Below are 70,251 nucleotides of genomic sequence, written 5' to 3'. Positions count from 1 at the left end.
TCTTATATCTCTTAACTATTAGTATTAAGCAGAAGGCATTTTAAGATAACTTTATAAGTATTTAAGATATCTTTAGACTAAAGGTGCTAGTGTACTAAGACGTATTACATATTAGATAGAACGACAAAGCACTAGCTCGGCCATTCTTCTGTAACGCTAGTGCTTTTATTAATATTTAATATTTATAAGGATTTAGTATTTTTTAATAATACTATAAAAACGTGTTATTAAATTAAATATAAATTAAAAAGCGCTTAAATATCTATACTATTATTCAATAATATATTATTATGGTGTTGTTAGACATATAACTGGAGGTATTAATATTCTAAAAAACAAAGCCTTCCTATACGCAAATTACTATAACATATTTGTACGGTTAGGGCTCATTGCTAGGTTTAAAATCGCGCTAGAGCTATACTAATTGCGACAGGCTTCGGGTAAAAAAATATTAACGGTAGGTTTACTCTACCACCATCCTTAAGCTCCGTTTATTCTATGCTAATACTACAGATAAATAATGTCTCTCCGGAAGAGCGTAACCAGACCATAGGCCATCTCGGTAGCATGTATGACATTTTATATAGTGGTTACGGCTTTACAAGAGGGCAAAGGTTAATTTGGTATTGTGTAATATACTAAGACCTTTTAGTTTTGGTGTAATTTGCTATGAAATAAAAAATGGTAAGGCATATTCTTGTGTGGCTCGCTACGTGGGGTGGCCCGCTCCCCGGTCAGCTATGTTATGCTTTTAATAAGACGCGCCGAACAGACGTTTAGTTAACTTGCTAACGGGCCGAAGGAACATCCGCTCTAATTAAAATTACGTCTGAGCTCGCTGAGGTAAGCTAAATCCTGTGTCACGGAACAAATCTTTTGCGGAGTGTCTGATTCATGAGATAACCTTACGCTCCGCTCCGCTCCGCTCAGTACAACCCTCTTTTCGAGTCGCTTCATCGCGATCAAGCAAATTTTCATCTTGTTAGGGTGAAATGCATTAATCGAGCATCATGCCTGGAAAAAACCTATGTCTCCTGTCACTCGATGGGGGCGGCGTACGCGGGCTTTCTACTCTCCAGATCTTGAAGCAACTCATGGAAGTGATTGCTTCAGAGGCTCGCTTGGACTCGACCCCCAAGCCTTGCGCATACTTTGACATGATCGGAGGCACAAGCACTGGCGGGTGCGGCTTCCTAACTGTGCATCCATTGTGAGCATAGCTGATCTACGCAGTCTCTTGGCTATCATGTTAGGTCGGCTCGAAATGAGTATCGATGGCTGTATTGCGGCGTATACAAAAATGTCTGATGGAATTTTCAAGAGAAAGCATCATAGAGTGAAGTTGTGGAACGGGCAGATTCAGGGTCGATTTGATACACCGGAATTAGAACGAGCGATCAAGGAAATTGTCAAAAAAGCGGGCTATGAGGAGGATGAACTTCTTCAGAACTATGAGAATGCGCCATGCAAAGTGTATGTGTTTTCCCCAGAAAATACGTGCAAACGCTTGACTAACATGCCACCAAGCTTTGTCTGTGCTACCAGCAAGTTGACCTCTCAAATTGTAAGTCAATGATTGCCAGAGACGTCACAGACTTGCTCTACTTGCAGAGCAATAATATGGTTCTCAGCATCTTCTTTCCTCGTTGCTAACCTTCCCGAGGTACACCTCACTAGCTATGCACAGCCGCGCGGTGGCAGCGATCTTCTTAAAGCGACGAAAATCTGGGAGGCCGCACGTGCAACAGCAGCGGCATCCTCCTTTTTCGAACCTATCCGAATTGATGTTGGGAGCTATGGCGAGGAGTTCATCGATGGCGCGACAGGCGCGAATAATCCGATTGTAGAACTCTGGAACCAAGCTCAGGACCTCTGGCCCGGAAAGCTTGAAGACAATTTGAAGTGCCTAGTCTCAATAGGCACTGGCATGGCTTCGATTGAGCCGTTCAAGACAGGGCTGTTAACTATAGGCGAGACTTTAGTGAAGATATCTACAGCGACTGAAGCAGTGGCAGAGAACTTCCAGCGCACACATAACCTCCTGGACGAAGAGAACCGTTATTTTCGCTTTAATGTCAAGATTGGTCTCGAGAAAATCGGACTTGAGGAAGCGTCCAAGACAGACACCATCATGGCTGTTACACGTGGTTATGTTCAATCGCACGACGTTTTCAAGTTGATGAAGCGTTGTGGTCGAAGCTTGGGCGAGAGAGAAGTTCAACAAAGTATATCCCAGTTCACTTAAGGACTGGTAGCAATTTCTTATCCGTACCTAGATGAATACTACCGTAGTCGAGGTCTAATGTTATTTCTTTTTTGCAGAAGCGCTTCAAAAATTCAAAGCAACGGATGCTTGGTCATTGAAAGATCTCTGTAAGTTTGACTGTCTTGTATATTATACAAATTAAACTCAATAATGACTAGTTGATCGAAGTGCGAGTATTCCTCTTCTTGAAAGGGTGTCTGATTATGACCATGAGTTGGTACACAAACGTCTGTCTCGTACACGAGCAAAAGGCACCGCGCAGTGGCTCTTAGCTCGCGAGCTCTTCAGTGAATGGTTACATAGCTCACAAGCAGCCTCCTTCTGGCTTTGTGGGATAGGTAATGCAGAATTTCGTTCAGTTTTATCCAGTCACCCTTTGCTAATCAGCAGCCGAGGAAGCTGGTTCGGGTAAGACTATGGTCACGTAGGTCTTCTGAACCGTCATTGCTCTTGCTCTCAATTGACGGTACCGCATAGAACAAGAGTCATAGAATTTGTGCAAGAACGGGCGCAGCCCCTTGGTCTGGCCGCAGTATTTTTTTATTGCGAGCATGCGGAACGCAGAACCTTGAAAGCAACCTGTGTGCTGGCAAGCTTTGTAAAACAGCTACTCCTGTATCTGAATAGACTCAAGCGCCCGTGGCCAGCGGAGGTGGAAGAACTAGTGGAGAGCTTGTACGAACACAGAAGGCCGGAACCCCAACTCGAAGAACTGAGTGTCTTATTCTCCAGATTGTTCGTCTGCCTGCCAAAATCGTTTTTCCTGATCGATGGACTCGATGAGTTCGAACCCGAGGAAGCCTGGGCTGTACTGCGTATTTTCCAACATCTGGTTCGAACTTGTGGTCTTGCCCACCAGTCAAAGATATTTCTTGCGAGCGGGGAAGTCATCCTAAAAGATGGCGCTAATTACGATATAGGAATAGAGAATATTCTCTCTGGAACCTCTCAGATTTTCATATCGTCCGACGATGTTATGGCGGACATTACCAGGTACCTAGAAATAGTTGTCCCCGATGCTGAGAATACTTCAACGGAACACAGGTCGCCGACGCCCCCGACACCGCCGACACCAGGACCAATCCTCACATCTAGCCCAACGTTACCATCAGCGCCAACACCAAACTCGATGCGAACTCCAATATCTTCTCCATCGCAACCGCAGCTCCCCCGTCTACGTACGATTACATCGGAAAGCCAAAATTCCAACAGAGAGAATCTAGAGTCCATTGAGATGCCCCAAGTACTACTTGTCCACGATCCAGTCCTTGTCAACGAAATTAGGGAACGGCTCCTTAGAGAATCAAATGGCGTGTAAGAAATGCAACTTTACGTGAGATTGAACAAGGCGTGTTGGCTAATTTGAATAGATTTTTATGGGTTAGGCTTCAAATTGAAGCTTTGATAAGATACTGCCAGGACGACGAAGAGGTTCGTGAAGCTCTCAACAAGCTCCCTCGGGATGTGGCAGAGACATATAACCAATGCTTAAACAAAATCAACATCACCGTAAGACGTCTGGCCCTTGCTCAAAAAATCCTGAGATGGGTATGTTGCGCTGTGCGACCTCTTCTAGCTGAGGAGCTGAAAGATGTCGTCGAGTTTGGCGAAAACAGACGATATGAGATGAGATCGTTGATGGACACCTGCGGCATCCTGCTAAACTGGGACCCAGTAGACCGTCGTGTACGGCTTGCTCACTTATCCACCAAACAATACTTGATCCAAGACAGGAACGACAGCACCTTCCATCCCGCCATTCGCTTCGTAGAGGATGATGGGGAGCTAGAGTGTGGTCAAGTGTGCATCATTTACTTGAGGTCATTCTACCAAGAGATAGAACGAAGAGGTATCCTACGTATCCCGCTTGGTGGCTATGATTTTCTAAGCCACATCACCGCTGCACGTTTTATTCTTCGCCTGTTTCCGATCAGTCGGCGGCGGCGAGATGTCATGATAAATATTTTATCGCTTATTCACGCTCGGTTACCAGATCTGAAGTCTCACCCATTTGTAGAGTATGCAGTGGAAAATTGGGCGTTCCAAACCAGGAGCATTTCACAGCAGTCTCCTGTATGGGATACGTTCCGAGATTTTGCTTTATATCAAGACATGGCCTGGGGGTTCTTTCCATGGCGAGCCGATGTCGCCTCTCGGAAATCTTATCTTCATGGGCTTCTTGGTTGGACAATTAGAACAAGGCATGTCCCTCTTCTAAGGTGTATGCTTGAATCAGTGCTCCATCCTCCAATTTGTGAGTTCTGCGACGATCCTTTGATGGAGTACGGTCTGCCTGCTCTCCATCTCGCTTCAAGACTTGGATATGAAGAGGTAGTTACGCTACTGATCAAGACTTGCAAAGTCAACAACTTAGACAGAAATGGATGTTAGTGATACAACCACTCACTTCAAGACTTCAAAGTTGCCATTTGTTAATCTCATAATTCTTTAGGGCTGCCTCTTCATCACACTGCAGAAAAGGGCCACTTTGCCGCGGCACGACTGCTGATAGCCAACGGCTCCAAAATAGACACAGTGTCAAAAAATCGTCAAACACCTTTACTGTTAGCCGCTGCATGTGGACAAGAGCAAAGTTTGCAAGCGTGGCTCGACACAGAAGGCCCCGTCAAACCCGCTCCTCAGCCACTCAGTGATACGAACAAAATGGAAAATGTTAGCATCGTTCAGGAGCTGTTACGACACGGCGCTAACATGGAAGCAAAGGACATATATGGACTAACAGCCTTATATCGCGCTACCCTTTTTGCAAACCCTACCATGGTCGAGATATTGCTGAGAGCGCAAGCTGAATCTGACATCAGGGATCAAATGGGGCGCACGCCGCTGCATCTAGCTGCGAGAGATGGTTACCAGAGCGTCGTGGAGAAGCTGGTGGAAGGCAAAGCTGATATCGAGGCAGCGGATAATCTTTCACGCACCCCACTCTCCTTTGCTGCAAAATTTGGACAGAGCTCCGTGGTTAGGCACTTGCTTCTTCATGGAGCAAATGTGAATACCGTCGATAAGCTTCAACGTTCGCCGCTCCGTAAAGCCACGGAGAAAGGCCATGAGAGAGTAGTTCAACACTTGCTCGATTATGGGGCTATTCCGAGCCAGGACTCCATGTACTGGGCTGCATTCGCAGGCCACGAGAACCTCTATCGATTGTTGAATGCTCATCGGGTAGATGATAATGTTGACAAGGCGCAGAATTCCGACATGAGGTCTACGAATCTTCGTCTTCATCTTGCTACCAACTGGGTCGCATTTGTTTTAGATTCCACCCACGCGTAAGCCCGCAAGTTCATTCTAGGTGGTCTATCAAAAACCATGCCACCCCGCTAGCTCTAATATCATAGTTGCAGGATCCTTACAGATCTTCAAAGACGCTGACTTTTCATGGTAGATACATCGATACAACGCAAACACGTTTTCAGGGTTGCTCGACCGAGAAAATCGTCGCTAACGACCGCTTTATCAGACTATCTCGGAAAAGCAATTCAAAAGCAAAGTTGGAACTTAACATCTGCGTCCTTTATTCTAGAAATCGAATCGACTTCACCATTGGCCACGCCGCCACAGAGCTTGAAGATAATACCTCGCACGTTCTCCAAGTGAACCTAGGTGGCCGTGAGGTCGGGCGGATCAGTCGGTTTGGAACAGGAAGCGAAGAATACAGATCGGCAAGCTTCTTCAATGTCCCTGTGTCTCTGAATTAGCGATGTCACTAGATCCCAGTGATCATGTTGGATTGGCGGCAATATGGCGTGGATGGCTGGATCCAATTTGCTTTGGCGGTGGATCTACTGATTTAATTGGTGGCGCGGAGTAGATCTTGAAGCTTTGGAGCTCCTAGAGCGCCAGTTCTATACCCAATTAGAAGAAGGAGGCTAAGGAGGAAGGATTAATAAGGTGTTAAAGCGTGGTGTTAAGCTAATTAGTAGAGCTTAGAATTTAAAAATAGGAGTGCTTTCCATACAATCTCGGGGAGCCGCCTATATTGCTTTTCTTCCTACGCCCTTCCTCCATACGCGATCGCGCTATAGCTCTATTTTGCTCCCTTGATTATATAGAGCGATATTTTCCTATAAGCGCAGCCGCGCCCACCCGCATAAGCCTCTGCCGCTTGTAAGGCTGTAGAAGCTTTGCCTTAGCCACCTATAGTAGTTAATAAAGCTTAGGGTAAGGGCCTTAAGGAAGAGTTTATCGCAATCGGAGGCTTTAAGGTAGAGGGTGGACTTAGTAATAAGGTGAAAGTTATTAAGGACGATGAGATTATAGAGGGACGCTTAGAGGGAGGTGGTAAGCAAATCTAGTACCCTTTTTAGTAAGTTTAACTATACTCTACTCCTTAATTATAACACTAAGCCTATGCTAAGACTTACTATATATAGTATATATCTACACTGGAGCGCTATGGCGATCCTGGCGGCAAATCGTCTTTTTGGTGGATGGCGTGGATTTGGCCTCAGATCCACGCCACGCCAATCCAACAAGATCACTGCTAGATCCTGTAAGGGTAGTGGATTTCTATTAGTACTACAAATGCCTAGAGTTTCCCCGGGATCCTATCCTTAAATAGTAGTGGACTTAGCCCTGTACCGATATATGGTGATCTCAGGCCTAAGTTTGGGTTCTCTACACTCTAATTGGTTACACCTAGTTTCTTTTAGTGAGTCTTTGTTGTAGAGGCGTTCTCTTGCCTTACAGCTTCGAGCACGACAGGCTTCGCTCCCCCTTTTACAGTCTTGTGCCACCACCAGCTTCTGCGACCACCGAAAAGCCTCCACTTATGGCCCCCGGTCGGCAGAACAAGAGCACTGAAGAGAACGAAGGCTTAGATCGCGTGGAAACTAAGAAATCCACAAGGTCTGAAAGGCAGAAAGCTGCTTTTAAACGTAAAATTCCGATTAAGCATCAGATTCGCGCCGTCCTGTTCGGCTCGTGGATAAACCTTCTCCTAGTTGCCGTTCCCGTCGGTTTTGTGGTCAACTATCTTGATATTAATGGCGTTGCGATATTTGTCGTTAACTTCATTGCTATTGTTCCACTCGCTGCAATGCTTAGTTACGCTACTAAAGAGATTGCTCTCCGCGTTAGTAAGACACTCGGTAGACTTTTAAACGCAACCTTTAGGTATATATTTGGGCCCCTTTTGTATCTTATTATTATTTAACCCTAAATGCAGAAACGTTATGGAATTAATTATCCCTATTTAAGCTCTAGTTAAGGACGAGATTGCCATTATAAAGACTTCCTTAGTTAGTAGTATACTTTTAAACTTACTCCTTATTCTTAAAATATATTTCTTCTTTAGAGGCATTAGCTAAGTAAAGTAGTACTTTGTCACGGAACCCCACCGCAGGGGCCTCCATAGGAGAGCCCCGTGCTCTTGCGTACACCTCGCGTACAGCTTATGTCAGCTACGCGTAGGTATATCACCTCCTTACGCCCTCGACCCTTACGATCGATCGCGCAACGTCTTGTAGACTCCTCGAATACATACGTCTTGTAGCCACTGCCCCGTCCCGTGACATTACGTTGCGCCTTTTTACTACCGACACCCAGCCTATAACCAATTCTACGTCTCTGTAATACTACAGGCGCTACCAGAAGCAGCGTGCCTATAAGTTACCTCACTTTATACTTCTAAGGAACCTATGATAGTAAGACGATATTCCTTACTAGCCACTATGTTAAACCCAAAGAATAATCCAATACCTACACTTAACCTACAACGCCAATCAATCCCAGGAGAATTCGATTTATTAGCCCTAGCCTTAACCCCTAAGGAGATGGACACTAATAATATCTTATTTTTTATTAACTATATAACTACGGACAAGCAAGCGGAAGGGCTACTACCCATTAAAATCAAAATACGAGACGCTAAGACGTTTGTAAAAATGGTAGTATAAGAACCTAATAAATACTACCGCCTTTTATAGAACTACCACCTAAAGCTTATATAAGCCGAGATGCGTACTGCCTAAGATCGCGATATCATCCAAGACCTATAAGCTTATGAGGCGCTCGCTAATAACACGCGTTAAAAAACCGAAGATAACCTCTGTGTGTCTAAACGCGACGTCTAATAGTTAAAGAAGGCTAAGATTNNACTTATTGCTANNGTCACTAAAAAANAAGGCACAATTAAATACCTATAATCTTAGCTTAATAAGCACATTTATAATAACGCTAGACACCTCTCTACTATATATAACGCCACTTAAGTCTCTACGCCCCTAGTAACTTTACCTACTTAACGCTTAATAAAGGGTTAGCGCTAAGCAGCTTTACCTAATAGGAACCCCTACTAAAGCAATAATGAAAGCTATAACGACTAAACCTAAGCTGCTACTGTAGGGTTTAATGCATGTTACCCTAATCCCCTAGTTTTCTAGAGAGACCGTAAAGAATATAGCTACTAAAAGATGTAAATCCGCAAGAAACTAACTTAGAGCGCCTACCTTTTTCCTACGGAAGATACTAAGATTGGCTATATTATTGGGCGAATAAAGGGTATACTATTTAATAGACTCTTCGCCTAATGGGAGACTAATGGCCCCTAGAAGTAGCAGTCCCACTAAGAAGTCCTTAATGATCTTAACCTAATATACCGCGACTATAACCTACTAGCCACTAACTAAGCTAAACTACATGCCCTAAAGATAAGCCCTACTAAATTATTTAATAAGTTCTATATTAAATTCCAGGAATATACCAAAGCCCTCGCCTAAGACGATACTAAAGACCAGGAAGATCTCCTTAAAAAAGTCACTTATTGCCTTAGTTACGCAGCCGCCAGCTATAACTACAATAATGTTTATAATATGGTAGCAGTTATATAGAAGATTAAACGACGACTAAATTAGATCACTACTATAAATCTTTACCCGAAGACCTCCTTATAGAAGCCCTCCGGACCTACTAAACCACTAACGCCTACTACCCTAAGTAATACTACTAGTCCTAATATTAACCTTTCTATACCAACCTTTCCGTAGAAGCTACTAGATGGAGAATATAAGCTACTTTAAAAGCTAAAGCGTTGCTATAGATATTGTTAAGAAGGCTATTATAGCTATAGCCCAAACTGCCTAATAGCTAGGTTTAATAGCCGCCGCCTAATACCTAACCTAGTACCTTAAACACTAAATACGTTGCTATATGCCACTACCGTATAAGACAAAGACGCAGTAATAGCGGTAGAGTTAGATACGGAAACGGAAAACGCCAAGTCCTAGCCCTAAGTTATAGGTTAGGACGCCCTAATAATAAGGGGATCTATATATCGGCCTACTTAATAGATAACTTAGTAAAGATAAATGGACGGAAATAGATAGTTTTACCCGTAATAGGAACTACTACTAAAAAATAATATAAAAGCCGTTCTATAATTAATTGCGGAGCTACTAATAAATTTATAAATACCTAATTTATGTGCACTTATAACCTACCTACCTTACCCCTTACCAAAGCCTGCGCCCTATAACTCGCTGACGGTAGTTATACTGTATAGAAGATTACCTATATAGCACAACTCTACCTAGATATAAATAGGCACTAGGAAGAACTCTAGGCCTATATTACACTACTTACTAACTACCCTATTATCCTTAGAATAAACTAGCTTAAATAATATAACCCTACCATTAACTGAAAAAAGAGAAAAGTAATCTTTAACTCTAAATACTATAGAGAGACCTGCCTAGGATATAGCCTAGCCGCCTCTATCTACTCCCTAGGATACCAACCTAAGGAACCCCTTATTATCTTACCTACGACTAACTGCTACTATATAAGTACTATAGCCTTTTACCGCATAGTATATAGGAAAGGCTGGACTGTTACCGCAGCCTCCTAATTATAACTATATAAGCTTAATAAAAAACAGGACTATATCCTCTATAGTAATAAGATAGATATAGTTAACCTCCTAGAAAATAATACCCCCGCAGAACTCTACGGACTTTTACCTTTAGACTTTAAGAAGTTTATAAAGCTTAAAAAAGGACTTACCAATAAGGAACTCTGTAAGCTCCTCCCTAAGAGGTACTATAACTTTATTAATATATACTTACAAAAGAGCGTAAATATACTCCCCCCACATCAACCTAATAACTATACTATTAATATTAAATAAGGAAAAACGCTACCCTATAAGAGACCCTATTTAATATTAAAAGACAAACTTCTAGTTATTAAAAAGTATATCAATAAACACCTTAATAAAGGGTTTATTCGCCCTAGTATATCCCTAGTAGCCGCCCCTATTCTCCTTACTAAGAAGCTAAAAGGAGGTATTTAATTCTATGTTAACTATAGAGGACTTAACGCTATTACGATTAAGAACTAATACCTTATACCGCTTATACGTAAGACTTTTAAACGGCTTAGCTAAGCTAAAATCTATACTAAGCTTAATATCATTGCTGCCTTTAACCGCCTCCAAATATAAGAAGGTAACGAATGGAAAACCGCATTCGCATTACGCTTTAGCTAATTTAAATATACCGTTATGCCCTTTAGTGTATATAACGGCCTAGGCAGCTTCTAAAGCTATATTAATAACGCCTTACGGGACTACCTTAACGACTTCTGCTCTACGTACCTAGACGATATACTTATTTATAGTAATAACCCTTCTAAGCATACCGAGCACGTTTAAAAGGTCCTACAGCGCCTTAGGGACGTAGGACTTTATATTAATTTAAAGAAGTGCGAATTCTTAGTTATAGAAGTAAAATACCTTAGACTAATTGTTACTATTAAGGGTGTCCGTATAGACCCTAAGAAGGTACGCATAATTACTAAATAGCAAACCCTTAACTGCATTAAAGACGTATAAGCTTTCCTTGGTTTTGCTAACTTCTATTAAAAATTTATATATAACTTCTTAGGTGTTATAGCACTATTTATAGCAATAATGCGAACAAAGGGCCTTTCCGTAAAAGGAAGAAAAATATATCTATGTTTTATCTAGACGCCTAAATACAAGAAGGCGTTCCAAGACCTTAAAGATGCTTTTACTAAAGCACCTATCCTAGCTCACTTTATACTAGGACGATAACTCTATCTTAAGACTAACTCCTTAGACTACGTTAACGCAGGCGTCCTTTTCTAGATAGGTAACAACGGTTTCTTTTACCTAGTTATATTCTATTTATCTAAGCTTATACTATAAGAATATAACTATGAGATCTATAATAAGGAACTTCTTGTGATTGTATAAGCGTTTAAGGAATTCTGACTGGAACTCTCCTTAGTAGAACCTAACCAGCTAACTAAAGTCCTTACGGATTATCGCAATCTTAAGTACTTTATAATTATGAAATAGCTAAATTAATGCTAAGTACGCTGGAACGAGTTCCTCTTTGGTTTTAACTTTAAAATTGTATATAGGCTAGGAGTATAAGGTACTAAGCCTAATAGCCTAATACGCCGCTTATAAGACCTTCCTTAGTTTAAAGATGACCCCTATAACTAGTTCTAACAATAGACGATCCTAAAAGCATGGAATTTAGCCCTAGGTATGCTACCTATAATAGAGCTAACTATACCTTAGCTCCATACCATAGAACTAGAATTACCTCCCGAAATTAACGAGCTTATTACTACGGCATATAACACCTCTGTTAACCTATTACTGTATTAACTTATTGCTGTAAAGACCGCCGGCGCCTATACGCTACTGACTAAATTCCAAAGCTTAGGCTAGATTAATATGGTAGCTTTAGAAGTAAAAAAGAATAGGCTCTATTATAAAGGCCGTCTATTCGTCCCCAACTTAGAAAATCTATAACGGCAACTAATCTAAATAGCCCACGACCTCCGATTAAGCGGCTACCTAGGTAGAAGAGGAACCTATAAGCTTTTTAGCCGATACTACTTCTGGCCTAAAATGATAGACTTAGTTGAATGCTTTATAGGCGCCTGCTATGGTTATAAGCGCGCTAAGGCCTTTAATACAAAGTACTAAGGACTACTATACCCTCTACTAGTACCTATATGATGATGGGCAGATATCGCTATAGATTTCGTTGTTAACCTACCACTCTGTAAGTAATATAGCCGTACCTATAAGAACATCCTTATGATAATATACCGACTTATAAAAGAGCGCCACTACGTCCTAACTAAAGGCGTAGCCGTTAGCAACGTCACTAACGCCTTCCTCCGCGAAATCTATTGATTATATAGGTTACCTAACTTAATTACATCCGACTAAGGTATACAATTCGGCTCTGATGTATAGAGACGAATCTGTTAACGCCTTAGCATCTCCGTTAAGATATCTATATCCTTCTATTATAAAACTACTGGGTAATTAGAAAACGCTAATACTAGTATAAAAGCGTACCTACAACAGGTAGTCGCCTATAGTTAAGATAACTGGGTAGATCACCTCCTACTAGGTGAATTCGCAGCAAATAATTATATCTTAACTACTACAGGACTTACCCCGTTCTTCGCAAACAAGGGATATTACCCCTAATCCGGCATAGAACCACTAGAACCTATTAATAAGAAACTGCCATATAGAAAACGCCTTAAGATACTACTTACTAACCAGTATACAAACCGTATAAAAAATCTACTTAACTACTGTAAGGAAGAAATGGCCTAGGCTTAAGCAAAGTAGGCCTACTTTACTGACCGTTATAAAACGCCACTACTAGAGATGCGTGTTAGCGACTAGGTATAGCTAGATGCATATAATATCTCTACATAGAGGCCTATGAAGTCACTTAATTATAAGAACCTTGGCCCCTACCTAATCAAATAAGTTATTAACAGGGGAGCCGTATATAAGCTAGAGCTCCTACCTACCCTAGCCACCCGCGGGATATAGCCTGTATTTTACCTATAGCTACTACACCTTTACTAGCCTAACCCCTTATTGGGGCAGATATAGCCTAAACCCCTACTAGTACTAATCCAAGACGAGAACAAAGACAAGAACTATAAGGAGTGGACCGTTAAACGAATTATTAACTCTAAATACTTTGGTAAAGGTAGAGGACAACGGCTCTACTACAGAGCTATATACACAGGATTTAATATAGATCAGCCAGAATGGCAACTATAGGAAGACTTTAAAAATGCAAAGGATCTAATTAGCGACTTTTACTACGCGAACCTATAGAAACCGGGCCTAAGCAGAGATTTTATACCTAATCCTCTATAGGAGCCCTTATAGAGTTAAACCGTTATATATTACCACGTAGGGGCAAATTACCATTAGATTGCCGTTAGATTGCGGTAAAGTACAATCACATAACTAGAATATCGTTAAGATGTCTAGGAACTTCGACCGGCAGTTAAAGTTATCTAATTGGTTAGATTCTTAAATGCCAAGCCTTATCACATAACGTTGTTTTAAGCCTTTAGCGATACCCCCCTTTCTTCTTTTCTATACCCTAAGTGTCCCTTTTATATATACATAGTAACCACAGCATCGCCGGAGCTCCGCCTCTATAAAAGGGGGGGTAGTGTCACAAAACCCCACCACAGGGGCCTCTATAGGAGAGCCCCGTGCTCTTGCGTACACCTCACGTACAGCTTATATTAGCTACGCGTAGGTATATCACCTCCTTACGCCCTCGACCCTTACGATCGATCGCGCAACGTCTTATAGACTCCTCGAATACATACGTCTTGTAGCCACTACCCCGTCCTATGACATACTTTAACGTTATAGTTATATAGACTGCAGCTAGCCTTTTAGCTCTATATATTAGCAGCCTAATTATTTTAACTATCTTCTATTTTATACTGTTAAGTAAGTTTAATAAGGACTTTAAACTTTAGATAGATATTAACCTACTTAGCTATAAACTCTAATAGCTCTACTCTTAATTAGGAGCTTTTACGCGGAATAGCTATTATTCTTTTAGTTATTTATACTTACTACCTTATTTTTTAACTAAAGTTATACGCTAAAATATATAATACTTTTAACTAAAAGGTTTCTAAGCGTAAATCCTCTAAAGTTAGGGAAGGTAGTGCTTTCTATAAAATCGCACAAATTGGCGCTAGAACGGCAGCTATATCTAAAGGTAGAATAAACTAAAAACAGCTTATGCGGGACTTAAATATAGAAGTAGAAGACGACAAGGTTAATAAGCCCCAACTAATAACCTAGGGTGTACTTATTACTCTTACGATCTCTTTTACCTTAATTACCTTCTGCTTTAAATTTATGGTTAATAGCATTAGTAGGGCTATAGTAAGTAACACTATCTCTACTACTTTTATCGGTTATATTCTGCTCCTAATTATTAATAACGCTACTAAGTATATAATAGCGGTTACGGTAGTTTATAAGAATAAAATAGATCTAGTAATTAGTGTTGCTATTAAATCTAGTATATAAATTACTCTTCTTATTCTCCCCTTTATTATTATAGTTAGTTGGATTATAGGCCGGGATTATATAATACTTTATTTTAATACCTTTTAGATTGCTATATTATTTATTACCATACTCCTAGTAAATTATCTTATTTAAAATAACAAATCTTATAAGTTATTTTTTTTATTAGGTGAAACCTAAGTAAATAGTTATATAGCTATAAGGTATAGGCGACCCTAGGGTAACCTAGGGGTGACTCGCCCGTAAGGTACGTGCGCTATATATACCTAGGGAAAACCCTTCCTACTTTGCACACAGACTCCTCCTTTTCCCTTAAGGATTTGTCTCTGTCTATACAATATACCTATTGTTTTATTATTAAACTCCCTATCTACGCCTTTACCTTATATTTAAATTCTTACTAATCCCCTTAGGAGGATAGCCGGTTTAATTTTTTTATAATACCTCCGAAAAGAAAACTAACACCTACACTTAATAGTAATATGCTAGTAATATAACTACAAAACGTCTTAGGATCTAGTATAGATAAAACCAGTAGAAGCACACTAGTAGAATTTAAGCTACCTCCGGAATCTTAAAATAATTAGATATCTACAAACATTAGAGACTAGTTTAACTTATATACCTAAGCTTAAAAAAAGCTTAGTAGGGTTACTAGTGTCCTACTAAATACTACTAACCTAAAGGAGCTAGATAAGCTAGCTAAGAAAATAGCTAACTTATAGAGCATTATTAATTTAATAAAGCCCTCTTATTAACTCTTTAGTAAGAAGTATAGGTTATATAGTAAACGTATACGCTAAGTAAATCTTAACACCCTAGTTAAGAAGTTACTACCTAATATTAGCGGTATAACTTAATAGTATTTTAACTGGTAGATTGCCGTAATTAAGAACCGATTTAAGGTTAATAATGCTAACTATAACTATAAATAACACACGCGCTAGGCTATTAAAGGTCTTATAAAAGAAAAGATAATTGCTTAACTAGTGTATTAATAGCTAGGTATTAAGGATAAAGGTCCTTTACTATAGGATATATGGCCGTCGAAAACGGACTCTACACCTGTACGTGGTGACGGCTACGAACCTAAGTCTTTAAAGTTTAGACTTAGAGCCAACACAGAGACGTCGTATAGCGTGCGATACGACCTAGTGGTGGTGGTGGGTATTATAGGCGGTGGTAAAAAGTTTTCACATGGGATAGTAAGATCTCGAAAACCACCACTAAGTGCCCCTTACAAACAACAGCAACACTATTCTCCTATTAAGGCATCTATACGATCCAACATGGATACATAGCATTCAATAACATCCCCTAACCCCCAGTAGAGAGCATTAACAACCTCTTATGTTAACAAACGAGCGATTGCGAACGAACGAGCAATAAGCAAATATACGGCCCCTCCTAACCCCCAGGGCGATCGCCCGCGGAGCATGCGGTCACTCACTATTAACTATTAAATACTACCTAGCAGCCTAGATAATACCGTACGGTTTTCCTATCTCCTCTTAAGGAGTAGTAACCCTTAGCGAGGGCCTAGTAACTAGGGCCTAGGCATAAAAGATACTCAGGCACACACGTCCCGCTCGCCTTTTAGTATAGTAGTAGTTTATAGATAAATCCCCCTTACGCCTTCGATAGGCCTTAGGGGGGGGAAGGCATGGCGTATATAGTAATAGTTAATAAGAGATAGTATACAGGGGGTAGTTAAAATACGGAACATAACTATAAGTGTACAGCAATCGAACGGCAAGGCCTAGCTAGGATATAGTAAACCCTAGCTGGGATAAGCTAGAGAAGGAAGTAGTAGTTCCTAAGAAGTTTAAACATCTAAGGAGGACAGGACGTAGCCGTAGGCCTATAGGGCCGCCGCTACGGACGGACATAGCAAACTAGGGTTTTTTATCCTACTAAGGTAGCTTATAGGGTTTTTCCTCCCCCAAACTGCAGGGTTTTCTTCCTATAAATTATAAGTTTTCCCCCTATAACGGAGTAGTCTGCGTGGGCCTAGATAGGATCCGTATTAGACGTTAATTAAGAATTACTACTACTACTATAGGATATGTTTAAGACTATAGTCTAAGACCAGATTAGGAACCCTATAGTTAGGCGCTTTAATAATACTACTATATACTATATAGCTATTATAAAGGAGAACTAGAGATTTAATGTCTTCCTAGCTTATATATATAGCTTAGAGGACCACTTCTTATATACCCCTTTTATTAATCCTAAGTAATAGGTAGACTTTTAGTTTTTATACCTCCCAGCCTACCTATAAGTAGAGCTCTTCTACTAAAACTTTATTAAACGGGTAAGAACCGCTAAAGACCTCTTTGCCAAAATCCACTATATAGAGTAACTACTTAACACTATAAAGCTTGCGGAAGACCGCGTAGGGGGTAATAGTAGATCTTCGCGCGCGAAGCGTGGTTATAGTATAGGCTTTATAGACTTAGGTTTAGGGAACAGAACCTAAAAAGGGCAACGCTTTTTAAAATAAACTTTTAGGGAGACTACCTAAAAGCTAGATGGCTTAGGGGACTCCCTAGACGCTAGTACTATATAGGCGAGTTAAAGGACTATAGGCAGCTACCGTAAGGAACACTAGAAGTAGGCTAATAAAGAGAAGTTAGCTCGGCCTTTGGAAAACCTAAAGCCCTAGTAGTATATCTCTCTTAATTGCAACTAGGGCCTAATATAGAGGGAGAGAAAAAACGTATTGTGGTATATATTACGATAAATACGCCTTAAGGCGAAGTTTGCCTATATGCTTTATACAATAATAAGTACTAAATTAACCTTATTAATTAAGACGTTATCTATAGGTTTAACCTACTTATACGCTATACGCTACGTTTACGTAAACTTATTACGCGTTTCCTTAATAGCAACTAGATAATAATCTAGGATACTTATAATCTAATAGTTACTACTAGTAACTCCTAGGGTACCTTTTGTACTATTAACTCGTAAACCTTTTAAGGCGGCTTATTTAATAGTTATAATATAGTTTTTAGATAGGATTAGCCCGCGGAAGTAGATCTATTAATTAGCTTCTATTCTAAATAGTTTATTTAGGGTACTTTAGACCCTAAACGCCTCTAAATAGTTATCCTTAATGCTTTCCTAGTAGATATTTATAAGGGGACTTTATAAATAGGGGGCTATAAGGACACGATTGGAATAGAATAGATTAGTAAAAAAGACGAATTCTTAAGGAGGTAAGGCCTCTGGGATCGTGGAGACTATATACTACGGGTATATGCCTCTAGTACGTGACCGGTGACCATCTAAGGGGCGTCTAGGGGTTGTCCTAAGGGCATCCTAAGGTATCCGCAATAATATCCCTTATATTACCCCCCCCCCTTCTTACAGTTAGCCCCTAATCGCCATTACCTTACAGTAGGGAGATTATAAGGGCTTATCCTAGAAGGGGTTTAGAGAGATATTAAAGAGATGTCGGTATACTACTATATATTATCTATCTATCTAATCCCTACTTTAAACTCCTAAAAAACCTTAATAAGGAAAAAATATAACTAAAGAAAAGATATAAGGATTGCTAGGAGACCTATTAGAAGCCTATTAAAAGTATACTAGTAACTACCTAGGCTAATATAAGGATTTTTATATAACTCTACTTCTAAGCCTTTATACTAGTCTATAATTAATTATAAGTATTATAGGCAATTTAGTATTCCAGTATAGTTCCGTAGAACCTTTTAGTATAGGATTTAACGTATAGAGCCTTAGCTTGCCGTCGTCTTTAACTATTAAGATATAGTCTATAATTCTTTCTTATAATCCTTTTCTTATAATCCTTTACGTTACTAATATATTACTCCTATATTTACCCTTAGGCTATTAAATACGGTTAAGGTATTAATTAATTAGTTAAAGAGATTTATCTCTTAAGATTTAGTATATGTGGTTTTAAATCTAGTAGTCCTATGCCGTATATTTAGTATAGCTCTACTACTTAGCAAATAGGGACACTTCGCGATAGCAACAATAGCTATTATATAATTGTTAAGAACGTCTATAACGTTAATCTTTAATACTATGGTATTATTTTAGGTATTATTTAACCTATATACGTTTTTAATTAACGTCTTAATTGCCTTTCCCTAGCCGTATAGTTAGTTTTTATAAGGAAGTAATAGTTAAATAACTTATACGCGTGTTTCCTTTCTTCTAAATAGCGCTATTATAACGGAGTTATATTAGTAAGGTTGCGGCTATTTACTAAAAGGGTATTAGAAGGTAAAATATAAAGACACTTTACTTATTAAGCTTAATCCTTTTCCTTAATACCTTACTTCCTATTATTAACCTTCGTCCAATTTGGACGTATCTTTAATATATTATTAAGATTTTCTTCTTTTTCATTATTAATTTAATATGCCTCTTTGTTCTCCTGCTAATTGCTTTTTTAAGTAAATTCTATAGCGTATCCTAGCCCTACCTTTATATATAGAACCCTAACCCCCGCTAACTTATAACTAGTACTGGTCCTACCTAAATAAATTTACCTATATGTCTTTAAAAGACTAGAAATCTAATAATAGGATTCTAAAGGCGTATAATAAGACGTCTGTGTTAGATCTAATACCTTTAGTCCTTATAATTAATGCATGCGTACTAAGAGCGGCAGTTACGTTAAGGTAAGCTTTTCTATTATTAATAGATTTTTATTACTAACTTTAAGCTTTAATAGCCTAGGCCTAAGTAGCGATATTCCTTTAATGTCCTTAACCACTATATCGCCTAAACTCTCTCTTATTTTAGCATAAATGCTAAATAACTTGGCTAAATTTAAGACTATGCTACGGCTATTTATACTGCCTATGATTCCTAGTAAGCTAACTAGTAACGCCTAATATAAGAGTAAGGTTAGTATATTAAGGATAGGGGTAATAAGAAGAAGGTTGCTGTCTACTATAGGAAGGAGTTTATATATACGCGTTAAGTTTTAAAAGAGCATAATATAATGTAGTATTAGGTAGGTTACCCTTTAGGTAACTAACAGTTACTATAGTAAGGTCTTAGTGGTTCTGGGCTATACTAGCCAGCTAATATCTTTATTTATTCTGGGCTTAAGCGTATCTTTATTAACTATAAGCTTACGCCATAAGAGCTTTATTAGTATTGGTTTAGACCTAATATTAGTATTAAGTATTTAAGAGTCTCTGCTCTAGCTACACCTTATTATCCTACCCCTATTTTTATACCTACTTATACCCCTATTAAGGGGTCTAGATCCTATTCTTATTAGCTATTACTTAGTAGCCTAATAGATACTAATCCTGCTCCTAATAATAAGACATAATAGCTTTTTAAATTAGGCATTTGGTTTAGACTTTTAGGATTTATTCTTATATATAGTAGCAATTAAGGACCTCGATTAGGTGCTTAGGAAGGCCTTAAAAGGCTTTTAGGAAGGGCTTAGAAGCCTTAGGAACAATGTTCCTAATATAAATTAATTAATAGGTATACGATTCTAGCAAAATGCTCTATTAATTCTATACTATATATATAAAAAGGCTAAGGACTAGTCCTGCCTTAGGCTATAGCCCTAATCCTTATAGTTTCCGGAGCTTATTTATTCTATATTTAATTAAACCTATTTACTCTTTTCGCGAGCTTTCTTTATAGGTCGCGATAACACCGTAGTATTAGAGCGCTTTTTATAATTTATAGATTGTGGACCTTAGTCCTAATATTCTTTTAGAATACTATATTAGCGTCGTCTGTTAAGAGCAATATATAACTTTAAGACGTAGGTAACTGGCCGACCGGCTTGGCCGTTGTAGCCTTTTACCTAGACAGGCTTCTCTAGTCGGATAGCTTCTATATTTAGAAATTTGGCAATATTATTTATATAGGCAGTATTTATAAAGGCGAAGCTATTTACTTTAGTATTAATAAGGGTAGTTATATTTACTCTATATCTATTTTAAGATACTATATATAGAATGGTAAAATACTTTCCACCTATTAACTAACTAAGATTAATCTCTTTAAGATTAATAGGGTACCCTAGGGGGGAGTCTTTCCCTAGGGCTCTTTTTTTCCCAACTTATTAGATATTTCTCCTTCCTCTATTTCCTTAATATTGCCTATATCCTTTAGCTTTGGGTAAGATAAGGCAAAGTAACCCTCCTTATTACAGTTGCAGTAAGTAGCTAAGATAGGGTTAATTGGGGTATTATAATAAGTACTAGTTAGGGGTATAGTATATAGCTAGTTAGGCGAGGCCCGCTAGTATATAGATATAACCGCTTTTAGTATAAAAGCGGTTATAGTTTATCTTCCTACTCTAGCTCCTATAGGTGTAGCTAATAAGTTTTAATTATTCTAGGGTTACTTCTACCAATTAGGGTGGGCGTTAATTCGCTTTAGCTCTAAATCTAATAATAGGTAATAAGTTGCGAGTCTATTATACGTTAAAAGGTTATTTAAGGTTATAGCGATTTTTTCTTATAGCCGAATTGTTAGCTTATTATATAGGTCTAATTAATAGTTCTTAAGGGGAACCTAGCCTTCTCTTATAAGGTATAGAAATTAAGTCTAGAATTTAGTAAAGGGTTAGTTTAGTTTTATTATTAGGCGATTATAGTTATACCAGGCGTCCTGTACTTTATTTAGGTTAATATAAATAGCCGCTAGGTGCTATATTATCTCGTTAATAAATGTAAATTAGATAGGGGAATTGTCCTTAAACTTGGCTTAAAGGTGCCGTTAGGCGTCCCTAGTAGTTTAACTAAAAAGGTAGAGTATTTTGGCTTCCTTAGAAAGGAAATAGTTATAGTTAATATAGAGCTTTCCTTATACTTAAATCCTCTAATTCTTAAAGGTAGGGTCTATTTTATTAGATAGTAGTTAGGGGTTAAGGAGCTTAACGGACTTTAATTACTTTATTATTATATCTATACTCCCTAGTATATTACATTTAGTAGAGTAAGTATATTAGCTAGGGCTTTAAGAAAGGGAAGCTAGGCTATTTTATAGGGCCGTAAGGCTTTCTAGGATCTCTTATAGGGTCTTTTATATATTTTTTACCTTAAGACAATTAGCTTCCTGGCTAGCTGCAAGGGCGCGAATCTACTCGCGTACGTCTACGACGTTATTATTATCTTTAATTTCTAATCCTAATTGGATTTTAGGTTCCTTTTAGGTAGAGGCAACTCTTTTAGATAAGCTTACTTTAGGTACTATTATTAGCTTCCTAGGGTTTATTGGTATTATATGCTTTAGTTTTAATTCTAGGGGTATAGGTCTAGTCCTATTTAGCTTATAAAGTAGGATATTATCTAGGCCTTCCTAGGTAATATAGAGTTGTTTTAGTATCTAAGTATAGTGCGTTAACGCGTTATTATAGACGAAGTTTTCTCTTTAGGGTGGGATATTATTAAGGCCTTCTTAAGCAATATAGGGAGAGCTTAGTATAATGTAACGGCTTATATAAATGCTTCTAAACGAAAGCTTATAGAATGCTATCTTATAAAGATATTAAGCTAAAGAGAAGGAAAAGGGGTCGCTAGGACCGATGTAAATAAATATATAGGGTAAGCCGCTAAGGCGCTAGCTTTAAGCGGGTTAATTATAGGTTAATAGAATATAGTAAAATTTGGTAGGTAATGTACGATAGTGCCGTTATATATACTATAATAGTGGTTTATCTTTAAATGAAAGCATAGGTCTGACTAGTACTGGCTTATAAAGACGCTGCCCCTATTAGTAATAATAGAGTGCGGCTAATCTACTTTAAGAAAGNATTTNTCCTTAATTAGNTTNGNNAGCNCTTATNNNTTAATNNTCTTATTAANNNNAAGGTATTAGACGTACTTTAAAAACCTATTAATAAGTATAAGGACTAAATCGTATATTTATCCTTAGCTATCTTTAAATAGCGGGAGATCTGTAATAAAGTCTATAGCGTAATTTTATTATAGCTTACTAGCGGGGGGAACTAATTTAAGTAAACCCTATGGCTTATGCCTATGGATCTTATATACTTAATACTTCTCGCAGTAGCTAATATACTCCTTTACTTCTTAATTAAGCTTTAGCTAATAGTATTTACGCTAAAATAATTCTACTATTTTTACTTAACTATAGTGGCCGCCTAAAGGATTATCGTAATTCTTTATAAAAATCTTCTATTATTGTCAGGAACGTATATATATTAGTTACCGAGCCGTCAAACCATTTAGTTCGACATTGTACCTTTTTAGCTAGTTGTGTTTGTTTGGCTTGGTGGGCGATCGTTATAAAGTATATTAAGGATAGCATAAAAAGCGTCCTTCCGTTACACCTTATAGATAAAATCTATTAACCTTTTAGATGGTTTTTAGGTAAAAGCTATTTTATTCTATACTACTCTAAGTATAAGACTAGATGGTACTATAGATCTTATAACTCTTTAATGCGTATATATTAGGAAGGCCGCTATAAGGTTAAAGTCCTTTAGTTATTATAGGGCTCTAAGTTCTAATTGCTCTATAGCTTCGCTATTAGTTTAAGGAAATAGCTTAGTAATTAGAGATAGTATATTACTAGGTTCTAAGAATATATTAAGGACGTTCTATTTAGGTATATTTAGACCCTTATTAGTAACGGACTGGGTACTAGCTAGAATATTAGTAGAAACTAATAGGGCTTATACTGCCTAAGACTTAGTATATAGAGCTATAAGTGCTTAAGCATTCTATACCTAGAGCTTATTTTATAATATAGGGAGTAAGATATTTATTATCTATTTTCCTTCTCCTGTTTTAAAGCCTTTAGTATAATCTAGCTATTGTGACGGTCTATTAGTAGGGTTATTTTCCCCTAGCTTATATTTAATCTTAAAATTAAATTATATAAACTTCTCTACCTATCTAGCTTATTAAGGTATAAGCTCCTTTATAGTTATAAAGTAGTATAGATTATAGTAATCTAAGAGTATATAAGTAGTATAACTTACGTACTTAAGGTAGTATCACTACTATTTAAAGCAGTTAACTATAGCCAGCAGTTTCTTATTGTGGGTATAATACCTAACTTTAGGCCCCTAGAATTTTCTGTTATAAAATACTACTAGTCTCTAGTAGAGCTAGGTAGCGTCCAGATGCCTATTAGGTTATAGTAGAATACTAATAAGGGTAAAATTTAATATATTAGTAATTATTATTAATGGCTAATTTAGATTAAAATGCCGTAGTAATAGAGCTTTTATAAACTTTATATAAAGTTTTTAAAAGGCTTCCTAAACCTTTCCGGGCCATAACTATAGCTTATACTATTTAGTTGGTCCTTTCTTAATTTTCTTCCTTATCGCCTTTAAGCTTTTTACTCCTTAAGTTGGGTATTAAGAAGCTTTTATAATATAGTTAAATAGGTATCGGGTAACGTCTAAATAGTTATAGATAAAGCGCTTATAGAAATTAGCAAAGCCTAGGAATACCTAAATATCCTAATAGCTTTTTAGCTCTGGCTGATTCTAGATTATCTATACCCGTACTAGGTCTATAACTATACCTATAGGCGTTATAATATAACCTAAGAACTTAATATACTTTAACACCTTAGCGTAGAGGCCCTAATTATCTTAGCGTTTTAGTACTTTGCGGATATATTGCTTATATTAATCCTTATCTTCTAAGTAGATTAAAATGTTATCTAAATAAACAACATATATGCGGTCGACTAGTCCCCTTAAGGCTTTATAAATATACGATTGGAATATTATAGGCGCATTAGCTAGCCCAAAAGGCATTACTAGATACTTAAAGTAGCCGTATTAGGTCTTAAAAGCGGTCTTTTATTTATCCCCTTCTTTAATACGGAGCCTATAATAGGCGTCTTATAGGTCTAGCTTTATAAAGATCTTTACCCTAAATAGTTAATCCAGTATTTTATTAACTAGTAGTAGTAGGTAACGGATCTTAATTATAATCTTATTAAGACTATAATAGTCTACGTATAGCCTTATAGTTCCATTTAGTTTTAGGATAAAGAGGATTAGCGCGCCTACTGGCGACTTATTAGGCCGGATCTACCACTTTTCTAGTAAACTATTAAGGTACTCCCATAGGATCTTAAGCTCTTTATAAGAGAGGTTATAGATAAAAAGGTTTAGCGGTTATTTACCTTCTTCTAGATTAATTATATAATTATACTCCGAGTTCTATAGTAGGACTTTAGCTCTCCTACTTAAAAATACCCTTAGTAAGTCCCTTAGGCCTACTAGAATATTTAATAAATTAGGGTTGTATTTATTCTCTGGGTTATTATTAGGTAGGTCCTAAAGCTCCCTTAAAATGCTTATAGGCAGCGTTATACGCTATAGTAGTTACTCGTATATAGTTACTACTATACATTAAACCGTTGCATATAGTAGCCAGTAGAGGGTAGGGAATTCTTTAACGTAACATTTAAGGTATTAAAGTATACTCTCCACGTATTGCTTAAGCTAGAGTAACTTATAGCTGTTAAAGTATCTTATAAGATCTTTAAGATCGCCACCTCCCTATAATATCTCTATAACCTATTTAGCAGTTCCCTATAAGGTCTCTATTATAAAGGGGTTATTACCTATACTAGGCTTTATACCTATTTTACTATTAAATAGGGGTTAAATCTAATACTCCTTTAGGTGTAAAGTATACACTATTTTACCTAGGGCTATATTCTCTAGGATGTCCTTTAAGCTTATTAGTAATATACGCCCTTCTAAATCTTTATCATTCTACTATTTAAAGGCTCCTATCTTAAAGTATATCTTAAAATCTACTTTCGTAAGCTAAGGGTATTTAAGGATAAAGTTATAATCTATAAAGTTGGCCGCCTAAAAGGGCTATGGGCTAACTATCTTAGTGCGGTTATATATATCGGCTACTAATACTATAAGCTTATAGGCACTGTATAGTTTAATTTAATACTTATCTAGGAAGGCTATAATAGGTTTCCACTACCTTTATAATAGGAGAAGTTTATATTCTTTTACTAAATTATATTATATAAGATTAATTTTAGTGCTGCTATTATATAGTGCTTAGAACTAACGCACCTTACCTATAGGGAGTATTATTTCTAGCTTAATAGCGATATAAAGAGTTTTTCCTTCTATATCTTGCCCTAGTTACAGCTAGAAGAGGTCCGTAATTAAGGCTTTTCTTTTTTTAGATTATTAGTGCGGTTATTACCCTACTTATTTTTAATAGGATCTACCTCTAGAGTTTTTTTTAACTTCTTAAAGTATTCCTGTAAAGGTGCCGGATAAGTATTAGGTTAGCCCTAGGAGTTTTTCCCGTTATTTAAGGTTCCTAACTTTAACCCTTTTAAAGTTCTCTTTAAGAACGGCTTCTTTAAAGGTTAGGCCTACCCTATATTACTACTAGAGTACCTATACTTTTAGTAACCCCCTAGCTTCTTACTAAAAGAGGTTTAGTTCCTTACTGTTCGTACTAACTTAATAGCACGAGTGAGTCATATCCCGGGGCACGAAATACGTATAGTATCGTATGCTCTTTAGGATGGTAGTAACTATCGATTGTATAAAGCAGACTACGTGGTCTATATACTAATACGTCCTCCCCCTAATTAGTCAGTGCTTCATAAGTGCACTAGACGCGTAAGCGAGTGGTTAGTGCACCGAACGCATAAACGCGTACCTGGCGTACCGAACGCGTAGGCACGCGGTTGGTACGATAGGTACTATAATTATACACTAGCGGTACTTAAAAAATAAAACCACTTGTGTATAGCCTCTGTAATTACTTTAATAGAACCATAAAACACAAAAGAAAATATATAGGAAATCTCCCCTAAGGTGCCGTCTAGGCTGCCTTCCAAACGGTGCCCTAAGCTAGCCGTAAGTTCTGCTTACGGTCCGTAGAATAAACCATACGGCCTTTTAACGAGCAGTAGACAAGCCATAAGTCGGATTATAAGTGCCGCTAAGGCGCTAGTGCTAAGCGAGCTAATAGCGATTTTCCATCCCGGGGATGGAAAATCGTAATTAGTTAATTCGACTACCCTATAAAATTTGGCGGGTTACGTAAGTCCACTAAGTTCCACCGTAGCTTTCTACCGTTTTCCACCTATACCGTATAACGAGCTATACGGCCTTCCAACGGGCCGTAGACATACCATAGGTGCTCCGTTAGTCCCGTTCTACCCATTCTATAACTTTTAGGTTAAGCTTATTCGTGTTAATTAGGGTTTTAAGAGCTTAATACGGCTTTGCCTTAGTTATAGCGTCTACTAAGTTGTCTCCGCTACTAATCCATTTGACCTCCGTAATCTCGCGCCGTTTATAGGCCTAATATAAGCATATAAGGTTGACCATAAGCCTCTTCTCTTATATTATACCTAGTTTGACTAGGCAGTTATAGAGGGACTTTAAATTAGTGTGTAGAACTAGGGGTAACTGCTCTAGTTATAGAATCTTCTAGACCGTTAATTTGATTGCGGCTGCTATATTAAAGCTATGGGCTAGTGCATATAGCTTAGAAGCTAGTATACTATAGGTTACTTATTTACACTTAATTAAAGACTAATGCAGTATATTTACGTCCTAATTGCGGTCCATAAGTACAATTATAAAGCCGATTTATAATAATAGGTCTTTATTATTAGCAAAGGAGGCGTCCGTAAATACCATTATACTAAGGGAATTTAGGTCTAGTGGTACAAAAGTAAATCCTCTTATTGTGTTGTTAATTTGCCATTAAATGCGCTTATTAAGCTGCTTAATATTTTCTTTTTATAGATCTACTGCCTGGGCCGTAAAGGATAAGTCGTAGGCAGATTTGGGTTGGCAGACTGTAGCTATATAGGCGCCTCTTACACGCTGTGCAGCGTATTAGTCCTTTATATTTACGGTTTTACGGGTCTCTCCGCGGGAACTAGTGAGGTCTATAGGCTTTGCTATAATAGGCTTTAGGTTTTAAGCTTAGCGTTCCTAAGTTAGCTTAATTAGGTTGCCCTTTTATATAATTAGGCCTTTATTAAACTTAATCGGATTCTACTTAGTTAACTACTCTCACGGCTTTACTAAGAACTTGGCCTTTTATAGTTTAGTTTCTTTAGCGTCTATAAAGGTCTGGTCTACTAGGAATAGGGTATTATCTATTTAGAGTCCAATAATACTAAGGCCGTTTAATAGGCTGTATAGGAGGTAGGGGTCGTAGGTTGACTATTCCATTTTAAGTTTACTAACGTAGTGCTGGTAGTATGTCTTAAACCAATGGTTTCCAGCTTCTGGTACTCCGTATAGAGGTTTTATAACCTATAGGATTGTTTTTAGTTGTAGGTTAAGCTCGGGGGGTAGCCGTATAAAGATGTCCCTACTTAGGTAGATATTAGACTGTATATAGGCTTGCGAGATATCCCATAGGTAAAGAGCTATGGGTTTGCTTTACTATAGTCCGGGCATAAGTACAAGTATAATCCGTTAGCTGACTTGTTAAATTATAGGCGATTGCGTAAGGACTAAGCCCTTCCCTTAGTCGTTATAGGCTTATATAATAAGCCTTAACTTTTTAAAAGCTTTATTAGTACCCAGGTGCTTAATTTTATTAACGAAGCGTGAGTTAAATATACGGACGCCTTGCGGAACGTCTTTCTCCGTTATAACTGTAAAGACGCCCTTTTTAAGTAGTCCGTTAATCTCTTTACGTCGTAAGTCCGTAAAGGGGGTTTCCTATACTAGAACTGATATATCTATAGGCGGAGATTGCCTTGCGGAGATTCCTGCGGAGGTTAAGTAAGTCTTTATTATGGTGTTCTTAGTTATAGGGTACTTTCAGGGGCGTCCTTAACCGCGCTTTATGGTAGGTATAGTGGGTTTAGTGGGTTTCTGGAGGACTTCTGGGGTAGGCAAGGGTGCTTCTAGCTCGTTTAATTCGGCGGTCGCTTCTAGTTTATCTGGCTTGGCAGTTGCTTCTAGTTCGTCTGGCTTGACGTTATAGGTGTCTTTAGGCCGAAAGTAGGGTTTTATAGACGTGCTCCTAAAGCTAGTTAGGCCGCTAGGAAGTTATATACAGCACGTCTCGTTTTCTATAGCTAGTAAACGGTAGGGTCTAGTCTACTTACCGCTTTTACGCTATATAAGGACTTTAGAGTTAAGCGGGAGGTCATGTACTAGGGTCGTGTTAGGTCCGTTACGGTAGTATAGGGCGTTATTAATAGCTTATTTGGCCCGTAGCTTAACTATCTCGGCTATCGCCTTCCGTATTGCAGCTGCTTATTCCGTAATAGACGGGGTAGGAGAATCTAGGTTACTTATCCTTAGGTAGGCTCCGTAGACTAAGAGGGTAAGTACTAGTCTATCCGGGCCAGCAGTGTTATTAACGGCTTTTACGGCCATCTGTAGAGCTAGTTCCTTTTAGATATCCTTATACTTGTTTATAATAATTTAGTAAGCTCTCTGTAGGGCTAGATAAGCTCGCTTAATAAGCCCAATAGACCAATACGCCTTAACTAAAACGGCTTTTGTTAATATAGCTATGGCCGTAGTATACTACTAGAATTCCTTACTAATAAAGTTCTTACCGGCATTATAGGTAATATACTTAGGAGGTCTAACATACGTATTAATCTAGTAGGTCCGTAAAATATCCTAAGTATGCTTTATAGATATATTTTATAACTAACGGGCGGCTTAATAGCGGGTTGCCTTATTAATTATGTGTAATACTGGGCTGCCGTTAATATATATAATGTCTACGTATACTAAATAGTTGAAGTTAAGATCCTTATAAAGAGTGAACTTGAATCGGCCTGGGGAACGTCTGTATTTCTGGCAGTAGGAGCAGTATTTAGTTAGGTGGTTAATTGCCTTCCTATTAACGTCGTTATATCCAGAACGTTTAAGGACTCTATGCAGCTTTTCGGCTGATGGGTAGCCGAAATGGTAGTACAGGCGGTGGATTTCCGTACTACTAAGGTAGCATGGGTTATAGTTAAAAGATTCCTAAATGTAGGTCTGTAAAGTCTCTCCCTATATAAGGAACGGGTGTCCAAATTATTATGTAATTAGTAGGGTGATATACTTGCTTCCTAGGGCAGTTGCGGGGCTAATTAGGGTGTCCGTAACGTTATTATAGTATACCTATAACCTGTCTATATCCGTAAGGCAGAGTAGGAAAGGGGTGTCTACCTTTACTACGTGGAAGTTAACTAGGCCAATTAAAGTCTTAACTACTACTGATCTGATTGATGCAGTTAAGCCGATGCCGAATTGGACGGTTATGGCCCTAGTTTGCGTAATATTAATATCCGTATTATTATTTGTGGTGGTCCTATATACAAGGTATTGTCTATAGCCTGCGGTAGACTTCTTAGAGGTACCTATGTCGATTATAACACCATAGAATTCCTTAGGGGTATAGCGTTCTGTGGTAATATATGCAAATAGGTCCTGCTTATAATCTATAACGTCCGTAACAGGGGTGCTTATAGAATGGTTTTTGGGCGCAACTGAGTGTATAAAGGAACGGTTGGCTAATACGGTCGTGATATTGAAGGCTTAGCTGTCCGTAAAAGGTCTAAAAGTGGTTAGGAATGTCTCTAAGGTCTCTTGTTCCTAAGTATCTAAGCTAAAGTTAATTATAAGGGCTTCTATTGACTTATTAGGGGGCTTTTCTACTTCCTCTCCTTTGTATTCTAAAATGAACTGGCTAATACGGCTATCAAGTCTCTTCCTAGACTTATTATATTCTTCCTAGGTATGCCTTATAGACCAATATCCTTCCTTACCGCATATAAAGCACTTCTGGCTGGTTTGTCTGTGGGGGTATATTTTTATATAGGGGTTACTATAGGGGTTACGGGTAGGACTTAGTCGGTATAGGTGCTACTAGCGGTAGCGGCGGTCCGTAAAGTAGACGTCTAAGTCTATTTACGGATATTAAATATCCGTAATAAAGGCTTAAGTGCTACCTAGTGGGTTTAAGACTTTATATATTATAATAGAGGAGCGTAGATTATTAATAAGGCTAGCTAAGGTATCTGTAGGCTTATAGTAGGCGTACTTATAGGGCTCTACTTCTTAGTAGGCCGTAATAAGTTTATTATACAGGAAGTCGTCTATTTAAAGCTTAGCGTTAAGGCCGTGCTATAGGTGCCGGAGGTCTTTAATAAGAATTTGCAGGCACTCTATAGTTGATTTTTTAGTGTTCTTATTAATTACGGTCCGTAGCTTAGTCGCATTCTATTAGGTAAGGATATTACGCTTATATTCTAGTCCTTTAAAGTAGTTACGGGTAGCTTTATATAGCTTATTAAAGGGAACACTAAGGGGGTTACTCTTAAGGTTAGTGTAGTAGTGGTTAAGTACTAGGCCGCGCAGTATAGTAGAGTAGGCTTAGCTAAACTCCTATTTAGGAATATCGGCCTTCTAACAGAGGTCCGTAAAGATGGTTAGTTTAAAGTTAAAGTTATTGTTTTCACCGCTATACTTAGATTTATTGGTGTAGAGCTTAGCTAGGTTAGCTAGCTCCTTGCTATAGGTCTTTACTTAGGTAGCTTGCGGATCTATAGCTTACGGATCTGTGGCTTGCGGATATATGGTTTACGGATATATGGTTTACGGATATATGGCTTGCGGATCTATAACTTAAATAACGGAAGGGGTTTGGTCCGTATTTTGGGTTATGGGGGTATTATAGTCCGTAATTTGGGTTGCGGGGGTATTGCGGTCCGTAACTTAAGTACTGGGTATACTTTAGCCAGTAAGATTAATTCCAAAATCGCTTAGGTTTATAGGACGAATTTAGTTAAGTAGGTTAGGTATAAGGCTAGCGATGCTATTAAGTTTAGAAGAAGCAGAGAGATTATTTATAGCTTTAACCTAGTCTAGGATTTTCTCTTTAGTCTATTCCGTTTGGTCCTCCTCTTGTATTATATTGTATAAGGACTGTGCAATAGTAACTCGTTTATTTTTTTTAACCCATACACCTTAGTGACGTAAAAGGGTTCGTAGGTTATAAATAGTAGTAGGGTTATAAGTCTTAAGAATAGCTTCCGTAAAGTCCGCAAAGTCTTCCTTATATTGCTCCTATAGGTCGTTATTTAGAAGCTTATAGTGTCCGTATTTAAAGATTTTAAAATTAATATAGTCGTTAACGTCGTCCGTAGACGTGAGGTCGACTCCTTGGCTCCACTTCTTTTAACCTTCGCTAATTTACTTGCTTATATCTGCTATATTATATAGCGTTATATATCTATATAAGCTGTAGCGGGTCATAGTAGCTTATAGCGGGTGGAGGAGGTCTTATAACGGTCTGTAAAATCAATTAGCGGGTCCGTAACAGTTTAAGGGGTCTTATAGTGGTCCGTAAAGGCGATTAACGGGTCCGTAACGGTTTATAGAAGGGTAGGAGGTTTCCATAAGGTCCAAAGAGGTTTAGGGTTTAAGGGGGTTAAGGATAGGGGGTTCCGTAAAGGTCTATATTCACGTCTATAACTTCTAGTAAACCGTACTAAGACTTAAATAAGTATGTAGAGTTAGTGATAGTCTGTAATCCCCGACTTCCGACCTTCTAGCAGGTCGTACTAGGAGTCTAAATAGGTGGTCGCTATTAAGTATCGCTCGGGGGAGGTATCAAGTGATTGCTAATCTGTGCGCGCTTACTGATCAGTGTTCGTACTAACTTAATAGCACGAGTAAGTTATATCCCGGGGCACGAAATACATATAGTATCGTATGCTCTTTAGGATAGTAGTAACTATCGATTGTATAAAGCAGACTACGTGGTCTATATACTAATGCGTCCTCCCCCTAATTAGTTAGTGCTTCATAAGTGCACCAGACGCGTAAGCGAGTGGTTGGTGCACCGAACGCGTAGGCACGCGGTTGGTACGATAGGTGCTGTAATTATACACTTACTATATCTTTAGCATTTAGAACTACTTATTTAAAATCTGTATATATGGTAATCTATAATAGGGCTCCTATATACTTTATTTTATTACGAATTACTAGCTTAATTCTAGCCTAGATAAACCTAATCTTCTCCTTTTTATAGATGCTACCGTCCTTATTTTTAAAGGGCTCTAGATTTATCTATTAAGTATAAGTTTCTATAAAGTTTATAAACTGGCAGAAGTTATAGCAGTTAAGCTATATCCTATTCTAGAATAGCTCTATATTATTATATTATATAATATACAGATCTTAAGTCTATTTCTTTAGGAAGGTTTATAGCTATGGCTATATAGTAATTTACTCTTTATTAAGCTAATTAAGTGTAATCTAGTTTAGCGATTAGTCTTTAATTTTACTAATAATTTAGTATATACGCTCTTTAGTATTATCTTATATTATTAGCATTTTAAAGAAGTTGTTTACCTTATAAACCCAATTATCTAACTGCTAGGCATTAGGTCTATAGCGAAGTTCTAAACTATTAAAGGCCTTAGCCAGTTAGTCTATATCCTTTTTTATTTATAGCGTAGATAACTCTCTAAATCTTTTATACTATTATGGGATACCCCCATAACACCTTGTATACATCTACCTATTTTTACTAACTTAGCAATTAGAGACTAACCGTAAAATGGCAATTTAACGGCAATCTAATAGCAATCTAATGGCAATCTACGGCATTCTGCTATATTCTGCTAAGTTCTGCTAGGACTATAACTTAAACCCTATTCTACCCTATATACGTATTAACTAAGCAACTAAGTTAATAATATATGCCCTTTCTTCCCGTTTTCCTACCTTCTTTTCTTATATAACGTTTTAACTTCTTATACAGTTTATATATATAGCTTAATAATATCTACCTTACTATATATTATCGCCGCTTATACTTACTCTATAATACTATATTACGTTAACTTTATATACCACCTCCAAAATATAGAATAACCCTAAAGCCTCTATAACGGCCGCTAGTATTATATCCGCACTTTAAGAGTAACTAATAGAAATATAGAAGTTTTTTATAAACGCCCTTATATAAAACTAAGCTACTTTAAATTAATAATAAGCTAAATAAGAAGTACAATACTAGTAATTAATTAAGGACCTCTAAGAAGAAATCCGCATACTTAAGATGCCTATATTAGGGCCTTAAAACCAAATACTATCTCTAGAGATAAATACGCGGAACGTAAGCCCCGAACTTATAGTAGCTATTTACCTTAAATTAACTACTAGATCCCCTAGTATTTACTAGTAAATAATAAGAACTTTAATTATTCTTAAGCTAGCTTAAAAATAAGCTAACTAGTAACGCTAACTATTACCTAACTAAAGCTAACTAACTCTGTTACGCCCTAAGTTAACTAGAAGAAGAGGTAGCTAACCTTAGTATAAAGCCTAGTTGTACTTCTTAAAGCCTTATACGGTAACCTAAACTGCTAAGCTACTACTTAGAGAAAGATAAACTATATAGCTTAAGGAACAAAAAGTTTCCTAGTATACTTCTCCAAATTCAACTATTACGTAAGGGAAATAGGCTAGAATAACTCCGCACTAATTAATAGCCTTATTAAATCTCTAAGCCTTAAACTAAAAACCTCCCTAATAGGCGTAGATTTACTAGGAGCCCTTAACGCCTACGCAAATATTATTAATAAACGGTATAATAATATACTACGCCTAATACTAAAACACGCTCCTTAATATAATATAACAGCCCCATAAACGTCTACTAAGTTATCTTAGCCTAAGCACCCTAACGCTATAGATATTAATACTAAAACCCTAGAGTACGCCCCACTAGGGTCCCTTAAATAAGAAAGACGCATTAAGCTAGGCCTCTGCTTTAAGTATAGAAGTAAGGACTATATCTTAAAATATTATCTTATCCCCTTACCTACGCCCTAAAACAATTTATAAACGGCTAATATTAGCAACCGTTTACCGTATTAATCTTTTAGTTACCGCCCCTAATCTTTACCTAGTTCTAGCCCTATATCTAATAAGCACTACTTATAAGGGTAAAGCTATAACTAACGTTCTATAGGAACCCCTTCCCGCTTACTACTAAAAGGTGTTACGGCACTGGCAGAACTTGGCAGAACTACGCACCGGCAAGTTGCCATAGATTGCCGTATATTGCGGTCACGTGACGCGAAGATCGTATATAGCTTCGAGCGGCGCTCCCCTTCTTCTCCTTTCCTTTCTTTAGCTTTAGATTCTCGTTTATAGACAATCCAATTGTACAGGCTTGCGCGACCCTTTTGCCGTACTTATGTCTTGATTGACTAAGTCGCTAACATTATCTAAAGCTCACTCTACTTTTTCTTTCTAAGAAGGAACTTAAATATATCTATAAGAACATAAAATAGGACCCTAAGGATATTACTAGGACTATAAGGATAGGACCTAAAAGTAAAGAACAGAACCCTAAGGAAAGGACCTATAAGACACATACAGACTAGAATCCCTAAAGAAATTACTCAGAATTACCTAACACCCTTACCACTATGCCATAAACTATAGCAGCGGGTAAAGCAGCTGTAGGACCCTTAAATACTTTAGATAAAGAAACAATTAACGTTTTAACCCCCTAGGCGGAGCTTACAGCTACCAATACCGAAATTAAACGATTGCGAGAGCTGCTTAAAGCTAGAGATACCCCTATATCTAATAATGAGTCATTATTAGATAACCAAAGACTTACTATAGTCCTTTAGGCCCTATTCTAGCGCCTTAGTAAATCCACTAAGGCCTATATAGCACCGAAGCGGTTAGTAAAGGTTGCGGACCCCCTACTACTTATAAACGGAACTAACCCTATATTTAATAATTAGAAGCTTTAATTATAGGACAAGCTTAAAGTTAATGCAGACTACTTCCCTAACGCCCGAGCCAGAATGGCCTATGTCTTCGGCCGTACTGGCGGAGACGCTTAGACGTATTTATGCCTGTAATATACTAAAGACTTAGCAGACCCCTTTATCTCTAAAGAAGAAATAATTAAATACTTATCTTCTATTTATAAAGACCCTTTTAAAGTATAGAACGCCCGCCTTAGCTATAAAAGCCTAAATATAAAAACAACGGAGACCTTTTTGGCCTTCTAAACCCGCTTCCTATACTTAGCCGGATAGGCCTAGATCTCTTAAGAAGACCTACTACTAGATCTCTTTAATAAGCTTACCCTGGACCTATAGCGGGCTATATTGCTAGCTTATACTACGGCATAAACGTTAAAGGAACTTATAGACTATTGCCTAGCTATTAACTAAGGCCTCTATTAAATTAAGGCACGCGCTAACTGGCTGAAAACTAGAAACCTTATAAACCAGGCCGTAAGTACTATAAGTACGGCCTGTAGTGCCCCGGCATAATTGGCAACTCCTATAGCTAACCCAACAGCTAGCCGCGTAGCTACCCCTACTGCGGGCCTAGTGTACACCCGGCCTATATATAGCGACCCCTATATATAGGCCCTTAGCAATTAAGGAGCTTACTTCTTATATGGTTAAATAGGCCACCCTATAAGGAACTACCCGATAAAGATAAGGATAAATAAGGTCCTATTAATTTAGGAGGATAGTACGGAGCTAAAAAAAGAGGAACCCTAAAGGAAGACTTCTTTTTAGGGTTAAAAGGGATTAATATGTTATATATTAATCTAGGTTAGCTAGTTGGTAGAAGAAGCTGCACTATCCCTTATACTTTATTTTGTAATAAATATTAAGTTTTAACCTCTACTTTAGCTAACTTAGGAGTAAATGCCTTTACCTTAATTAATATAAAGTGCGCTGCAAAACTGGCTAATTTTTTAAATACACCCCTTAAAGAACTACCTAAACTAATCCCTATTTGCGGTTATAACGGACGGATAGGGCTATCTATTACAACTATCTTGCGGATTTACCTCCGCATTAACGGACGAAGGTAGTATAATATCCCCTTTCTTATTATAGACTTAGGAAGCCACGATATAATCTTAGGAAGAAAATAGCTAGCCTATTTAAGCTTACAGCTTAAAGTACGGAGTAGACGGCTTATCTGGCCCAAAACTCTACCCTTAACCCCTTCCTTTATAAAAGAAATTAGCATTATAATAGAAAACCTTATACGGCCCTAGATTAATACTATTTACTAGGCCGATGCTATACGTAGAGACTAGGCCTTTAAGAAGGACGTATAGCTTAACCCGTAACGGATCCGTATACTATACCGCCCTTAGGCTACCTATATTATACCACCCGCATTAGAGACCTAGGAAGTTGGTAGTAACCTAGCTAAGTTTCTTATGGAGAACTCTATAAAGCTATAAAGGAAAGTTAGGGATATCGGACGCTATACTAAACTAATAGATAGGAAGGACAACTTATGGAAAATGGAACGTAAGCTAAGGAAAACTATAAACCCTATACTGTAAACTACGGCCTAATGGACGCCAAAGAAACCTACGGACCTCCCACTAGTTAATATCTGCTGTATTAGAGCTATAGAATTCTACTAGAACCTAGTTTAGCCTAATACTATTGCCTTTATAACTAGCCTATACGAAATTAACTAAATAATTAAGGAAAAGGAAAGCGAGCTTAGTAGATAGGAAAGCGGGCTTATAGATAAAGAACTAGTGGAGTAAAAACTGCCTAATTAACACCGGAAATTTAAGGACGTATTCTCTAAGGCAGCGTCTAATATACTTCCACCCCACTGACCGTATAACTATAAGATTAAGATTAAGTAAGATAAGGGAAGTACCCTTAGCTTTAGCCCTCTCTACCTATAGTCTATTACCAAATTATAGGCTATAAAGTAGTACCTTATTGATAACCTAAATAAGGGCTTTATTGAGCCTAGCTAAGCCCCTTTTAACTTACCTATTCTCTTTATTAAAAAGCTAAATAGAGGACTGCGCTTCTGCATTAACTACTATAAGCTAAATAATATAACCTATAAGGACCGCTACCCGCTACCCTTACTTAATAAGACTCTTACCTAAATAAGTAGAGCTAAGGTTTTTATAAAGCTTGATATCCGCCAGGCCTTTTACTAAATTAGGATAGACCCCGGGTCTAAGGATCTTACTATATTTTAGACCTATTATAGGATATATAAATATAAGGTACTCCCTTTTAGACTAACTAACGGACTAGCTATATACTAGCGGTATATAAACAATATACTCTTTAACTACCTTAACGACTTCTATATGGCCTATCTAGATAATATTATAATCTACTTAGAGAATAAACTGGAATACGAGGAGCACGTCTATAAAGTCCTATAACGGCTCCGCAAAGCTGGCCTCTAGGCCAATATTAAGAAGTTAGAATTTAGTGTTAAGCGTATAAAGTACCTAGGTTTTATTATTAGCATGGACAGAATTAAGGCCGACCTAAAGAAAACAACCGCAATTAACTAGTAGACGCCCCCACGGACCGTAAAAGGGGTATAATTATTTTTAGGTTTCTATAACTTCTATTAACGCTTTATTAAGAACTACAGTAGAATCGCCTGGCCTCTTAACCGCCTTACTAGGAAAGACCAGCCCTTTTACTTTAACGCCATATATATGCAGGCCTTTAATAAGCTTAAAAAACGGCTAGTATCGGCCCCCCTACTTGCCCACTTTGACCTAGAACGGCCCTTAATACTAAAAACTAATACCTTAGACGGCGTAATAGCTGGTGTTTTTTCCTAAAAGTAATTGGATAGAGAATGGTACCCTATCGCATACTATTTAAAGACTATAATAAATGCTAAACTAAACTACCACATCTATAATAAAGAAATGCTAGCTATTATCTCTAGCTTTTAGCACTAGCGTACCTAGCTAGAGGGGACCCCTAAACCTATTAAAGTAATATTAGATTATAAGGCCCTAGAATACTTTATAATAACTAAGGCCCTTACGGCCTAGTAGGCACGCTAGGCGAATATCCTATCTTAGTTTAACTTCTTAATTATATATAGACTAGGCGCTATAAACCGTGCGGATGCTCTTACTAGGCGCGAATAAGACCTAGGTAACTATACGGCTGTAAAGATCTCATTACGGACCTAGATGCTACTATAACCAGAGCACCTTAACCCCCGGATATAGGTAGAACTAAGTATAGACTTCTTAGGCGCCAAGATGTATCCTATTAACCCTTTAGGACTTAACTTAATTAATAAATTACTATAGATAAACCGTACGGCCCCTTCTCTACAGGAGTACCGTAAAAAGGCAAAAAACGTTACCAGCCTATGGTCCCTCGAAAATGGATTACTTAAGCATTAGAAATGGCTAATAGTAGTAAAGGAACAGAACTTATGGACTTAGCTTATTGCTAAAGCATATACCTAGGTCTTTACGGCTTACCCCAAAAAGAATAAAACCCATAGGATTATTAGCGACCGCTACTACTAGCCTAGAATAGTTATGGATATTGACCGCTATATACGGAACTGCAACAACTGCCGTAGGTCTATAATCCTACGAGATAAAACCCTAGGACTATTAAAACCCCTCCTAATACCTAACCGCCCCTAGTAATATATCTCTATAGACTTTTATAAGCTACCTTTAGACCGTAATAGATATGATATAGTTATAATCCTAGTTAACCGCTTTAGCAAGCGCCCGTTCTTAATCCCCTGTCATAAGAATATTAATACTAAAAAGGTAGCCTAACTATATATCCACTACGTCTACCAAATTTACGGACTACTAGATACTATTATATCTAACCGCGGGCTATAGTTTATATTAGCCTTTTGGAATAAGTTTACCTAGATCCTAGGCATTAAGCTAAAGCTTTCTACGGTATATTACCCCTAGATAGACGGTTAAATGGAGATTATAAATTAATACTTGGACTAGAGGCTCTGGCCTTTTATTAACTACTTCTAGAATAACTGGGCCAAACTATTACCCTTAATAGACTACGCCTAAGCGACCCTACCCCACGACTCTACCGGATTTGCCCCTATTTAACTAGAAATGGGTTACCTACCCCGTATAAGCTTTAACTAGGAAAGACCAGAAGGGCCCTAGACTATACGCGAAAAACTATCTTATAAGGAAGCCTAGCAGTACGCTAAGCGCTTAAAAGAAGCTTAGAAAGTAGCCCGTATAAACCTAGAAAAGGTTTAAAAATTAATAAAATAGTAGGTAAATAAGTATAGGCGCGAGCCTAACTTTACTATAGGTAATATGGTCTAGGTTATAATAAAGAACTAAAAGATAGAACGGCCTAGCTGTAAGCTAAACTATAAGATAGCAGGACCGTATAAGATTCTTAATAAAGTAGGCAACTCGTATAAGGTTAAGCTCCCAGACTTAATTAAAGTCTACCCTATTTTCTTACCGGATAAGCTACGGAAAGCTATAAATAACCTACTACCCAGATAAAAGAATAAACCTCCCCTACTAATTTAAGTTAATGACGATAATAAATAGGAAATTAAAGAAATACTGGCCTATAAACTTGTAAAGGGAACGTTAAAGTATTATATTAGTTAGAAAGGATATAACCTAAACCTTACTTAGTACCCTATATAGAACTTTATAGGTAGCCCCTATAAGCTTTAGGAGTTTTATAGCTATTACCCTAATAAACCCGGACCGCTAAAGTACCTAGATAAGTAGATAGAATGCTAGTATAATAAAGATAATAAGCTACTAGAAAAATATAAGGATAAGAACGCCCTAGAAATTTCTTAGTTACGTAAGGTATTAAAATGTCTAGGAACTTTAACTGGCGGTTAAAGTTATCTAATTAGTTAGATTCTTTTGCTAAGACTTTTAGCGGCAAAGCCTAAGGGCAGGCTTTTTTGGAGGGGGGGGTAATATTACGGCACTGGCAGAACTTGGTAGAACTACGCACCGGCAAGTTGCCACAGATTGCCGCATATTGCGGTTATGTGACGCGAAGATCGTATATAGCTTCAAGCGGCGCTCCCCTTCTTCTCCTTTCCTTTCTTTAGCTTTAGATTCTCGTTTATAGACAATCCAATCGTACAGGCTTGCGCGACCCTTTTGCCGTACTTATGTCTTAATTGACTAAGTCGCTAACAAAAGGCACGTTTTAGAGTTAAGTCGCTCTCCAAGACGGCTCTACCTTAAGATCTTATTAAACGCTTTAAATGTTACAAACTCTAACTCTTAGGATTATAGTATAACTATTAACTATTATCTTTAGTAGAATAATTAATAGGCTAATACTTAAGTCCTAATTAATATAGGAGCTAGTGGTATAGGATTTATTAATAAGATCTTTGTGTAAGATAATGGTTTTACTTTAACCCCCCTTAACCAGCATATTAACGTATTTAGATTTAATGGCAAATGTGTAGTCTTAGGTTAAATTACCTATATAGTATACTAAGACTCTAATACTTAAACCACAAAGAACTAATTAAGCTTTTTGTTACTACTTTAGGTTACCTAGTAATTCTTAAATAACCCTAAATAAAGCTATATAAGGTAACTATTAATTAAAACAACCTTAAGCTTCTATTTACCGCCTCCCGTTATAAGTAGAAGTGCCTTATAATATACTATCTTAACCCTAAACTAAAATCTAGGAAATCTACTAGATTTTACTAATATAAGAATTCTACTGACATCTACTAAGGATCCAAAAACTCTACTAAATTCCATAAGTTATTACTAAGCACTACACCGCCCCAAGCTAAGTAGAAGCTTAAGCTTAATATATAAAAATACTAGAAGGACTAGTATTCTACTATAAAAAGGATTCTTAAAGAACCTAAACCTAAATCTAATACTAACTCCGTACTTAATACTAAACCTAAACCTAAATAAAAAACTATAGACAATCCGAGCAAGCTTAGCACCATAGATATCCGCATAATTAGAGCTACCCCGCTAGCGCGACTTACTAAAAAACCCAAATATATAATCTTCGCTGTTACTATAGCTAATATTAAGAAGGCCTTAGTACTAAAGAAGCACACTGACCCTGCTATAAAGGTACTAGTAGAGTACTATAACTGCCTAGAGGTATTTTTACGAAAGGAAGCCGATAAGCTACTAGAACACTAATCGTACGACTATAAAATTATACTTAAAGAAGGAAAGCAGCCTAGATTTAGACCCCTATATAGGATATCTTAAAACAAACTCTAAGTGCTATAAAAGTATTTAGACAAGAACCTAAGTAAAGGATTTATTAGAGTAAGCTCGTCGCCTATAGCCGTATTAGTGATCTTTATTAAGAAACCTGGCGATAGTCTGCGCTTTTATATAGACTACTAAGCTCTTAATACTATTACCGTTAAGAACTAATATCTAATCCCGTTAATATAAGAGACGCTAAACCGACTAAGTAAGGCTTACTACTATATAAAGCTTAATATTATCTCTGTATTTAACTATCTTTATATTATAAAAGAAGATAAATAGTTTACTGCATTTCGTACCCAATATGAACTATTTAAGTACTTAGTAATACCCTTTGGCCTTATAAACGCTTCGAGCTCGTTTTAATATTATATAAATAATACCCTACGCCCCTACCTAGACATCTTCTATACTGCTTATATTAACAATATCCTAAATTCCAGATCAACTGTTTCTGAAACATTCAGATTGAATCTGGAGCAGGAACCGAACTACCCCTAAGAGATATTTAGTGCTTGATATTCTTGAGATAAAGACATAGTATATAACCACGAATAAAAGGAACACATGTCAAGCAAAAGAGTTTCAATGTTACACCCCTAACCAGGTAGCCATCCAGCCTAATCGCCATATTTTGACAAACCAGAGCTTTTCCCCTCGTCCCAACAAGCGCTTCCAGCCTAATTGCATTAGGTTCGAAAGGATGAAATGTGGAAATAGGCAAACAGAAATTGGCCCATCATATGCAATTTCAATAACCATGTAGCATTACAATCTTACCGTCTCCCCCCCCCCCCNCCNCTGTAATTCCTACAACCCGCATTCTCTCATTAGCATGAAACCGCGCAGGCGCTCACCGCACCTTCTTCGGCTCCTCAGGCTCATACGTCCTATCGTCTTCGCCCTCAACTTCCTTAACGATCTTCTCCATCTCCGCGCTTTGCTTCTTCCATACATCCTTGCACATCTTCAACTCCTTTCTGAACAGCTCGTCGTTTGGCTTGCGGTAGCTGCCGCCAAGCCTATCCCACAGCGTAGTGAACTGACCATAATTGTAGTTGAAATAGAGATGGTGCATTGTGTGGCACGCAGCGCCATTGATAATCGGAGAATCAGCGACGTACTCGCCGTCGTGGATAAGGACTGTCCAGATATTGATGAAGACGAACAGGAAGACGTAGGCGAATTTCTGCAGGGGGAAGAGAAACGGGAAGACGTGGTAGGGCACGCTCTGCAGGTAGCCGTCCACTGGGTGGAAGGCGTGCGAGGCGTACGGCGTCGGCATGATCCACTTGTGGTGCGGCTTGTGGAGGTGCTTGTAGACGATCGGGTGGTGCAAGCCGCGGTGGATCCAGTAGATGAAGAAGTCGGTGAAGGCAATGAAGATGGGGAATTGCAAATAGTTGTACCAGAGTCCGGGCCCCTCGGCGGTGGTGTCGAACATTTTGGAGTAGCCACGCACTTCCAGCATGAAGAAGGGGACCGTGAAGATAGCCATTATGGGCAGCGATATGTTAGTTTGTCGAATCTCTTGACGAATCTGGTTTTTCAGATACTTTGGATGGTTGAAGGTAGCTTTGTCAAAGACGAAGACGTAGGAGAGGGACGCGCAGATATAGTAGACCACCAGGCCGAAGAGCCTTGGGTGAAGACATTAGCTTCTTGATACAGGGCAGTTGGGGTTATCGGTTGTCCGGAGACCCAAAGGGGCTTAAGATGGTGAAATAGGGGAGCCAGGCGCATACCATGTAATCAGATACAAGCTCAAGGCTTGCCTCCACCAATCGTCCCTACTCCACCGGCTCATATATGCATATTGTGTAGGCTGGAAAGACAGGTATTGGCTGGCAGGTTGGTACTGGTATGTTGAGTTTGCGTAGGATGTAGGAACCTCACGAACGCTAGAGGTGGCATTGGCTGACGCGCCATTGAGTCCATGGTTCGGGAATTGGGCTGGGAGTAGAGTGGCGTAGAGGCGATCGAAAAGATAGGTATCGAAGCCTTCGAGGATGATATCCATGGTGGGTAGGGATGGAGGAAATGCCCCTTGGGGTGACTTTTGTTATGAGGACGTACTCAAGGCCCGGTGACAGCTGAACGTGGATTGTAGAAGGACAGTATATATTAAATGCGACTTTCAGAGAGAATGTGAGTGCATCAATTGCTTGAAAGCAGTTGAAAGACAAAGAAAAGAGCGGGAGGAGTTGTGGTAATAATGTTCGCCATGCGCCGCCATCAAAAGCCAGGGACAAACGCGCTTGTGGAGGCCATGGACGTGCGCTCCAATCAAAGACGAGAATGCCCCACCGCCAATGAATACGAAGGTCATTCGGCAATCACCTTTCCGGGTCACCTCATTTTCGAAAGGCGGACACCTGTTGACCTGTCCTTTCATACCTGAGCAACTCTTGGCTGAATTTATAGGGAAGCTTGCCAGAACAAGCTGCGGCACTTAATAGCCGGCCATGGCCGCAATCTTGATGTATATACTCTCAGCAGACCGCAGGAGTTTATCCGATTAAACGACCTAGAGACTAGGCTTCGCAGACTTGATTTAACATAATCTCCGAAACTGCAACCGCCTCATTCAGCCAAGCCTTCTCTATCATCCCTTCAGGAGCTTTTTATTTCATGACTCACGACATATAGTATACCGAATATTCCACTCCGATCGAAAAAGAGCTCAAAGCTCTCAAGCCCTGGAACGTTAAATGCACTGCTTCCAGTCTCCAATTACAACATTCGCATTGGATCTAATAATGTCTCCAAAGCATAGATCTAAAAACATATTCGCCCTACAGTAACCGATCAGATTAGCCACCTCATACATATGCGTGTTCAGAATACTTAACTCATGCCGCTCGGTTAAGGTTGTTCCTACGGGAATTCTACCGACACCGCTCCCAGCCGAAAATTGCTTTTCTAGACTCCATAGTCGCATTTCCATTATTTCAACCCTCCCTCCGCACATCACGCTAGTGCGTCCTCTTCCTTTCATGATATTTGAGTCCTCTCCTTTTCGTCCGCTCTATATGCGGGGAAAGTCACAGAAACTTTGACCAATTCTTTATTACTGCCAAGCAAAAGCAAGAAATATTCTACACCAGTTCTAATACTAATAGTATACAACCTGAGACTCATATTCGCCAAGATAATATCCCACCACCTTAAGCATGCTCCTTTTGTCTAACTCCGAGCTAACGGCATTAGTAAGATGATAGCCAGTGGGTTGACCCGACAGATTCCGACTATAAATATCAACTACAGCTGTGGCCCGTTCACGTTGGATGGCTCTAGAACGAAACAGCTCACCCAAACACTTGGGGAAAGAGTTTTCATACACGTTTCAACCGCAGAAAAGAGGTTTGTGAGTTCAGAAATCATTCTATCCATTAAAATACACTCACTGGTACAGTGGTAGGCGTTCTTTGTACGGCCATGACTAGGGTACTGCTAATATGATAACACGTATACCTCGGCAATCATAGATTCCTTCTGTATATGAACAAAAAAGACAAAGATGGTAAGGATAGGTAATAAGTGGCATTATAATGCATGGGCTGCCATTCCTCGGGAAGACTGCCTTTGAGGAGTGGTGGGAGATATTGATCACATAGGCATGGCATGGACTCGCGGTTGTGTACTCACGAATCACGAATGCGTCCTGAGACTTACAATATCATATCCCTTAACCCGTTGGGGTCCTTAGAGAATTCGCTACTGGATTTGACTGGGCACCTGCATTAAACCGGGTTCTCCGATTGGCTGGTCCCTTATCGATAACCGTAGGACCCAAATCAACGGGTTAAGGGATAGCCAGCTTAATGGGCGAGCTGTATCCCTTAACCCGTTGGAGTCCTACGCTAAGGTCGCTTAAGTTCACGACTAGATTTTATTGGGTGTCTTTCGCTAATCCAGATACTTTAATTGGCTGATAATTATTGGATGAATTTCAACGGGTTAAGGGATACGTCAAAAACGTCATTTTGATTAACCCTAGAGACCAAGACCAAGAGTAAATTTGCTTTGGTTTTTTTTTTTTTATACGATTGCTGCTGGATTGAGGGGATCGGATCCTAAGGATTCTTGGGGCAACCGGGATGGTAGGACGCTGTGTTTGAAAAAAAGATAACTAGGAACACTATGTTGCTACTACTTTTCTCAAAAATTTTTTGATGGCTTTCAAGACGTGGGAAAACCCATATTGTTTTCGGGAATTCTCTACTGTTTATTTAATTCTAATGCTAAATGGTGGAAATATGTTGAGGTTTACTAAAGATATCCATACTCTCAAGGAAATACCTTGAAATGCTTACGCTAGGGCTATCGCTTATGATTTTGGTTTCTTGGTTTCATCAATTAGAACGTCTGATTTGATATTTCGCGAAGAATAGGCACTTATCAGTGAGTACAGACAAACCCCATCTCCCTGAAGCCAGGTTTATTTAAGGCTATGTAGTAGTTACCCAAGTTGTGTACTGTAGCCGTACTGGAATTATCAACACGTAAGCGGCTGAGCTGTCTCCTCGTCAAACGGCGATGCGTCCGATTTGTCTACCTATGAGGAAGCCACTGAAGCCTAGCGACCTTTCTAAGTATAGCTCTGAATCCTTCGAGGTATACTTCCGGGTGGCTTCATGATGGACTGGCTCTCCAGCTCTTCGGTCTTGGCTCTCAACTGGGAAAGAGACTTGGAGCAAGAGGCGGTTTGGAAGCACGTGGTACAGCAGGCGATCCGAGCTCCTGAAACGGGGTTATTTCCGCGCATCAGGCAGGTCGAGTAACAGGTCGGAATTAGGTAGTGAAGAGATTGGAATGAACAACGGAGTCAGACTCGAGTAAGCTTCGTATTGCAAGACAGTCGGAACGGAGCAGCATTGGCTAGGAATCGGATCGGATGTAGCATCTCCAAGCGTGACTGTCGGGCCCACCGTTCATCCTCAAGCCCAGTTGGTGGGCGGCGGGCGGCCCACTCTCGAAAGCGTCGGGCAGCTGCATGGCCTGTAACCTTAAACCAGCGTCCATCCAGCGATGCGTGCCGCCCGCCATCCACAAGCCCTGCATCACATCTCTTGTGGAGGGTCGGAGCCCAGCGTGCGGCATCGGCATCACCTTACTCGCTAGGTAGGGAGAGGGTTGCTCCACCACAGATCCACCGTCCACCGCGTCCGCTCTCTCCGCACCGCCTCGTTTTTCTGGAGGCGGTTCCCAGTCCGCGGACGTTGCTTCCTCGCGCCCCGGCGAGGCCATCTAACTGAGATCTGCGAGATGGGGGTCACGATAAGTATCTCGGATCCAGGATTCAGTGTCTCCACACCCGATCTTGGATCTACGCGACCTGGCTATCGTCATGGCTCGCCAAGCCAAAGCCGCACTGTAAGCAAGTAAAGGGCAGCGGCAACAGGACGGTGCTGGCGGCAGCAAGATGCAAAGAGCAGGCTGCTGCATTCACGCGCTCGCAGAGTCAGGCAATTAGGCTGGTTGTTTGCGAAGCACGACCGCAAGCGTCACCCGCAAGAGTATAAATGGTTCCTGTGGCCTGGGTCCGGGCTTGCAGCACGCAAACGACTTTTACTCGCGCCCGCCGAGTCCTCATAAGCAGAATCTGCAGCTTTTCTTGGGGTACCCAGTGGCGCCGCTCTGATAAGATAGATCACACTCTGTATTGCGCAGAGGCAGCAGCCGGATAAACTTGCGATGGGGGTCGACAACCCGTGAAACACGCAGCTGATAGACGCGTAATGTGATCTGTCACACTATGAACAATCGATTCCTCTCTCCCCTTTTTTGGTCGAACCTCTCGCTACTAAGATACAGGCGACGGATAACTTGTCCGACGGGTAATAAGAGATGCAAGAAAGATGCAAGAAAAATACCGAGTCGTAAGAATAGAAAGCCGTCCCTTGGGACGATCAAAACCGCCAGCCAATAGGGTATCCGCTCGATGTTATCCCCCTCCTTGAATGGTAAGATGCGGAGGATGGGTAAGAAACAACAACAAATGCGACGACAGATTCTGCCTCGATGGCGGGAGAAAAGGAAACAGCGCAATTACAATCGCTACGGGCCGAACGATAGAAATAACAAAAAAAAAAAAATTTCAAACAGATCGCCCGTCATCCGACTGGGCGTGTTTCCACCCATATGAAAGAAATAATGCACCATTTGACCACCACCATCCAAAGCAAACCGGATGGTTTTGATGTATGCCCAGTTCGCCTTCGTGTTCCTGCCCCGTGACAAATCCCGCCCATACAGTCAGTCGAATACAACACGCCCGCAACTCCCGTTAACTCGTCTTTTCATGCTCTTCATAAAATTTTGCTTCGTGGAATGGCAGTCCCCTGCTTCGCTCAATACATCTTGCGTTCGGGGAACACAAGGTCGCCATAGGTGTGTCCGTGGAAGCCGGTGTCGACGGGTGCTCCGAAGTCGTAACTGTCGCTACCGGCCTTGTGGGTCGCTTCGGACGACAACGACGAAGAACGACTGCTCCTGTCGCTCCCTGCGTGCTGGTGGAACGATCGGTTAAGATTCCTGTTCGACGAAGATGACGAGGCGGTGGCCATGGAGGAATAAGACGAGGATGAAGAAACGGCGGAAGACGGTGCGGCGGATATTCTTCTGTCTTTGCCGCGTCCTTTGATGCCTTTGTTTGAGTTTTTATACAGTGCTGCGAAATACTCCCACAGCTCCTTGTCTTGAGCAGTCACGGAATCGCCCTCACGGATGGAGGCAAACTTTTGCGTCAGGTAACGGAGAGTTGATGCATGGAATTTGTTCTGGTGAGACTTTATGTGCCTGTCAGTATATCAACTATAACAATAGGCTTCCGAAATATTCTTACCTTTAGGTTCCCCAATTGAGTGAATTGCTTGCCGCAGTCGTCGAGTCTGCACGTAAAAGGTTTAATCTGCTGGTGAACAATCTTATGTGCCCGGACGTTGCCGCGCTGAGCAAAAGTCTTGCCACAGATGTCGCAGTTGTATGGTCGCTCTCCAGTATGTCTTCGTTCATGTGTCTGGATGAAATAAGATAAAGTGGCAAGAGTTAACGTAGGCATGACTAACCTTTAGGTTGCCCAACTGCGAAAATCGCTGGCCGCACGATGGCTCTTTACATAGCTAAACCATACTGTTAACCATTTTCGCCATGAGCGGAGTGTTTTGATTGACTCACGAAAGGTTTTACTCCGGTATGTGCACGCGTGTGAATCTCGAGGTGTGTCTTCTGGTAGAAACTCTTATAGCAGTCTGGCATATTGCACTGGTATCTCTTCTTTGATTTCTGGCTCCCTTTCGTATTCTCTGGGGCGTCGCTGCTTGCCTTTACCGTTTCGTGAGCAACAGGTGCTTTATATCCAATGATAGGTTGTTGCTGGGGCAGTACCTTGCTGGGTTGCTGCTGTCGTTGCTGAGCTGGTTTTGATTTGGCCTGGATGGCCTTCATCAGGGTGTCCACGTCTGTCGAAAAAATGATGCCACTATCGGATTCTCCGGAGCTGGATTGCTTATAGTCCTCGTGGTAATTCGGGTCGTTGAATATTTGGCTTGGTTGGACAGGCGAGTTCGCTTCAGCCTTTACTGGTGGGCTCCTCTCCATCATGGGAAAGCCGTTACGGGTCTCTCTCACGGCTGGCAAACCGGGTTGCAGGTCATTGCTTCCAGGATATGTCGCGGCGTGTGACAGTGTGGCGGGGTAGTTGACATTGAAGGCTTGTTGCATGTTGTACGGGTTCACGGCAAGAGAGTCGAAGGCAAATGCTCCGGATTGATATGGCACGGAAGTCGTAATCGCATTGCTCTGGAAGATTGGCATGGTGAGGTCGAGATGGGAAGTCTGGAAGGCTCTCGAGGTTGGTGGCATGGTGGTGGTTCTCGACGATTGGTCGTAGGAGGGAACCAGGCCAGACATGTTCATGGTGGGCATATGGACTTGTGGATTTGAACGGCGTTGCCAAAGACCCGCGTGCTGGGATGCAACAACAGCTGCCATTGTTGATGAAGACTTTTGGGGGGGGAGCACGCTGGTACGATGGTCTAAATGCTTTCCCGGGACGGTCACCGACGGTACAATTGGGCGGCGGGACACAATGGAAACGAGGGTGGAGCCGAGCGAAGGGCGAGTATATGTAAGTATCAATACAGATGTGGAGAAGCGCTATGTACGAGCTGAGTGAGACAACAACAGAGTCTGGCGTGGGAGAGAAGTGGTCATGAGGGTTGAGGATATGCAAAGAGCTTATTTGACCCGGCGTAGTGGTTGGCGAGTTTGGGGGTTTACATAGTAGATGGCTGATCAGATACAGTGTCTTCTCATCCCACGAGCAGCAAGGATGACGATGCCGTGGGCCTCACAGAAAGGGCTAGGGACAGGGTGGTAGCGCATGGCGATCGAGACCACTGGCACTGCAGCAAGGGCGAACAAGCAACTCGCTCGACCATGCAGGCCAAGGTGATGAAAGCCTGCGCAAGGCGCTCGACATGGTGCCCGGGCTTGAGTGACTTCTGGGAAAGCCTGGGTTAGATGGGGGCTGGCGCGGCGGTTGAGATCCTCTGGGCTCTCGCCGTCGACCGTGAATCGGGACGGCATGATGAGATGCGCAAGGGCCCTAGCTCCAGTAGTATGAACGGGCCGGGAAAGGTGGCTGCGCGGACTGCACAAGGGCAAGTCTCAGGTCGCTGGTCGTCAAAGCGGGTGGGGGTTTCGCTCTGGCATGCCTGCGCGCGGAGCCCATTGGGCAGCGCGGGAGACCACCAGCAAGAGGCGCTTTATCAGTCTCGCTGGTGTCGGTGTGTGCCAGGACGGAGGAGACTGGTCGCCTGTGGCCTGCCTGTGAGCTGCCTGTGGGACAAGCGCTCGTGTGGCAGGAGAAGTCTGCAAAGTCTCTGCAAACCGCCTTTGTCCTAGCCTGGCCATTCATTTTGCAGCGAGCCCGTGGAAGGGATTTGCTGCTTAGTGGAGGTGTTGCTGCCAGACTGCCAGACTTGCAACCCCTCGACCTCTCTGGCGGGCAGCTCAGGTTCTGGAGCGACAGCGTGATAAGGGAGACTCGAGAGGCGCGGAGAGCGACGCCTGCCCAAATCCATGATCGATCTCGACTTGTCATCGCGCGCGCCGCTGTTGCTCGTCTGCTCCCCACGAATTGGATACTCGAAGATCATTCGAGCCGCCGCCGGGGTGGAAATGGGGCAGCGACATCCTGGTGCGCATCGTTACGGCTTAGCCACCGCGGTGCCATATTGCACATGCGATGCCACAGCTGTTGCACGCGGGGATGACTCTCCGCAATTATTATACTGGCAGAGAGCTGTCTCTACGGACGCTGGATATAAGATCATAGGCTGGGCAGACTGTTCGCCAGGCTCGGAGCGCAAACAGCGGCTGCGTTGAATGAGGCTCTGAGCGACTACCAGCAACCACCGCGACCACCAGCGACCATCAGCGTCCACCAGCAACGGCAGCGAGTCGGCCTCAGCGCCAGTGGTGGTGGTGGATTGGCAATAATAGGCCACAGCGGAGACTACATTTAGGTAATATGACGGCAACCAAGAAGCACGTTTTCCGGGCGGGCCATGGCACACGGCGCGCTCTTGGTAGCCTGGTAAAGCCTGGTAGCAGCGTCCTGAGTGACTGGACCCTGGCGTGTCAGACTGGAACGTCGTGCTCAGTGCGCGGGAGTAACCTTTAGGAGAGAAACTGGCTTTGAGGGCGGAGGTTGACCCATCCTAACGGGAACCCGGCAGGCGGGCCAGACAAAACAAATTCCTCTGTCTGAGCTCGCAGCCGTCTGCGAGTAATTCCTGAGCACGACCTTAACTACCGCATCGCGCAGCAGAATAATAAAATCCCTCTGCTCTGTACCTGCAGCGGGCCGACCGTGGCAGGAAATCGAAATCCGCTCGTCGTATTGTGGGCAAGCTTCAAAGTTCACAGGCGCTTTGGCGGCCGGCTCTGGCACTGGCACTGCACTGGTACTGGCACTGGCACTGGCACTACATTGGCACGGGCACACTACCACACTACCTGTCACTTTGGCCCTCAACCCCTCATTCTCTTCCGCCGCATTCGGGCTCAGCTGAAGCGAGCGACGCAGCGGGGAATGCGCGGCCTTCGGGCGGCCGGCCAATGGGCTGGCGGTGCGTCCAGCAACCAGCAGCCAGATTGGTTTCCTGGAGCTCTGTTGCTGTCGTCGCACCGCTCGTTGGCACTCCCTTTCTCTCACCCATCCACTCCCTCTCCCTCTTCTCTCCTGCTGGTGCCCTCCGCTGAGAGCACGCATCATCGCCTGGAGTTGGTGGCCCACTCAAGCGTCATCCCACCAGAGCGGTAAGGTTGGCCAAGGAGGCCTGGCTTGTCGCGCTTTGGCTGCCAACGTATCTGTGCTCAGATGAATAATGATATTACTTCTTCGAATTCTGACTGCGTGGCCTATCAGATGCGGCTGCCGCCTCTTCCCCATGGATGTATCGCTCCAAAGGAATCCCACCTCCGCATCCGAGCAGCGTTCCAAGCATTAGCCACACAGTGGAGCCCATGCCTCGCGTACCAACGCTCCGGGTCTGTCACCACCCTGCTCTAATTTGCTGCCATGTGCTGCCGCTTGTTGCAACCTCATCCAGGCCTCTGAACCACCTTCTCTAGTGCTGCTCGCTTTGCCTGTCGCGCCTCTACCCAAAGGGATACGCCTGCATGGCCCAAGAACGCCGCCGGTCCTGCCAAAAAGCCCGTGGCGTCACCTGTCCTTTGCCTTTCAACCGCCCGACGGCCAGCCATCAGGAGATCCCAGGTGCCGGGAGCACTTCCCCGACCCCTTCGCTTCGGAGCCCAGATAACTTGGGACGGTTAGCGATCTCGGCCTGGTCTGTTAATATATACCCCGGAGCGAACCCTGTCGCCACCAGGGTGCGTGTGAGTGTGATCCCAGGCCACGCTGCCGACGTTTGACCCATTACCACGGCATCAAGGCCGCCCTCGATCTGAGAGCGAGCGCCATGGGGTTCCCACCATCCTGATCTACTTGGTAGGAATACGGCAAAACTCCTCGGTTCATGTATTGCCTTCGCGTGCCCTTGCAGTCTTCGGCTGATTTTCATTGCATGCCAACGTCTATCCTCATTCACCAAGCTTTGTCTTATGTACGTCTCCGAGAGCAGCTGCGCTTCCTTGAACGCTTCCTGCTTTTCTTACCTCTCTAGGTGAAGCTCTGCTCCGCTATTATTCCCGCAAGAGCCATCCGCAACCGGGCCGGTTTCGCACCATCGAGTTCATCCAACTTTAAAACAGTAAGCACAAGCGAATCGGGAGAATTTGCTGTACATCACCCGAGCACATTATCAGGGCGTCTGATTAGATATGTTCAAGAAAAACCACCTTTAGAGCAAATGATTTAGTAACCGTATCTGCAAACCAAGAGCTCCATCTCAAAAACCTCGTGCAGGATATTGTTCAGGGGTGGAGAGGCGTTCAACGCCCACGTCCGATCTTCAGACATTTTCACGGCCAAAGAGCTTCATCCTGCGCAGAAACATCCACAGACAGCCATGTCTCTGCGTCTGAGGAATCATTTCCCACTTCCCACTTCCCGTCTTGAATGTCATCTTCATGCTGGAATCCCTGGTATAGTGAGTGGAGTATGGCGCTCAATGGGATCCTCAAGTGCGCAGCTGATGCGTAACCCTTGCCATCTCGTATCCAGATGATTCTTCTGAGCAAGCAGCCAAAAGCACCGAGGCAGTCTCATTCCAGACTCTCGGGAGAAAGAGGAGTTGATCTGTCGATCCCGCCTCGCGTTGCACACTCCTACCCCTATCAAGAATCTCAGGCGAGGTTTATCGCAGTCCGAGAGGATCGCTAGACAAGATCTGCTCCCAGTCGTGTGTCTCGATCACGCAGCATCCTTGCAATGGCACTTTTTACTGTCCGAATCTGTGGACCTGCAGTAGCTCCAGACGAAGAGCAGGGGAGAAGGCGGAGGGGGGACAAACAGAGTTGGAACCGCTAGTGCCCGACGAAGACCAGCCCTATGTAGCTGAGTGATCGCGGAAGTAAATCCTCGTATGTGCGACAGGCTGTGAAATAGTGAAACTGAGGGAATACCAGCTAGTGTAAAGAGATTTCCGGCCCCACCAACCAATTGAAACAAGATCAAATTGTGTCCGTGGGCAGATCCATGTCCACTAAATCAACCATATGTTACACAGAGCCCAGAGCCTCCGGAAAGAGGCATGGCTTTGGGCCACTTGACGTTGGTGTTTGGGCCATGACAAATGAACCATTTCCCTCTTGAGCGAGCTGCGGATTGTCAAACGTGCAAAATGACAAGACCGGCTGGCGGACCTTCCATTCGAGGGAAATCATGGGCCGTATCTGACATCAATGCAACCTCAACACCATGGCGATTTTACACGTGCAGCCATCGTCTCCTAGAATAACAATTCAACACTTAGCACGCCTCTCTAAGCTCTTGCAGTAGGACGGCCAGGATTTCTCCACTGGCTGCTCCTGGCGAATCCCACCTAAGAACCCCGAGACTCCCCCACGCCTCAATCTTGCAACCCCCACCCACCGGACAGTCTCTGGAAGGAAATCCTCAAAACACATTTTCCGCCCTCATGCACCCCGTCAACCCCAAAACGGTAAAACCGGCCCTAACAAGGGTGCTCGCATGGATGCACCGACCACCGGCTGGTCCCGATCCGCAATTCCCACTTTCCCCCTTTCCTGGGGCCCCCCGGTCGTGCCCCAGAGTTCTCAGATCTCCTAACCAGTGCCACACGCAAAAGCTAGTCCAAGGACCCCTGCCACGGCCACGACAGCCCAAGCCAAGCCCCGCGGAGAAGGCACGGCAGCCCAAAAAGCCCGAAACGTCTATCACCATCGAATTTGTCTTTGATGACCTCCACGCTTCAGCCTCCTAATCCACACTAATTTTATATGACGAGTATGAACACCAAACACGTGTATTCGTCAGCATTCATGTGGTACCAAGCGTTATTGATCGATGCTCTCAAATTTTGTAGTGCCAAGAATACACGGTAGCGTCCTACCACCAAGCAATCCGTGCACTGGCGAAATAAAAATTGGGCATCCCAGCTTAGTCCGAATGGTTCTATTGGGCTGGATCTTATCGATAACCGCAGACGAATTGTACCGTTGCAACGGATACAATAAATCACGTGAAAAGAACTACAATCAGTCTGTACAACCGTGGTTTTGCTCGCTTCGGTCATGTTCAACATATGCATTCTGGTCTCGGATTGTGATAGTAACGGACCAATTACACTGCCCTCCAATCATCGTTCTGCGGGCCTAATTGGCCCGAATCACTCATGCCCGAGCCTCAACCCACCGCTGCACACCCTTACCTCCAGTCCATACATTGCAGCTCCTCGATAGTCTGCTCTCCAAGCATTTGCGCATCGCTTCATGCTTCCATCTTCTCACAGAGCTGCAGATACGAGAACGAAGAGGTTCTTGCTCTCCAACGACTGACTCGAGGACCGGGCCTCGCAATCGCTGCGCCACTTCCAGAGCCCCAAGACGTGGCTGATGCAAATCAATAGCTTTCCGCTCTCGGGCGTACATCTCCCGATGCTCGAAAAGAGGTTGCAGAACATAGGTTCGGCAACCGCTATTGCCAATTCGCATTATTCCAGGCTTTGGCTATCAGTCAAGCCAGACAAATCACGAAAAAAAAAGGCCTCAGCTATCGAAACGAGACCGGAATGAGCGGCAAGCGATCGACCGTCACCCTCAGTCAGCCCCTCGGAGCGTTTTTTGTCGTCTAATGGAGCCCAAGACCCAGACTATCGGCTTGTCCGGCACCCGGTTTCAGAGCAGCAATCGAACAGCGATCAGCTCTGGGGCCATCGAGCGAATTCAGCCATCGCCATCTCCGTCCCTGAAACCCAAAATCGCCCATCGAACCACCAAGCGGGGCGCTGCGTATCCATCCAAGATGCAGATCGAGAGGCGGAGAGAGGGAGTGAGGGATAGGATGGGAAGCAATGGTGGGCGATTGGTGGGGCCTGCAGAGGGAAATTACTAGCCTTTGCAGCGGATGCAAGATACACGAGCCGCACGGTGTATCGAATCGACGACAATGTCAGACAGACTACTACACTCGACCACTACCATCATCATTAGCTGGTTGAACCCTGCGCTCTCCCTCTCCCTCTCTCCCTCTCTGTCTCTCTATCCCCTTCTCTCTCTTCTACCCGCTCCCGCTGCCCTGTGCGTGACCGCTGATCTACGCTGCCTAGCCGTACCCGCGACGCCCGAGACTCGCTTTGACCGGAGCTGAACTGAGTCTGCGCACGTACGTACGCACGCAACTAAGTACCGTGCTAGACCGGCACTACGCTGGCCGTGGAATCGTGCTGGGACCCGCAGTGGGTATGCGTGGGGGGGAGAAGGAGCATCAAGAGCCAGCTTTGGTCCGCGACTCAGGCAAGTGGCTATGGGGAGATATCGAGATATCGAGGGGAGATGCAGTGGAAAAGCGCCGGAGAAGCTCCAGAGGTGCCGAGCTACGGAGTGTACGGAGAGACAGAGCTGCAGAGGTGCAGAAGAGCGGAGAGCAAAAGTGTTTGCTGCTACTGCTGCTACTGCTGCTACTGCTGCTGCTGCTGCTTGTTGATACACGAGAAGAAAAACATGACGGCACTTGTGCAACTGGTGTTGCAGGAGTTGGTTCTGGGGCCGTTCTACCCAGAGGCAACGCGGCTTGCTCTGTTCAGCAATAGCAGCACGGCTTGCTCTGTTCAGCAGTAGCAGCAGCGGTAGAAGTGGCAGCGCCGGCGCCGGGGCTCTTTCCAGCAGCAGGAGCTATGTCCCAGTCGCAGCGAGCGTAACGTCAGCATCGGCGGATCAGCTCGCCGACGCAGGGGAAAGGGTCGCAAGCAGTGTAGTGGAGCTGAGGCTTGAGCACAGGAAGCTTTTGGTGGAGCTGGGAGCTCAAGTCGCGCAGGGACAAAAGACTATCGTAAGCTTGTCTGTTTGTCCGCTTGCTACGGACCGGGGAACTGTGTAGTATGCAGATGAGAGATGAGCAATAAAGTGGAGAGTGGAGCAATCAGCAGTAATTAGTAGAAGCAGGACCAAGAGGCGAAGGAATTCCCGTGTGCCTGGGTAGGTTTTGACCCAAAGTATGCTGCATGCAAAGGAGATCGAAAGAAGTAGAGTTGTGACTGTGTAACCTAAGGCGGTCGATATTTGAGGAATATTGTGTAGATTGCGTTAAATTTTTTGTGGTTAGCCTGGTATCGCTAAGAGTACGTTAATGAGGAATTGGGGAAGAAAGCAACTCCAGAGCCGATCTGTGGTGGCGGTGGTGGGGGTGGGTGCACACAGACACACCGACACAAACACAGACACTTCGCAATTCGCACTTGGAGAGAGAAAGGAGGAAAACAGAGATGAGACGTGTGAGAAAATAGTGTCCTGCCGACTCGCAAACTTGCACATCCGCCGCACCTGGGCACACGCAAACTCCCATCACACACTGCTACACGAACCCCTTCCCAACTCCAAAACAAAAAGGCCCAGCCGAGAAAGTTAGAGGAAAATACGAGTGAAAGTTTGACCACTTGACGCCAGTTTCCCGCCGCCACCACCACAATCACTGCCGCTGCCGTCCTCCCGATTTTCGTACACACACGGCAAAGAAGTTTCCAGAATTAGTCCCAGTCCAGCCCCAAAATGAGTCCACCTTGGCTAAACTTCTCTACTCTCTCTACCTACTCTCCCGCCGTCACACAGTCCATACAGCCCGTTTTACCTACATGCATAATTTCGATCTTTGAACCCTGCCCATTTTGTTTCTCGGCGACTCGGGCATCACACACCGCACCATACAGCATCAACATCACATCACAACCCCCCTTACAAATTTTGTTTGGCACATACGACAATGGAATAGAATCCTCCGGAAAGAGACACCCCGCCTACACCTTCTGAGTCCGGCTAACCAGGCGCGCAAGCATTACCCCGCCCTGCCTTCTAGTGGGAAGCGGCCCGAGGCATCTATTGCGGGCCATTGTATCTGGTAAAACTGCAAAGAGTAAGCCGAACAATTCGCACGAGTACTGGCAAATTTTTGCGGGGCGAGGCCCTGCGGAGCCAAGTAAGCGAGCGAGTGGAAGTGCAGAGACGAAAAAAAAAATTATTTAATTGGGGTGGAAAACATGGGGCAAAGGAGGATGTGCCGGGCGCAAAAACCACACGCTACAACGACAAGGCCCTTTGCCCTGCTGTGCGCACGGGTTTCCGACAGGGTGGTTGCCAGCTTGTGCAGGAGCAGCGTTGTGCATAGGCGCTTGCAGGTTGGGCCCGACGCGAGATTTTAATCTTGCATGCGAGCGAGCTGGGGGAGGCAGCAGTCCGCACACGCCACAACGCACAAAAGCGCACACGCGCCTCCTTGCCCCAATCACCCTTGGCGAGGCGCAACAGCAGCCGTGGGGGTTAACCCGTTCGGCGATTGCGTGATTGCTCGGGGTGGGGGTGTAAGTGAATGAGAGTGAGGCAAGCCGCCAAGCATTGTCCAGCACACCTCAATGAAATCTTTTTACACCATGCGGAGAGAGCGAGTGTGGGAATGTGGGAATGCGGGAATGGAGAGATGGAGAGGGGTCATGCGCGACCATCTTGATCAGCATTTTCGTGATGCGTGCGTTTTTTTCCACCGTGAGCAGAGGAAATTGTTTGCCAGAAATTTCACTCACCTCCAGATTCTAGCGCGCATGTCGCCGCTGCCCGTGGCGAAGACACCTCCAGTCGGGCTGGGGGCAACGGAAATAACTGTAACACCACGTAGACACACCGTTAGTTTCTTCCATGACTTCCATCTATGACGATTGACCACTTATCGAAAAACCCCACTGAGGCCATTGTTGGAGACCATTGTTGGAGACCATTGTTGGAGACCATTGTTGGAGGCCACGTTTGGTCGCGTGGGGTACGCAAGCGTAGGAAGGAAAATCATTGCTACACTCACCAGAGTTTTTATGTCCTTGAAGCATGAGCTGCGCGACTCCGGTGACGGGATCCCAGAATTGCACGCCGCGATCCTTTGAGCCACTCAATACCCATTCGCCATGTGGCGTCAGGGCAACGCTCAAGACAAAGTCCTGCAAGATGCCCCGTCATCAGTATCCGTGGCTTGGTGCAATATATTGCCTCGATATCACGATCGGCAGATGAGGAGATTGGAGCTGGTGCGTTGGCTGCTCACCTTGTGGCCCTCAAACGTTCTAATACACTTGCCGCCACGGGGTCCCGAGCCCGGCATCATGCGCGGCGGTGTTGTCAATTCCCACATCTTGATCGTCTTGTCCAGACTGCCGCTGACTAGTCTGTCTCCTGAAGGTGCGAAAGCAACTGAGTAGACACTGTCCTTGTGTCCCACCTCGCCTTCGAGGCGTTCGACGAGATGGCCGCTAGTAGCATCCCATACGCGGACGCTCTTGTCGAGTGAGCCTGCTGCGACAAAACGATTGTCAGGAGAGATCGCAACCGTTGTGACGCCATCTTCGATGGAAAGTTGAAGAACCTGCGAGTTAGTCTCAATATCCCACAGACGGACAGTGCGGTCACCGCTGCCTGACGCAATTATCCGACCATTACGGGCGAAATCCAACGAGTAAATGTCCTGGTCGTGGCCGGTAAACTGGTGTTTGATCGTACGGCTCGCAATCTCCCAGACCTAAAGAGAATTCAGTTATTGCGATCAACGTCTTAATATCGCGATACCCGAAGCAACCACCATCGTCGAGGTAAGTGGTGGAACGTACCCTGATAACTTTATCCTCCGCACCAGTGGCAAGGTAAGTGCCGTCAGGACTGAAGCACACGCTTCGAATATACAGATCGCCATCTTCAGGAAGCGAGCCGTCTTGGAGATGAGCCACGAGATTGCCCGACGCAACCTCGAAAATCTGAGCAGACCGGTTGCATCCCGTTGCAACAAATCTTCCATCAATGCTGAACCGTACACAACACACAACGCTCTGATGGGGAAGATTGTGGATTAGGTCAACATCCAAAACTCGCCTAGTGCGGGGATTGAAGACGGCAAACCAGTCCGTCCCCTCCTTCTTGAAGTGGTCTGGCAGCTGATCGATGTCCAGGTCAGCAAGAGTGTTATTGGCAACCAGGGCTGACTGCTGAGCCGCTGCAGAGAGCTGGTTCTGATGCTGGCTAGGTGGAGGCGTGGGACGCGGCACTTGTGGAGATCCCGGATACGGGGCTGCTGAGTTCTGCTGCGGAGTTGCAGGTCCTGGAGGACCACGAGGCCGGGGTTTTCCACCAGGAGAAGCCGTAGGTTGTGGTGCTTGTACACCATAGCCGCCTGACAAGAACGTTCGTCAGTATAAATCCTTCGAGTCTCTACGCACCTAGAGCATGACTGATAGCTGATCGAAGTTTTCACTTCAACCTAGCGGTTCTCATTTCAGCCGAAATCAGGGGCTGCTTCACGCTTACCGTTGACAGCGGCTGGACCCGGCTGATACCCGGCGAATGGGGCATGCTGAGGTGGCCCAGGTGCCGGATTCAATCCAGGCGGGCCTTGCGGCATGTGCGGCGGGAGCCCTTGGGGCTGCTGTTGGTCCTGCGGAGGAGGAGCAAGACCAGGGCCGCCTTGGGCAGCACCACCAGCCATAATGCCACCGAACAGATTGCTAGGGCCATGGCCAATAGCTGGTGGAGGAGGTTGCGAAGGTCCCCCATGATGCTGTGAGGACTGACTAGGTCCACCACGAGCATCTAGTTCACGTTGCAGACGCGCAATGTCATCTTCATATCTGCCGTACTTTGTTAGCCATATCCTATGCATAACTAGTTAACAGGGGTCGGGCATTTGACCCCTCCCGCGAGGTTAAAGAGCATCAAGCGGGCTTAACCCGAGCAGAATTAGACATCCGTAAAAGCGGCAGTGTGACTGTTGATAATGCACAAAGAGATAATCCTACTTGGCCTTGATCTGAAGCTGTTGTTGCTCCAGTTGGAAAACCTTTTGCCGTACCATTTCCATTTCGTTAATCTGTTGGGTGACTAGGGAAGAGAAGCTCCTGTTAGTGACTTTACTTCCCGCCATGACGCCGAATATGGGTTAAAGGGGCGCTGCTTGTTCAAGGAGCAAAGTATATATTCCAGGTGAGGTCTTTCCAGCAGCCTCGGAAGAAATTTTAACTTTTCAAGGGCAGGCAAGAGCTTTAAGCATTGGGGCCGGATAGAGTATGCACGCAGCAGTCTGAGCTCAAAGAAAGGACGGAGATGCATAGCACGCGCCAATATATGCAGAGGAAGGCTACATCCATCAGAACAGCAGAAACAAACTCACTTTGGTTTTCATAGTCAACACTGCGGCGGGCTTCCTGATCAAATTCAGCCCTGATCTGGTCCAACAACTCATTCAATCGGGTGTTGGGGCCGCCCTGAGGCACCATGCCACGATGTGCGTTATACATGTTTCCAAACGTGTTGGTGCAGGTTAGGCGAAGTTTCGTGAAGCTCGCGGTTGGCGACCGGCGGGCAGGCGAGATAGATGCAGCAGCAAACAATCAGATAGACGTTGGAGATGGCGGGGGATGCGGTGGGTTGGATGCGACGACGCGGTTCCAGGCAGAGTGGCCTGAAGCTAGAGGTCGCGAGCGCGATGGGCGAGCTTGAGTCGCGCACAGGGCTGAACAGTGTCACGGAACAGTGATGACAGTGGAGGTAGCTCAGCGCGAGGAGGGCGACAGCGCAGAGATCAGCGCAACGCCTTGGAGGTGGTGGGTCCGGGCTCGATGGTTGCGATGGGACGGTGAGTGTTGAGCGCAGAGAAGGAGGAAGGGCTCACTGTGGACGGGGAACCAAAGCGACTTTGGAGGGTGGATCCCTAGCTTGCAGCGGAAAGGCTAGACAGTTCCGGCCTACGCCACACCAAAAATGACACACCCTGCCAAAATGCTATATAAAAGTCACACAATCAATTCCAGAGCTTTAACAAATATCTGAAGCTACTTATAGATATATAATCTAGTAATCGTGATACTTTTTTAGTGTCTGAAATCTACAGTTCCTCGTCAAAAATCTGTCTTTTGCCGACTTCCCACTAAAACTCACCATATGTAAGAGCATATTACTAGATCCCGCGATTAAGTTCGCGAGTACCCCATGCCTTTTTGGCCGTATGGCGACGTGGTGCGGGACACGTTACACCATATTTAGTATGTATTTTCTACCACTAGATATTAAAAATATTTTTTAAAAATCTAATATCTTATAGAGATTTGCTTTTGCTAAAACTCTCTCTATTTAAATTTTTTATTTGAAAAATATAGAAAACCATCAGAAGGTTATAAAGTTAAAAATGAAGAAAAAGGTATAATTTTCTGTAAGGGATCTTTTATCCCTTACCAGTCTGCATGTCTTCACGTCCGCTCGAAATACAGCCGGAACTACCCCAGCCGTTTCAATCTATGAACGCCCCCTCCCCTGGCAACTTTTCCCTAGCGAAGAACTATTGGATCTAAATTTCTCGCGAACCATGCACACGATGCGGCTTCGGCTTCGGCCAACGCGCGATATTTTTACCCTGGGGTTGAAAAGCATTCTACCAAGTCCAAACGCTAACCGCTGACCAGTCCCTCACACAGCTATTTAGAGTATGATTGTCTTCTGCACCCGAGTTTACGGTCGGTGGTGGTGGTGAGTCTCGTGGAAGACATCGTGAATTTGCAATCTGGTGTTCCACCAGCGCGGCACAGCTCGCTATCGTGGCCTTCAGTCCTCTCCAATCCACCGTCCGCAATCCCATCATCGACTTTGTCAGAGCACTCACTCATTACCACTCACAATGAAGCATCGCGGTATCCCAAGCATGGCGTGCATTGACGGGGCGTTGTCGTTTCATTGGCCATTCGGACCCCTTACCTTTTCGCATACGCAGGCGCATAAGCACAGAATGCTTTTCGGAGTATTGAAAATCGGCCATCGGTTGCTCGAGGGCGGAATATGGGCAATTTGAGCAATTTGAGCAATTTGAGCTCCTGGGCATCTTGTCGAGGGCGATCGTTCAGATGCTGCGCTGTGCTTTTTCGCAGCTTCCCCCGGCCAAGCCATCCACGTTGTGCGGACGCTAGTGGAGTTAGGTTGGGTGTGACGATCAACGATGTCGCGACCTCGTCGGTGGTTCCCACTCTCTTCACCGCTTTGCCCTGCGAACTGTAACCCACGCACTGAATTCCATAAAGGGACTCCGCTTCTAACACGTGAGGCTTGCAGTTCGTCCGCTGGCCATTGCCCGCGTCGTACAGGCATCCAGTCACTCCGCCGCAGGCACTCCTTGACCAATCTTTATCACCACCGCTCAATTTTTACATTCTTCCCTCAGGGTGCCGTCCCGCTGTGCGATCATGCGCCGCTTAACCTTGTCGTAAAGTAACTGTCATACGAGGGCGGGATATCACCTTGGACTACCTCCGCTGGCCATTGAGCCCGCCTATAAAGCCCCTGTCGAAGCTCGACTCCGTTTTCGTCTCGGTTATCCCACACTGACATCTTCAAATCCTTAGAAACCCTCTTGCCAGCTTACAATCTCAGCTTAGCACATCAAGGTTATCAATAATACCCCCTTAGATACAATGTCTGCACCACTACTCAATCCGAATAACATTGTGCCTCTCAGGCATCCGGGCCTAGCAGGGCCTGCAGAGAGGCCTAACATGCGGAGGCAGAAAACGCGATATGCCTTTCAGGCCAGGTCCTCCATGAAGCAGCTCGCAAAAGAAAATGAAGACGATTTCGGCGTTTCTTTTCAGGTATCAACCTAGAATTTCCTGTCACCTACTACCGGTCAGATTACTAATCATCCCAACATCTCAGACCCTCTATATTGGTATTGCAGCCACTGAAGGTGCTAGCGGTACCGTCGACGTAGGATTCGCCTCCCATGNTGGCACATACAGTATCGACTTTGCAGTCCAGACACTCGGCGGCAACGGAGCAAGCGCCCCAGCAAGTGGCATAGGCACTCCAGGTCTTTCCGGTGCACAAACTCCTACTGGCATCGCGTCAGGCACGCACACACCACTCCCACTAGAAGAGCGACCTGCAGTTCTTGCCGATTATTTCGTTGACAAAATTCGGAATTACCAGCAGGAACATCGGTACAAGTTTGTGGGTGCTGGATTGACGAGGAAGGTAGTCCAGATGAGCCCCCAGCTCCCGGCTCGCCTGTGGTGGGAGTTGGATATAGTTCCTTTGGTTTTCGATAAACCACTGGAAGATCCTCTAGCTCAGGTTAGCCGCCATGGAATCATGTTTGCGGACGAAGAGGCAGATTCCATGGCCAGAAAATGTTTGATGTTCGCTGTTGTCTTTCCCAAAGCTTAACCGTATCCAAAAGCTAATAATTTCAGGTTCTTTGGACCAAGCCAGCAACCCCGCGTACAAGTCGGATTTCGCAATCAGGTGGAGGTTGACTCTTCAGGTCATGGACAGATTACATGTCTAGACCAATATCCAGAGACTGTCAGTGTGCAGACTTGGGAAGCAACCATGAAATACGTTAAATCGTTAAGGAAAAACAATACCAAAATTGCGTTCTTCAACAGCACGCCACAAGGCGGTGGTGTAGCCCTCATGCGACACGCACTAATCAGATTCTTACGTCTCGTGGGAGTCGATGCGAATTGGTAGGTAGCATCCCAATTGCCTTGACATCTATCGTCTATAGCTGACACATTTCAGGTATGTGCCTAAGCCCAAACCAGAGGTTTTCAGAATCACGAAGAACAACCACAACATTCTTCAAGGCGTTGCAGACCCGAAACTACGATTGACCGAGAAGCAATGCCGTGTCCTTGACGAGTGGTGCCTTCAGAACGCTGAACGTTTCTGGATCTCCGAAGGTGGAGCTTTGGCGCCTCGCTCAAAGGGTGGCGCGGATGTGATCATTGTTGACGACCCTCAGATGCCGAGTTTAGTCCAGATTGCTAAGAAACTTGACCCGGAACGCCCAGTCATTTTCCGTAGTCACATCCAAGTGCGAGCCGATTTGGCCGATCAACCTGGTACTCCAACCTCAGAAGTTTGGCAGTGGGTTTGGAACAACGTCAAGGATGCCGATGTGTTCGTCAGTCACCCGGTCAAGGAGTTCGTGCCTAATACAGTCGATTTCAACAAGGTTGGCTACATGCCCGCCACGACTGACTGGCTGGACGGCCTAAGCAAAGAGATGAGTGACTGGGATACTCAGTACTACATCCATGAATTCAATTCCGAATGCTTCAAGCAGCGGATGAATAGACTAGATTTCCCCAACCGCGAGTATATCGCCCAGATTGCTCGCTTCGACCCTGCCAAAGGCATCCCCGATGTTCTCGCCTCATACGCTGAGCTCCGTCGGAAATACATGAAGGATCTGCCTCTCAAGGATATCCCGCAGCTCGTTGTTGCTGGTCACGGCGCCATTGATGACCCAGATGCAACCTCCATCTATGATCAAACTCTGGACCTCCTTGAAACGAAGTACCCAGACATCAAATCTGACGTCGTGGTCATGCGGCTTGGACCCACTGACCAGCTGCTCAATGCTTTGATGTCAAACGCAAAGGTTGCTTTGCAGCTCTCTACCCGTGAGGGTTTCGAAGTCAAAGTCTCGGAAGCGCTTCACAAGGGTGTTCCAATTATTGCCACCAGGGCCGGTGGTATTCCATTGCAAGTTCAGCACGAGAAGAGTGGGTTCCTCGTTGAACCGTGTGACAGCAGTGCGGTTGCGAAACATCTTAACTACCTCTTCACTAACCAAAGCGCCTACGATGACATGAGCGAGTACGCTGCCATGCATGTTAGCGACGAAGTTGGCACCGTCGGTAATGCTCTCTGTTGGCTGTATCTCTCGGACGTCCTCGCCAAGGGCGAGAAGATCGAGCCAAAGAGTGCCTGGATAAACGACATGGCACGGAAGACAGCCGGTCTGCCGTACGTCGAAACTGAGACCCAGTTGCCACGAAACAAGAATTTGAAACTCTCTTCGCACTAGGACAAATAGAAAATTTAGACGGCTCTGGGGGCTGGCATTCTGCTCTTCTTAGAATATTAGAAAGAAGACAAATTTTCACTGGCTTTCTCATTTGATTTTTAATGGGTCAGGGCGCTGTATGAGGTACTGAGGGCTTTTCTGATACTATCTATAAACGATACTATAAAGAAACTTCATGCTTATGAAATACAATACTATATACGCATTCAACTGCTATAGTTATGAAACCCACCAATTTCCCCTCGACACGCGTGAATTCCAGGGTCCCTGGTTAGCAACGCTGACCGAATTTCGAGTCATGTAATCGCTCTACAAGGTTCAGCTGGTGGATTCCCAGGCACCCTTGAGACTTGCTCGCGGATGCTTCCACGGTGGTGGCTTCGCCAAGCTAATCTACTCTCCGCACTCCAGCAGCCCGGCCCCTCACAAACCTAAATCCAGCGTCGACATTAGACGTCCGACTCTGCATTCCCCGACGAGCTCCGCGCGGGGCTTACAACAGTCCCTTCGGGTAGAGGGTCGTTCGTCTGTCTGCGGGTGAGCATGTGCAGATCGAGGTAGCAGTGACATGGGAAGAATCTGTACATTGCGTCCGCGAGTCGGCATGACGAGCAGCCGGGATGGATCTTCCGTGACGTGGTACCGAACCGCACCGGCGACGAACAAGCAGATGAGGCAGAACGGCGGCAGAACGGGGAAAGAGGGAAAGACGGTGCTTGCGGCTAAGGTGTTTAATCGGCCGCATAGATTTTCTGGCTTACAATTCTGATGGGCTTCTTCTCCCAAATGCGAGTCAGGCGTTGCATGATCAGACAGCAGTAGCTACCACTGAGACTTTGCCGGGGCGCCAAATGGATGCACCTTTGCTTTTAGCCGTTCTCTGTCAAACGTTACTTTTAACCATACACATCGATCTTGCCTTACCACGACTTTCCCTTAACAGAGCGCGAGTGCGTGAATCTGAAATAAACGGCCGGCCGAAGCCGCCGCTCGACTTTAAACTAACATATGTGGAGCAGATAGTTGGAAGCCAGTTTCTGACAGTGGCAGGCGCCGCATAGGATTGCATACATGCTGCATGTCACTATGGGCAAAGATATGTAAAATGGGCGAAGGGTGTGGGGCGGTGGGTAGGGAAGCGCGCAGATTAGGAGAGGACTGAACAACACAAGCTGAGTAGAGCGCAGTGATGTGCATGACTCAGCTTAGAGGTTTAGTTTCGTGATGCCAATCGTTGCGTTAGATGTGGTTGGAGCAACGTTAGCGCAGATACAGGTTTCCAAACCAGATGCGAACCTTTCCTGTTTATCGACCAGCAAGCTACCCGGCGCTTTCAACCCCCCTCCTGCGGAGGGGGGTCGCCACCTCAAACGCACCACATGCTCAAGCGCACCAACACTTTACATTACTTGTAATTCTATTATTATTAACCATAACTATGCTTCCCCACTATATAAAGAAAGAGGCTAATGTCTAGGATATAATGCGCATATACTGAGTCGGTTTTTGCATATTTATACAAGTTATAGTATTTAATTGTGACGCGAAGCCATCGCACACTTAAAGTTAATTAAATGGCTAATAGTTAAAGATAGAGCGACCAGGTGCTGGTAATAAGGTAGGCTAATAAGGCCTTAGGAATTAAGACATCAAAGTTTAGGAAAAATAGTTGATAATTCAATAATATACTATTTGGTGCGCTTGAGCATGTGGTGCGTTTGAGGTGGCGGCCCCCGGGGGTTGAAAGCGCCGGGTATCCCTTAACCCGCCAGTTGCGTCCATCCGTTATCGATAAGGATTTGGCCAATCAGATCAATAGGATCAAATCGCCGCTTAGGAATATAAAGTTGGTGATATCTATTAAATATTATATAAAATAATCTATATTGCCTAAGGTAGCCAATGCTCGTCCTTTCTGTAGAATAGAATCCGACATATTTTATGTCGGGTGACGAAGTCACCTCGCCTATATGCATTGTATTGTTCATCTTGCCAGTCACTCGTGGGTTTGTGCGGAGCCTGTTACCTCACATTTTATGCGTCCTTAGCGCTCGCAAAGGCCTCTAAAAAGGTATCCCTTCGGCTGGTGGATTTAGTCCCACGGTTATCGATAAGAGCCAGCCAATAGAATCAATAGAATCAGGGCTCCGTGACCATAATAAGGCTCAGGGGGAGCCGTGCACGGAGCTCTACCAAAGCTCTGCAAAAGCTCTCTACGAAGCTCTACTTAAAGCCCTGAGGAGATTATCCACCACCTATATAGAAAATAAGCAATAATAGAGCTTTAGCCACATAACCTGCCAATTTCAACAATTCTTCTACGGAGATGGGCGAACCCTAACAACGAACACAGCTATAGCTTCACAAAACTCAAGAAAAAATATAAAAGTGACAAGACTTCAATTCTAATTAGAAATTCAATTTTTCTCTTACGATTCTGAGAAAATCTGAGAGCGGACGGTACAGTACAGCCAATGGATGTATGGCGTGGTCCTACAGCCATCTCTGCCCCGCTCTGTGAAACCATACATAAACTTTATAATGGAGATCGAGGGCGAGAATTTCTCATCCATGCATGTAGAACCAGGTTCGTATAGCCACGTGCTTTGTCAATTGATTCCAAGTGGTTACGAGCAGCGTGGGTTACTCCTGGTGCTGTGGTGGTGATAATGGCTGGGCGTTTGGTTCAGATGATATAGCTGGCGAGACTTTCGTAGGCCTAGCACTAAGGTAAGGATGGGGGGTGTGGCGCCATGCAGTGCATTAAGGAGGGCCACCTCTTGTTACTCATAATAAATTCGACGGACCACACTTCGTTGTCTATAAAGCTACGACACCTGCCGAGTCAATCCTCTCTGGTTTTCCGCAAAGGCATAACACTTCAAATCTCATCTTTCACAGTTATTTATTTTTCTCAACTCGTCCTTTACGCTGTTTACATTTAAGCGAACCATTATGTCTCTGCCACAGCGCCCTAAGGATGCAGCCACGGACTCTATGGAAAGTCTGCCCCCAGGCGTCAGGCTCCCTGAGCCGCCACCACCAGATTTTGATCCCATGAAGGTGACTGATGACCTCCTCGTCAAGCACGGACTTCCTCCGCGTCCCGATCCAACATCCGAACCGGAGTCTTATGCCTGGTGGATGAAGGTTTGCTCACGGGCTCGCGTGTATATTCGTCCGGGCTTTGAATCTCTCAGCCAGCCGACACCTCCATCAGCGGAAGAAATTCGGAAACGATGGTCTGGCGCCGTCATCGCAGCCGACAAGGGATACCATTTCACACAAGTCTACGGATCGTGGACTATCTCACGTCCCTTCCCAGACAACCGTGCTTGGAAAACTATGTATTGGAATTCGGGCAGATTCAATGCTGCTTCATGGGTGGGCATTGATGGCCATAAGACGCCTGATCTCGTCGAGAGCCACGACGTCCTTCAAGCTGGAACGGCACATACTTGCGTCACCTCTACTCATCAGGACACCGAATATACTACTTATCCTTGGTGGGAGTGGTATCCTGACCACCCCTGGGCGCTCACTGGATTCCAAGTTAAGCCAGGAGACCTCATCCATGTCAACATAAGGGCGACAAGTTCTACAGAAGCAATTGTATACTTCTACAACGATTCTGCATGTACCTACACCAGTTTCAGTGTAACTGCTCCGCCAAACGTTTCGCTAGTAGGAAACTGTGCAGAATGGATCGTCGAAGCCTCCCGAGAGAGTAGCGCTGACCAGCCAACAACGTCATACCTTGGGGCTACATTTTTCTTTGACTGCTTGGCGATAGAGAAGAAAAACCGGTCCTTGCAATCCAGGGACCTTACAAATGCGACCTTCTTGGAAGCAGTCCAAGATGGAGAGGTGTTGTCAACTGGGAGACAGGATCTCTCGAACAACAAGGTTGTTGGAATCGTGGCTGAGGACAGGACTAATTGGACTAAGGTTTCACACCGAAAGGAAAAATGAGAAGACTTGGGAAACCTATTTATCCGTTTCTTTTTGTCAGTCACAGGTTTTCATTAGCAGAACACCCATTTAGCTCTAAATTGCAAAACATTGGAACCATCTATTAAAGTTCTGCTACTTCACAACTTCGAGTATTACTACCGAAAGCAGCCATCGAAAGAATATGAGGACATATTTCTGCATCTCTCGCTCTCCGTCGCTATCTTCCTCCATTGGACGACTCTCTGGAAATTTGTCGCAACAGGGTCTATCCCTACTCAAACAGCCCTCATCACGACCCCCTAGCCACTCTCCCCATGTCTAGCATTCCAAGCACGTTCTGATTTCTTGAAACCACACTTCTACCATTCCCCTCGGCGCCGCTTACATATCTCTCCTGCTAGAAACGCCATGATTCGTCTTGCTTTTTGAATTTTGAGATGGTGTAACCTGATGGTATTATTGAAATCCCCCCCCCCTTTTTATTCTTGGCTCGTTCATATCTCTCGCCAGGGTTGTCAATGATGAATGAATGAATAANTAGGCCCAATATCGTATTCAATTCATA

At 43.1% G+C, this 70,251-nt stretch overlaps 11 protein-coding genes across 11 annotated transcripts in view; 8 read left to right on the top strand and 3 right to left on the bottom strand.

The window, feature by feature from the left end:
• The window catches only part of K441DRAFT_545639 (uncharacterized protein), a gene marked incomplete at both ends in the record, with an annotated part of 352 nt that extends 308 nt beyond the window's left edge, over positions 1 to 44 (top strand). The window contains one exon of the mRNA XM_067642819.1: positions 1 to 44. This exon is cut by the window's left edge and continues 44 nt beyond it. Coding sequence (XP_067507507.1) covers positions 1 to 44 — 44 coding nt within the window.
• A 966-nt stretch (positions 45 to 1,010) lies between these two features.
• K441DRAFT_545166 (FabD/lysophospholipase-like protein) lies at positions 1,011 to 2,245 on the top strand (the record flags this gene model as incomplete). Its single annotated transcript, XM_067642800.1, has 4 exons — positions 1,011 to 1,183; positions 1,234 to 1,473; positions 1,528 to 1,564; positions 1,664 to 2,245. 4 exons carry the CDS (start codon positions 1,011 to 1,013, stop codon positions 2,243 to 2,245), a joined length of 1,032 nt encoding a protein of 343 aa, XP_067507506.1.
• A 207-nt stretch (positions 2,246 to 2,452) lies between these two features.
• K441DRAFT_341477 (uncharacterized protein) lies at positions 2,453 to 4,692 on the top strand. The gene is made up of 4 exons (XM_067641269.1): positions 2,453 to 2,604; positions 2,680 to 2,690; positions 2,744 to 3,580; positions 3,637 to 4,692. Exons 2-4 carry the CDS (start codon positions 2,683 to 2,685, stop codon positions 4,655 to 4,657), a joined length of 1,866 nt encoding a protein of 621 aa, XP_067507505.1. The 5' UTR covers positions 2,453 to 2,604; positions 2,680 to 2,682; the 3' UTR covers positions 4,658 to 4,692.
• Positions 4,693 to 7,187: 2,495 nt separating this feature from the next.
• Positions 7,188 to 7,400, top strand: K441DRAFT_410034 (uncharacterized protein; the record flags this gene model as incomplete). Its single annotated transcript, XM_067641507.1, has 1 exon — positions 7,188 to 7,400. A coding segment is annotated over one exon (213 nt), but the record flags the coding sequence as incomplete, so codon positions are not given.
• A 35,151-nt stretch (positions 7,401 to 42,551) lies between these two features.
• K441DRAFT_546281 (C-5 sterol desaturas-like protein) lies at positions 42,552 to 43,718 on the bottom strand (the record flags this gene model as incomplete). Its single annotated transcript, XM_067642851.1, has 2 exons — positions 42,552 to 43,338; positions 43,444 to 43,718. 2 exons carry the CDS (start codon positions 43,716 to 43,718, stop codon positions 42,552 to 42,554), a joined length of 1,062 nt encoding a protein of 353 aa, XP_067507503.1.
• A 4,333-nt stretch (positions 43,719 to 48,051) lies between these two features.
• On the bottom strand, positions 48,052 to 49,693 carry K441DRAFT_674668 (uncharacterized protein; the record flags this gene model as incomplete). Its single annotated transcript, XM_067650778.1, has 4 exons — positions 48,052 to 48,489; positions 48,546 to 48,719; positions 48,769 to 48,822; positions 48,878 to 49,693. The coding sequence occupies 4 exons, from the start codon at positions 49,691 to 49,693 to the stop codon at positions 48,052 to 48,054; spliced, it is 1,482 nt and encodes a 493-aa protein (XP_067507502.1).
• A 4,618-nt stretch (positions 49,694 to 54,311) lies between these two features.
• On the top strand, positions 54,312 to 54,656 carry K441DRAFT_740871 (uncharacterized protein; the record flags this gene model as incomplete). Its single annotated transcript, XM_067654368.1, has 1 exon — positions 54,312 to 54,656. A coding segment is annotated over one exon (307 nt), but the record flags the coding sequence as incomplete, so codon positions are not given.
• Positions 54,657 to 57,298: 2,642 nt separating this feature from the next.
• Positions 57,299 to 57,771, top strand: K441DRAFT_341269 (uncharacterized protein). The gene has a single exon (XM_067641268.1). The coding sequence runs from the start codon at positions 57,401 to 57,403 to the stop codon at positions 57,656 to 57,658; it is 258 nt and encodes an 85-aa protein (XP_067507500.1). The 5' UTR covers positions 57,299 to 57,400; the 3' UTR covers positions 57,659 to 57,771.
• A 463-nt stretch (positions 57,772 to 58,234) lies between these two features.
• K441DRAFT_740859 (WD40 repeat-like protein) lies at positions 58,235 to 61,221 on the bottom strand. Its single transcript, XM_067654367.1, has 7 exons — positions 61,044 to 61,221; positions 60,673 to 60,754; positions 60,185 to 60,504; positions 59,494 to 60,050; positions 58,935 to 59,405; positions 58,698 to 58,830; positions 58,235 to 58,501 (listed from the first exon to the last, which is right to left on the bottom strand). The coding sequence occupies exons 1-7, from the start codon at positions 61,168 to 61,170 to the stop codon at positions 58,422 to 58,424; spliced, it is 1,770 nt and encodes a 589-aa protein (XP_067507499.1). The 5' UTR covers positions 61,171 to 61,221; the 3' UTR covers positions 58,235 to 58,421.
• A 2,109-nt stretch (positions 61,222 to 63,330) lies between these two features.
• On the top strand, positions 63,331 to 65,732 carry K441DRAFT_674663 (glycosyltransferase family 4 protein; the record flags this gene model as incomplete). Its single annotated transcript, XM_067650777.1, has 4 exons — positions 63,331 to 63,507; positions 63,572 to 64,053; positions 64,108 to 64,383; positions 64,439 to 65,732. The coding sequence occupies 4 exons, from the start codon at positions 63,331 to 63,333 to the stop codon at positions 65,730 to 65,732; spliced, it is 2,229 nt and encodes a 742-aa protein (XP_067507498.1).
• A 3,298-nt stretch (positions 65,733 to 69,030) lies between these two features.
• K441DRAFT_654895 (concanavalin A-like lectin/glucanase) lies at positions 69,031 to 69,801 on the top strand. The gene has a single exon (XM_067647756.1). It carries the CDS (start codon positions 69,078 to 69,080, stop codon positions 69,702 to 69,704), a length of 627 nt encoding a protein of 208 aa, XP_067507497.1. The 5' UTR covers positions 69,031 to 69,077; the 3' UTR covers positions 69,705 to 69,801.
• The last annotated feature ends 450 nt before the right edge of the window (positions 69,802 to 70,251 follow it).

The sequence above is a fragment of the Cenococcum geophilum genome (genome assembly GCF_001692895.1).
Source record: "Cenococcum geophilum 1.58 unplaced genomic scaffold K441scaffold_8, whole genome shotgun sequence".
In the NCBI taxonomy this organism is placed as follows: Eukaryota; Fungi; Ascomycota; class Dothideomycetes; order Gloniales; family Gloniaceae; genus Cenococcum; species Cenococcum geophilum.
This window is presented reverse-complemented; position numbering and strand designations above follow the sequence as displayed.

What these genes read in the sequence shown, in the direction of transcription:
- K441DRAFT_341477 (XM_067641269.1), top strand. An exon ending in CTTAGAGAATCAAATGGCGT is followed by an intron (nt 3,581 to 3,636) that starts GTAAGAAATGCA and finishes TAATTTGAATAG; the next exon opens with ATTTTTATGGGTTAGGCTTC.
- K441DRAFT_341269 (XM_067641268.1), top strand. Translation starts at nt 57,401, where the DNA reads ATGAGTCCACCTTGGCTAAACTTCTCTACTCTCTCTACCTACTCTCCC.
- K441DRAFT_740859 (XM_067654367.1), bottom strand. Translation starts at nt 61,170, where the DNA reads ATGTATAACGCACATCGTGGCATGGTGCCTCAGGGCGGCCCCAACACC. An exon ending in CGGAGGATAAAGTTATCAGG is followed by an intron (nt 59,406 to 59,493) that starts GTACGTTCCACC and finishes AATTCTCTTTAG; the next exon opens with GTCTGGGAGATTGCGAGCCG. An exon ending in GAACGTTTGAGGGCCACAAG is followed by an intron (nt 58,831 to 58,934) that starts GTGAGCAGCCAA and finishes GGCATCTTGCAG; the next exon opens with GACTTTGTCTTGAGCGTTGC.
- K441DRAFT_654895 (XM_067647756.1), top strand. Translation starts at nt 69,078, where the DNA reads ATGTATTGGAATTCGGGCAGATTCAATGCTGCTTCATGGGTGGGCATT.